At 44.5% G+C, this 72,089-nt stretch overlaps 1 pseudogene; it reads left to right on the top strand.

Moving 5' to 3' along the window:
- The first annotated feature begins 70,810 nt into the window (after window positions 1-70,810).
- LOC110297001 (small ribosomal subunit protein eS8 pseudogene) lies at window positions 70,811-71,466 on the top strand (annotated as a pseudogene).
- The last annotated feature ends 623 nt before the right edge of the window (window positions 71,467-72,089 follow it).

Below are 72,089 nucleotides of genomic sequence, written 5' to 3'. Positions count from 1 at the left end.
ATTGATACCCTCATAACATGCAGAAGCAAAAATCTAACGCTTGGTGGAAAGGTCAAGCATTAAACAGACCTGTTGCAAATGTTCAGGGGAAATGACCTCTGCTAGCGCATGACCACCTGGCTCCCTGCTCTGAGGAACAGGATTAATTGGCATCTGGAGGGCATCAGGAAAGAGCTTTGGGCCAGCCGAGGTCACCGTGACCACAAAGCACCCCTCCTCCATTCCTCTGTTAATTGGGTTGCCAGAATTACCTGTTTTTCTTTTTAAAACCTCCATAGACTCTGGCTCCAGTCCAGCCCCCTATGCTCTAGCTGACACTACACCTCTGGGGAAAGGGTCCCACCTCTGAGCCCAAATCAAGTCCCACCCACCCCTGCCCACAGGGCAGCCACCTGCCAGCACTCAAGTCACTTTCTGAAACAAAGTATTTGCGGGGATTTCAATATGACTGGCTGTCTTCTCAACTCTGTGGGTTCTTTCTTTCTTTCTTTCTTTTTCCTTCAAAAGGGCTTTTCATCACCTTGCTAGGTCCCTGGCTACAATGGATTTACAGGCTTAAAATGCATAATTTGATTCAGGTATTTGTAGACTCAGAGATAATCCACTTTATAAACTATATAGTAAAAAGCTTGTTATCAAGGACCAGCACAAAACAGAGAGTAACTAGCACTGCAAACTGAAACTGTGGTTAGTAATAACATACCAACAAACAACAATGCAACATAGTAACAAATTGCTAGGAAGGGTTACTGCAGTGGTTTCAATGAGCAATGCTGCCAGGTGTGGTGGCGCGTGCCTTTAACCCCAGCACTCGGGAGGCAGAGGCAGGCGGATTTCTGAGTTCAAGGCCAGCCTGGTCTACAAAGTGAGTTCCAGGACAGCCACAGCTATACAGAGACACTCTGTCTCAAAAAACAAACAAACAAACAAAAAAAAAAATCAATGAGCAACGCCCCTTGTAGGCTTGGGTATTTGAACACTTGTTCCCTGTTGATGGCGCTGATTGTAGAGGTTTTTTTCAATCTCTGATTGTAGAGGTTATGGAATACGGATACTTAACAGAGGAAGTATGTCACAAGGGCTTTGAAAGTCTGTAGCCTCCCGCCATGTCTAGTTTGTTTGCTTGGATGTGAAGGAGTCAGCTTCCTGTTCCCGCTGCCTGCTGCCATGCCTTCACCTCCACATGAATTCCTCTGGCTCTGGCTCTGGCTCTGGCTCTGGCTCTGGCTCTGGCTCTGGCTCTGGCTCTGGCTCTGGCTCTGGCTCTGGTTCTGTCTCTCTCTTCCTGTGTCTCTGTGTCCATGTGTGTCTCTCTGTCTCTCTATCTCTTTATCTCTGTGTCTGTCTCTGTGACTATTTCTCTCCTCTCTCTCTCTCTCTTTCTCTCTCTCTCTCTCTCTGACACACACACATGCATGCACACACATACATGCACGCATGAACATCCACATGCACCCATGCATGTGCACCCTCACACACACATTGACACTGACTACATATGACCACACACAGTAATCATATTATTATACTCATTGCAGATATTTGGAAGGTGATGACAAAGAATCACCACAAACTTGCCGTCATCAACATTCCAAATGTATCTAGACCACAAAACTGAGATCCTCCGGAATAAGCAGCTTGGGACTCTGCTCTCTCTTTAAACTTAGTGTTGCGCTATGAACATTTCCCTATGTCTTAAAATAGCTCCCAAAGCATGCATTTCACAGTATTGCTACAGCAGAAAGGCTAGAAGCTAAATCCCCCCTGAAAGGCCTTTCCCCATCTGGTTGAGATTGTCGGAGGTGTGAATCTCCAGTGTGCTTCAGTCCTGTGATGGAGATGCCTGACAGCCAGGAAGCCCTCTGGACCCCGGCTGAGGGGGAATTCCTCACACTTCACAATATAAAGAGCCTGCATGCTGTTTAGTGTGGAAGAGAGGCCGTTTGTCTTCAGAGTGTACACAGGCTCTGGTGGATTTTCATCTAATAGAAACAGAGGCAGAATTTGCATATTCAGACCCTGATGTGATGTAGTTGCTAGGCTCTGCCTGGACTCATGAGGCAGTAGGGGGGACCTGGGATTCAGATTCAAGGTCCACAAGGTTAAGGTGAAAACTCTGGGTTTCGTTGACACCCCCTCCCACCGAGAATTCACCTCAGAGGACAAGTGGTCTCACAGTGCTGCATTGAGAACATTTACTTGTAAACTGCAGCAAGTCCAAGCCCACTCCCCCCACCCCCACCCTGTGAGTTTTGGCTGGGGAGTGACAGGCCTTTTCAACTATCCATCCCTCCTGACGCAGAAAATCTGGGCTGAAAGTGGGTTGCAATGGAGTGGAACAGCCAACAAATAGAACACATGCTAGCCAGAAGACATTTCATCCGACCAAAATCGTGCAGCCAATGGGACTTCTAAGTTGCTTCTGGCAGGAGCAACACAGTCAGCTCCCTCTGAGTCCCAGCAGATACAGGCACCATCATCATCTTTACCAAAGGTGTATGCTTCCACGGAGCTGGAAGGGAAGAGGGCTTAATTTTTGTTTTTTAATTTGAGAAAAAAAAATGTTTTCTAAAATTCATGTCTCTTGCCAATTTATCAGAGCCTGGTCTTGGACAGTTTATCAATCAGATGGCTCTGGGAGACAGGTTATTGCTGCAGAGAATGCAGTGCTATGAAGAAAGTGGCTAAGCTCCCTTAGATGGAACTGAGAATCCCCGTGAGCTGTCAGATGCATTTGCAGAGAGGTGCCCACCCTTGGGCATGAGCTCCTTGGACCAGTTTCCTCAAGTAGTAGCAGGTCAACGCAAGGTTCAAGTCGCTGGTACAGAAGGGCTGAGGGAAGCCTGATGTCAAAGGACAGAGCAGCCAAGAGGAGGAGGAGAAAATGCATCTACCTAGGGAACTAGCCTTCCTGGATGTAGAAAGAAGTTCTGATGTTAAAATCCTGTTCCCCAGTTGGTTGATTTGTCAGTAAAGAAGGTTGGAGGGCCAATTGCTAGGTGGAAGTTACAGGCAGGACTTTCCAGTCCCAGGAGGGAAAGGGAGAGACAAAGAGGGAGAGAGGAGCCTTTCTGCCAGGCTTTGGAAGAAGACGAATGAAGCAATCATGTGAGGTCTCCACTACAGGCAGGTGGGGCTAGCCACTGAAATTTATGACAGGTGTAGAAACTGAGATAATAAATTGGTAAGGGCATGCTTTTCCAGGCTGGAGATAATAACACCCAATTGTGCTGAGAAGTCAAATTGTAAAGGAATTAGCTCTCTCTCTCTCTCTCTCTCTCTCTCTCTCTCTCTCTGTGTGTGTGTGTGTGTGTGTGTGTGTGTGTGTGTGTGTGTGTGTGTGTGTGTGTGTGTGTGTGTTTTATCCTCGGTTTGAAGGATCTCAGGAGGAAGCTCCTAGCACAGTCACCTCCCAAAGCAAAAGCTGATAATCAAAGGGGAAGCCATGAAGAACTGGTAGTGGGGCCAATCCTGGGCAAAGGAATTTTTGATAACCAACGAAGTCCAATTTGTAACAGTAATACTTTTATCTCCATTACCACTGATTGCATATTCTCAAATCTCTCTCAGGCTGCTATTGGTGAAAATGCTGCTAGAACAGGTGGGATGTGAGAGTTCTTGGGACTTTAGATTGGCACGCCCCTCTCAATAAGGCAGCTATTCTGTTGACTTCTCCCACAGCAAACCCCAAACGCAGCTTCTGAGAATGACTTTAGGGAAATGCCTGCTTCTGATCATGGAATTCACTAACTATCTGTGGTGGCTAGGGCCAGTTTACTGGCTGTGTCAGCAACAAACTTGTTCTAACTGTAGTACAGGGATGTATATTTTATACTTGAGGTGGAAAGAAGACCACCACGGTAGAGTGGTGCGGAGAGCCACACCATCAGTCCCCTGTCAGGGCTCAGCCTGTCAGTCAACACTGCACAGCTTAGAATTTGCAGCAAAACCTGGCATTTAATTCAGTTTTATTAGGCAGTCAGTAGGGTAAGGCAGCACAGTTGTGTTTCCATCTTGCCCCCATCAGACACACTGGACACCATTGTTCTTTCTCAGGGGCAGGAACAGCTTTTTGCCTAGCTCTCCAAATTTCTACACTAATTATTCCCTTTGAGCCGGACACCAACGTGTGAGATTGTTAAGCAAGGACCGCATAGGGGGAGCTAAGTGGTTGCCCAAGGGCCATAAGACTTGAGGGTGTGGAGACTGAACTTCTGACCCAGACTGAACTCATGTATAGAAGCAGCCCCTTGACCCTGGACCACCCTGCCCACAGAGTCTCGTGTTATCAGCCTGCTCCACCAGTGTCCATAGTGCACGTGATTTTCTCCAAAGGTTGCAGTGATTACCAGAGCTCCATGTCCTTCAAAACAAGATGTTGTCCCTGGCAAACTGAACCTTACCAGCAGAAGTAAGTTAGCCCCTTTCCTTACTGCATTGTATAGTTGATTTATTTGCATATGAAACTACCATTTGTGAGCTCCTGAGGGCAGGGGCTACCTCTGAGACAGATGAGAAAAGTGGTCTTTGGAGGCAGGCTGCCTAGGATAGACCCCCAGGTTTACCTGAGGCTAACACTTAGGAGAAACCCACTTAAACATTATGTGCCCTTGTCCGCATCTGGAAATAGGGGTTTGGAAAATATTGCCAACCATACAGGAGTCCTGTGAAGATGAAGAGTAAACACGCATGCACTGCAGACACTATGACCTGACCTAGCCATGATCGAGGAGTGGAACTGACTGCTTAGATATGAGCACCCCAGCTGCATAGGAAAGGACGCACCTGTGCACAGCACCAGCTGAACCCCCACAGTGGCCTGCTCAATGCATCTCTACTTAATACCATGACTGCCACTCAGTAGGTCCTTAAGAAAGGCTCTCGAAAGAAAGAGCAGTCAGGGACTGGAGTGAGATGGAAATGTCACTTAGCCTAGTTTGGAGCAGTCATGGCTCCATGGCTGATGGACAGAGAACTAAGATCAGGCTGAAGGGAGCGTGTACTGCTCTTGCAGAGAACCCAAGTTCAGTTCCCAGGACCCATGCCAGGATGTTCACAGCAGGAACCTGCACTCAGGTTCCTGAACTCTGCAAATATAACACAGAGACACACATATGTGTAATTAAATAAAATAAACCTAAGAAAAGACATGAGGCTCCTACTCCCTCAACAAATGTGTGTGTGTGTGTGTGTGTGTGTGTGTGTGTTTCCTATGCAACTGAAATATTGAGTCACTAAAGGGAAAGTTAATACATTTAAGGAGTTTGTAAAGACAAGAAGGAATGGCAAATACACACTTTTAAATTTTTTAGATTGATTTATTTTATGTGTATGAGTGTTTTCCCTGCATGTATATCTGTGTATCACAGGAGAGTCTGGTACCCACAGGGTCAGAAGATAACACTGGATTCCCAGGAACTGCAGTTGCAAATGCTTATCCAGCACTATGTAGACACTGAGGATTGAACCTTGATTCTCTGTAAGAGCAGCCACTGCCCTTGACTACCAAGCCATCCATCTCTCTAGCCTCGAACTGTAAAGATAAATAAATAATAGCAGGTACTTATGATCCAAAGGAAAAAACAGAACCTGATATTTTTATATGACATTCTATTTACAGCTTTATAAATGTATATATTTATACATTAACACCAACTAAAATACTTCAGAATTTTACTGTATTCTTTTTGTCATAGTGAAAAAATCCCCATAGCAAAACCTCAACAAAATAGACAAATTAAGAAACATATTGATAAAAGGGTAAATGTTATACAGAAATTATAAAACTGTATATGCATATATGCTTGATATATAAACATGGATATGTTTCAAAATGAAATCCCATAGCAACATAATGCTATTTATGAGATAAGCCTTGCAAAATTTTTTAAGCCAGGAGCTTTCAGTGGTGTGACAGAATACATCAGCTGAATTACATCTAGATCTCCCAGACTCTTTCAATTAAACCAATAAACAGGAGAGTGAAAAGGGTAAACACCCTAGGCAAATGAGGTGATAGCTAGTCCCCCACACACCAGGGCAGGGGGGGTAGTGTACATGGGCTGTCTTGGCTGTATTTGCAACATAGGAATCTCATTAGACACATCAGAGGAATGCCCCCACAAGCTGCTAAACAGAGAATAGAAAGAAAACAACAACAAATCTGAATTGGGCAATCCTATTAGAAGAATTCTGGGAATACAGCTATAGTGACCTATGCATAGATGTGAGTCCTTCCTGGTGTTCCTTCCCCATAGACAGTACTTAGAGTAGGAAAACCAAAATCCCATAGGCAGTATCTACCAAAGCAGTCAGACAGTGGCATGCTTTCATGAACCCAAAATTATAAATACACAAGAACAAGGTACCTGCACAACACAGCCTGCATGAGACACCTACAACATCAACAGCTAACAAAACAGTACCAAGTAGGAAGTGTCTGCTGACCATCAGAGAACAGTAGATGAAAATGGAAACCGATACAATCTTAGTTTTTAGTTATTATTTAACTGAAAACACCAGGTCATTAAAGGGAAAAGATCGGGTGTCAAACATTTAGACAGTAACACTCTTGAGTGACTTAATATGCCCAAAGGCAGGAAGGAAGCCAAAGACCTTATACAAAACAAAACCAACTGTTTAATATAAAGGCTGAAAACAATCTTTATGTAGGAAAATACAAAGATAGAGCAGCTAAAATAAATGGACCCAATTCACAACTTACAATAAATAATCAAGATGTTATTAAATGGGCATAAACACCCACAAAAAGCAGCATAACACAGAGAGGGACTAGAAAATAATCCATGGGTGTCTGTGCACGTTCTACCAAGGTGCACAGAAGATACACTGGATAAAATGGTAGCAAAGGGGACCAGTGAAATGGCTCTGCATGTAAAGGTGCTTGCTGCCAAACCTGACTCCCCTGAGAGCAATCCCTGAGCCACACACACTGCGAAAACTGACTCCCTAAAGTTTCTTTCAGGCCTCCACACATCCACCAGGGTACTTGTGAGCATGAGCGTGCACGGACTCACATAACACTAATTAACTAATTACTGTTTAAAAGGGAAAAAAGGACAAGACCTTGAGGATGTGGTTCTGTGGCAGTGCCTTTCCCCAGATGCACGCATCCCTGCATTTCACCAGCAGCACCATAAGAAAGCAGAAAACACAGATGAGAGACTATCAGGAGTCAGTTTCAGATGGGCGAGTGCCCACAACTCTCAAACTCTGTTTGCCAACTGTTCAATGTTAAAAGAGAGTAGAATAATTCAACAGATGCTTTACTGAATGAAGAGAAAGAGACAGGATAAATAGACGGCTACTGGTTGCTTCTTGCTATTAGCCCAGAGTGCAAGGATATCCCTTGAAGTTGGTAAGTATCGAATGTACTAACAACAACAACAACAAAAATCCACTCTATTGTATAAAAGACAAAACTAAGCCAAGATATCCAAAGAGGGAGACTGATAAAGATGATCTAAAAAGTCAAATGAGGCAAATTCTGATGTCAAAGTAGAATTCTCATCAAAAAGCAAGGCAAAGAAAAAGGATCTATAATGCTAATAGCTGTGATCTATGACAATAAAACATTGATATTTCTACTCCTGGAAATGTATTTGCCAAGCAGTGGTTATAGATCAAAAGAACTTTCCAAACATAGATATGCTGATCTCAGAGAAGGAAACATGATATTAAATATGTATATTGAGTGTAAATGAGAGGAAGGCTATATGAAGCTTCACCAGTTCAGCTGCCTAAACATGGACTGAACAATAACACCACCAATAGACTTTTTCTTTTGTCATATTGTTATGGGGGGCCTGTTTGTTCTTTTGGGGAGAATTGGTTTATTGAGACAGGCCCTCTCTATGTAGCCCTGGCTATCCTGGAACTCATTCTGTAGACCACACTTACCTCAAATACAGAGATCCACTTGCCTCGGCCATCTGAATGGTGGGTCACTGTCTAGTGAGTTCTATTGCTGTGAAAAGGCACCATGACCAATGCAACTCTTATTAAGGAAAGAATTTAACTGGGGCTGGCTTACAGTTTTGAGGTTTAGTCCGTCATCATCATGGCAGGGAGCATTGTGGCATGCATGGTGCTGGAGCAGTATCTGAGAGCTTTACATCCTGATCCACAGGCAGGTGGGCAGAGAGAGACACTGAGCCTGGCATGAGCTTTTGAAACCTCTAGGCCCACACCCACAGTGACACACTTCTTCTAACAGGATAACATGGTACAGTATGGTAATTAAACACATGCATGTTGACCATTAATGACCATTTTCATAACCCTATAGCTGCTTTATATCCGCTCTCTCTAACACAGCAGCAAGGTGATACTCTCTGGAAAAGCACCTGCAGCTACAGATCTTCAAAACCTCACTTGTGAAAGGAAGTCCTCCCCATGCCAGGGACAGTGGCACATGCCTTTAGTCCCAGCACTCAGAAGGCAGAGGCAGCCGGATCACTGGTGATATGGGTTGGAAGGCAAGAGTCATTTCTATTTCACACCCTGAGGGAGAGAATGCCAGTGGCCACTCTGAACTAGTTTGGTCAGTGACCAAGGAGTACATCATAAAACAATTGAATGAAGGACCTGTGCAGTTTTGTCATATTTGAAGGAAAGTACCTTTGAGACAGGGTGGAAAGGGGAAAATAATCCGTATTTTGCACCGCTCTTCAGCCTCTGTTGTCAGGCAAAGTAAAGAAGTCATGAGAAATTGTGCCACAATCAAATCCTTATCAAAGAGGGGAGTGACAGGCAGGAGTGAGCAAAAAGAGGGAAACCTCTCTCAGCACAGAGAGTCGGGAGAGACACCTCTCAACACAGAAAGCCAGGGGGGGAGGGGAACACCTCTCTCAGCACAGAAAGCCAGGGATGGGGAGAGCATTTCTCAGCACAGAGAAAAATAACCTCTCCTAGAACTGGAGAAGTTCCTCAGCACAGAGAGGTGGGGAGATCTCTCTCAGCACAGAGGGAGGGCCACTCTCAGCATGGAGAGTGGGGGGTCAGGAGGAGAACCTCAGCACAGAGAGCAGAGTGACCGACAAGCCACAGAAAGAAAATGTTCCATTTCCTAAGACAGTCTCCAAGGGGATTACATCCAGGGCCTCATGCACAGTAAGTGCTCTACCACTGAGCTATATCCTGAACTTAATATTCAAATACAATTAAATGCCAGAAACTAGGACCTGGAGGGATGGCTCAACAGTTAAGAGCACTGGCTGCTCTTCCAGGAAACTTGGGCTCAACTCTTACATGGCAACACACAACCATCTGTAACTCCAGTCCCAGGTGATCTGATGTCCTAGCCTGGCCTTCATGGGCACTAGGCATGTTCACAGCACTCAGGCATATAGATAGATGATAGATAGATAGATAGATAGATAGATAGATAGATAGATAGGCAAAACATTAATTATACATAAAATAAAAGTAGTTTTAAATACCAGAAAGAATTTTTTTATCTTGGAATTCCCAATAATGTTCACAAAACATGGCAATTTGTTTAAAAACATATCAAAGCATGTCTTTTCATTGCAGGGTTAAAAGGTGGCATGGTGGAATTGCAGCTGGAATCCCTAGGTCTCAGTATTTGGATGTCAGTCAGCTGTCACTACCAGCCTGGATGCCTTTTGGCCCTGGAGGTCCCGTTCACTGGCAGGGTGGTGCAGAGGAAGCAGAAGAAGGCAGAGTATCTGGGGACAGCCTAATACTCATTGTCCCACTCAGGTAAAGGCCTCCCCCGTAGGTTTGAGTCAGAAAGACAGCCTTGGAGCTATTCTGGCTGCATTCTTGACCTAAGACACTTTTCCTGTTGATAGTTTTGACTTGGGTTGTTTGGGTCTCTCCAGCAGGAGACCAGATGAAGATCAAACAGGCAAGCCCCTCCAGCTGAAACAAGAACAGCCTGAAACAGCCAAGAAAGTCAAAGCCCCTGCTGTCCGAGGGTGGGAAACGGGATAGAGACTCTTTCTCTCTGGCCTAGGGAAACACTGGTCAAGAAAGGCTGGCCTGCCCTGAGCCATATAAAGCTAAGGTCACTGCGCCAGCAGCTTGGAGGTCAGGGTCTCCTGGGTCCCTTGCAGACAGTGAGTCACCTTCTGAGACCTGAGTCGGAATGACCAGGCCCAGACTGCTGTAATAGGCACACCACCTTCACACTGGCTTATGTAATGCCTGTCACTATTTGTAGCCCATGTTCAGGAAGTCCAGGAATAAAGAAAAAGTAACACAGAAGAAAAAGCCTTTCCTGGCCTCTGTCAGACTCTGTCTACTGGAATGATATTCTTATTCAAACAGTAGGAGATGCTGAGGAGGGTCCTGAAGGGGCCAGGTCATCTCCAGGCCAAGGACATCTCATTCTCAAAGGGAACAATGAGATAGATGTGTTGGCCAGGTGTGGTGGGGCACACTTGTGATCCAGGCTTTGGGGATGTAAAGAGAGGAGGACCACAGATCTGAGGTCAGCCTGGATTACATAATGAGATCTGTCTCAGAAAAAAAAAAAAAAAAAGGAGGAAGGAGGAAGAGAAGGAGGAAGGGGGAAATGAAAGAGGGAAGGAAATGGAAGAAGAAAAGCCTACCTCCTTGCCAAAGACACTGAGACTGAGCAGATCTACCTGTCTAAGCCAGAGGTAAAGAAAGGGGGCACCTGCACCACTATGGGATGGCTGTGGGGTCCACCACTGGACGAATAAAGAGACAGGCAGAGATTTACTGTCTTAGGGTTTCGTTGCTGTGAAGACACACCATGACCAAGGCAACTCTAATAAAGGAAAATATTTAATTAGAGCTGGTTCATAGTTTCAGAGGTTCAGACCATCGTCATCATCATGGCAGGACGCATGGCAGCATGCAGGCAGACATGGTGCTGGAGGAGCTGAGAGTTCTACATCTTGATCCACAGGCAGACAGAAGGAGGCTGTAACTGTGTGCAGCTTGAGCATAGGCGACCTCAGAGCATGCCTCCAACAAGGCTATACCTCCTAATAGTGTCACTCCCCATCCAAGCATTTAAACATGTAAGTCTATGGGGCCATACCTAGTCAAACCACAAGTAACAGCCTGGTACCAGATCCTTAGTGTCATTAACTGGGGCAGGGACCTCAGTCAGACCTGATCTTTATCCATATTTGGGTTGTAGGGCCAGGAGAGTGGCTCTAATGCCTAAATTAAGGCCTTGACGTTTTCCGAAGAGCCAGTGTCGACACAGTGAAGGGGACTGGGGGGCTTCCTGTCCATTCTGCATCTGAAGGAGCTAAGACTTTCATGTTCCATCTGTACATAGAACTGCAACCCAGCATCCATGCTGTCTTTGTCAACAGGATCTGAATCATCCACACAGCCACAGAAAGGTGCCCATGGCATTGCAGCCTGGGCTTTCCCAAAAAGGCTTCAGCTCCATGGCCCCAAGGCCAAGGCTTCAGTCCAGGGCAAGCAGCCTCACCAGGGCTGCAGTACAAATCCTTCTCAGTGGCTAGAGGCATCTGGCCAAGATGTCTTCTTTCATGACAGATGAAAAACTGTGAAGAAAAGTCTCGACATCTGGAAAACGGTGCCTTTGTTGTACAGTTAATAAGAGAAAGCCATGTGTTAAAACAAGATGGCTCTTGTCCGAACAATTTTGAATGAACTGCTCCAAGACGTGGATGAGCCAGGAGACAAACTCAGCAGGGAGACAGAGACTTCTGAATTCAGGGAAGTACTTTCTCCACTTATATGTAAGTAAAAACTTCATTTCACTTAGATAATTAAGGCCCAGAGCCTTTGTGCCAGGAGTCCTCGCAGGAGTCCAGGTGCCTGGGTCCCATCCAGACCAATTAAACCAAAATCTGGGTCAGGGGATGTAAAGGGAGCAAAGAGCATGGGGAGCCTTGCAGGAGGGAGGGGATGGGGAGAAGCATGGAGGTATGGGAGCAGGCATCTGTTTATACTTCAGAGATCACTGATGCTACACTCACTAAGGTTGGAACTTTTTCCACTGAGCTTACATGACTATAACAGTCTTCCTTCTGTGACTCCAGGCACAGGGTCCTCTCCATACCCAGGGCATCCAGGAGGCTGACCCTGGCCATAGAGACCCAGTTGTAAATGCATTTCTCCTCTGGATCCTTAAGTCCAAGCCTGGCAGCAGAGGTATGGATGCTGGTCACAGGATCCTTCCATCCCAGGTCTGGAGAAGATACTCCAACCTTATTACTCAGTGTACATGTGAGTGATGACCTGCCAGGCAGCTAGATGCCCTGGCAGAGATGGTGGCCTGGTCAGTGTCAGGCAAGAGAACTGAGTTAACTGGGACAAAGCTCTGGATGTGAACCCAACCGAGGAATGAAACAGTCTTCCTGCAGCCACTAATGAACATAGAACACCCTGGCTGTGAGTCCAGAGCCACTTTCACAGGATGGTTTCTTCTGCCTGGGGCAGCATCCTCTAGCACAGCTTCCTAATGTGTAAAATGGGATGTTCTCCTTGAAGAGGATTATAAGAAAGTGAGTGTGCAGACAATGGGCAACATCATGTAGCACATCCTAAGATGATACAGATGTGCAGAGGATAATTACAAGCATACTTGAAGAAACATTGAGTCATACTTTGAACATCATGATGGCCAGTCAAATGACTTCCCTGGTACTCCTTCCTGTCCATCAAAACTAAACAGACTGTGCTTTAAATGCAGGCAGCTTATTCCATCTCTGATATAGCTTTATAAGACTGTTTAAACATTCTGAGTGCGGGTTCCTAACCACCTGCAGTTGTGACCCTCTGAGCCCCGCAGACAGTCCCTGCTCTTTACAGCAATTGTACTTAATAGTGGCGTTGACCAAACCCATAGACATCACCAAAGTGGCCTGAGTAAGCTTTCACCACCCTCTCAACCTCTGCTGCAGTCACTGGCCGAGCAGTCGCCATGCGCTCACCACTGCTGGGGATGCTTAGAAGAATGTCCGCTCTCCCTCGGAGGTCACAGTGTAGAGAGGGGGAGCCTGAGACACTTGTGGAAGACTAGAAACTTCAGAACAGAGCCCACAAGTGGTGGGAGCACTGCAGGGTAGCCACTGTGGGAATCACATGATGTCTCCTGAAAAGGTTAACGTGGAAGTGGTGTGGCCAGATATGTAGTAGCATCAGGACGTATGGAAGTGTTCTCCAGGAGGTAAATGGATAAACACAGGCAGTGTGTGTGCAGTGGAATAGTATTCAGAAGGACAAAGGAAAGACTTGCTGGCTTCTGCTACATTATGGTGACCCTGAGGACAGTGTGCTGAGTAACATAAGCCTGCTACAGAAGGACAAAAGCTGTGTGATGACACTTATTGGAGGTCCTTGGAGTAGTCACATCTGCAAGGATGGCAGTTTCCAGGGACTAGAGGAATAGAGGTGAGAATTGCCCAGCGAGTTGAGTTCTGCATGATAACACTGAGCAACCAAGATAAGAGAGAACAAAGGCAGACCTGAAGTCTCCTGGTCAAGCTAGCCCTGAAGCTGTAACTTCACAAATGCCCAAGGTTGCCAAGTCAGTTTGTCTCACCTTCTGGTATCTCTGGCTTACACCATTCCTACGGGGAAGGGGGAAGGGGGAAGGGGAGGGGGAAAGGGAAAGGGAAAGGGGAAGGGGGAACTGGGAAGGGAGAAGGAGGAAAGGGGGAAAGGGGAAAGGGAAGGGGAGTGAAAAGATTGGGGAGGGAGGGAGGGAAGGGGGAGGGTGAAAGGGAAAGGAGGAGGGGGTGGGGGAAGGGGAAGAGGGAAAGGGGGAAAGGGGAAAGGGGGAGGAGGAAGGGGAAAGGGGGAAAGGGAGAAGGGGAGGGGGAAGGGGGAAAGAGGGAAGGGGAAGGGGAAAGGGGGAAGGGGAAGGGGAAGGAAAGGAAAGGAAAAAGGAAAGGAAAAAGGAAAGGAAAGGAAAGGAAAAAGGAAAGGAAAAGGAAAAGGAAAAGGAAAAGGAAAAGGAAAAGGAAAAGGAAAAGGAAAAGGAAAAGGAAAAGGAAAGGAAAAAGGAAACCTCAGGGATAGGCCCAGGCTCCCATCACTTCTTGCTTTAGGCCCAGGCCTCTTCAAGCATCAGGGTTAAGCCTAGGCCCACATCACTGTGTTTTTCAGCTTGGGCCTCTTCAATGGTCTAGGATAGGCCCCGGACAACATATCTCCATACTTTTAGCCTGGGCTTCTTCATGGGTCAGGGATAGGCCCAGAACCTTTTCAATTCTTGCTTTTGGCCTGGGCCTCTTCAAGGGTCAGGCATAGGCCCAGGCACTCTTCTTGTCCTTCATTAGGCCCAGGCCACTTTAAATTTCAGGGATAGTCCCAGGCCCACATAACACCTAGCTTTTGGCCCAGGATCTTCAATGTTCAGCAATAGGCCTGGGCACATATCACTTCTTTCTTTAGGCCCAGGCCTCTTCAAACTTCAGGGATAGGACCAGGCACTTTAACATCTTTCTTTTGGCCCGGGCCTCTTCATATGTCAGGGACAGGCCCAGGCCCCCTCACTTCTTGCATTTAGCCCATGTCTATTCAAGGATCACGGTAAGGCCCAGGCCCACATCACTTTTTATTTTTTGGCCTGGGCATCTTCAATGGTCTGGGATAGGCCCAGGCCCACATCACTCCTTACTTTTAGCCTGGGCCTCATCAATTCTTGCTTTTGACCCGTGCCTCTCATGTTAGGTAGAGGAACATGCCCATATCACTTCTTGATTTTGGCCCAGGCCTCTTCAATCAAGGGTCAGGGATAGGCCCAGGCCCTCATCACTCCTTGCTTTTGGCCCAGGATCTTCAATGTTCAGGAATTTGCCCGGGTACATATCACTTCTTTCTTCAAGTGTTGGGGATAGCCCAATGCCCCCTTCACTTCTTCCTATTGTCCCAAGGCTCTTCACGGGTCAGGCATAGGCCCAGGCCCACTTCACTTCTTGTGTTGGGTCCAGGCCTCTTCAAACTTCAGGGATAGGCCCAGGCCCCTAGGGAAGTGGGGAGGGGAAAGGGAGAAGGGGGAGGGGAAGAGGGAGGGGAGTGAAAAGATTGGGGAGGAAGGGAGGGAGGGAAGGGAAAAGGGGAAAGGGAAGGGGAAGGGAAAAAGGGGTGTACTGGCTAGTTTTGTGTCACCTGACACAGATGGACTTTTCACAGAGAAAGGAGCTTCAGTTGAGGAAATGCCTCCATGAGATCCAACTGTAAGGCATTTTCTCAATTAGTGATCAAGGGGGAAAGGCCCCTTGTGGGTGGGACCATCTCTGGGCTGGTAGTCTTGGTTCTATAAGAGAGCAGGCTGAGCAAGCCAGGGAAAGAAAGCCAGTAAAGAACATCCCTCCATGGCCTCTGCTTCAGCTCCTGCTTCCTGACCTGTTTGAGTTCCAGTCCTGGCTTCCTTGGTGATAAACAGCACTATGGAAGTGTAAGCCGAATAAACCCTTTCCTCCCCAACTTGCTTCTTGGTCGTGATGTTTGTGCAGGAATAAAAACCCTGACTAAGACATGGGGAAAGGAGAAAGGAAAGGGGAGTGAAAAGATTGGGGGGAGAGGGAGGGAAGGGGGAGGGGGAAGAGGAAGAGGAACGGGAAAGGAGAAGAGGAAAGGGGGAGGGAGAAGGGGACAGGGGGAAGGGGACAGGGGGGAGAGGGACAGGGGAAAGGGAAGGGGACAAGGGGAAGGGGAAAGGGGACAGGGGGAAGTGGGAAGGGGACAGGGGGAAGAGGGAAGGGGACAGGGGGAAGAGGGAAGGGGAAGGGGAAGGGGAAAGGGGGAAGGGAAAGGAAGGGGAAGGAAAAAGGAAACTTCAGGGATAGGCCCAGGCCCCCATCACTTCTCTCTTTAGGCCCGGGCCTCTTCAAGGGTCTTACATAGGCCAGGACCTCTTCTCATCTTGCATTAGGCCCAGGCCACTTTAAATTTCAGGGATAGGCCCAGGCCCCCATCACTCCTTACTTTTCTCCCAGGATCTTCAATGTTCAGCAATGGGCCCGGGCACATATCACTTCTTTCTTTAGGACTGGGCCTTTTCAAGTGTTGGGGATAGGCCAATGCCCCCATCACTTCTTCCTTTTGTCCCAAGGCTCTTCAAGGATCAGGCATGGGGCCAGGCCCACTTCACTTGTGTTGGGCCCAGGCCTCTTCAAACTTCAGGGATAGGCCCAGGCCCTCATCTCTTCTTTCTTTTGGCCTGGGCCTCTTCAATGTGCAGGAGTAGCTCGGGCATATATCACTTCTTTCATTTGGCCCGGGACTCTTCAAACTTCAGGGATAGGACCAGGCACTTTAACTTCTTCCTTGTGGCCCGGGCCTCTTCATATGTCAGGGATAGGCCCAGGCCCACATCACTTCTTCGTTTTGGCCCAGGCCTCTTCAAGGTCAGGGTTAGTCCCAGGCCCCCATCTCTTATTTATTTTGGCCTGGGCCTCTTTAATGTTCAGGAATAGGCCTGGGAACATAAAACTTTATGTTTAGTCCCAGGCCTCTTCAAACTTCAGGGATAGGACCAGGGATTTTAACTTCTTTCTTGTGGCCCAGGCCTCTTCATATGTCAGGTATAGGCCTCTTCATGGATCTGGAGGATAGGCCAATGCCCACATCACTTCTTCCTTTTGTCCCAAGGCTCTTCTAGGGTCAGGCATAGGCCCAGGCACTCTTTACTTCTTTTGTTTGGCCCAGGCCTCTTTAAATGTCAGGGAATAGCCCAGGCCTACATCACTTCTTCCTTTTTTTTTTAATTTTTAATATTTTTATTACATATTTTCCTCAATTACATTTCCAATGCTATCCCAAAAGTCCCCCATAGCGTCCCCCACTTCCCTACCCACCCATTCCCATTCTTTTGGCCCTGGCATTCCCCTATATTGGGGCATATAAAGTTTGCAAGTCCAATGGGCCTCTCTTTCCATTGATGGCCGACTAGGTCATCTTTCGATACATATGCAGCTAGAGACAAGAGCTCCGGGGTTCTGGTTAGTACATCATGTTGTTCCAACAATAGGGTTGCAGATCCCTTTAGCTCCTTGGGTACTTTCTCTAGCTTCTCCATTGGGAGCCCTGTGATACATCCAATAGCTGACTGTGAACATCCACTCCTGTGTTTGCTAGGCCCCGGCATCGTCTCACAAGAGACAGCTATATTTGGGTCCTTTCAGCAAAATCTTGCTAGTGTATGCAATGGTGTCAGCATTTAGAAGCTGCTTATGGGATGGATCCCTGGATACGGCAGTCTCTAAATGGTCCATCCTTTCATCACAGCTACGAACTTTGTCTCTGTAACTCCTTCCATGGGTGTTTTGTTCCCAATTCTAAGAAGGGGCACAGTGTCCACACTTTGGTCATCATTCTTCTTGAGTTTCATGCGTTTAGCAAATTGTATCTTATATCTTGGGTATCCTAAGTTTTGGGCTAATATCCACTTATCAGTGAATACATATTGTGTGAGTTCTTTTGTGATTGTGTTACTTCACTCAAGATGATGCCCTCCAGGTCCATCCATTTGGCTAGGAATTTCATAAATTCATTCTTTTTAATAGCTGAGTAGTACTCCATTGTGTAACACTTCTTTCTTTAGGCCCTGGCCTCTTCAAACTTTAGGGATAGGCCCAGGCCCTGTCACTTCTTGCTTTTGACCCTGGCCTTCAACTTTTTTGCTTTTAGTCAGGGATTCTTCAATGTTCAGGGATAGGCCCAGGCACATATTACTTCTTCCTTTTGGCCCGGGCCTCTTCAAGGGTCACAGTTAGGCCCAGTCCCACTTCACTTTTTGTTTTTCAGCCTGGGCCTCTTCAAGGGTCCGGGATAGGCCCAGGCCTCATCTCTTATTTATTTTGGCCTGGGCCTCTTTAATGTTCAGGAATAGGCCTGGGAACATATAACTTCTTTTTTTTTAGGCCCGGGCATCTTCAAGGGTCAGGGATAGGACAATGCCCACATCACTTCTTCCTTTAGGCCCAGGCCTCTTCAAACTTCAGGGATAGGCCCAGGCCCCCATCACTTCTCGCTTTAGGCCCGGGCCTCTTCAAGGGTCAGGCTTAGGCCCAGGCCCCATCACTTTGGGGGGGTGGGGGGGTGGGGGCACGAGCCTCTTGTAGGGTCATGGTTAGGCCCAGGACCACATCACTTTTTTTTTCGGCCTGGACCTCTTCAATGGTCTGGGATAGGCCCAGGCCCACATTACTTCTTGCTTTTGGCCCAGGCCTCTTCAGGGGTCAGGGATAGGACAATGCACACATCAGTTCTTTCTTTAGGCCCAGGCCCCCATCTCTTCTTTTTTTTTTTTTTATATTTTTATTACATATTTTCCTCAATTACATTTCCAATGCTATCCCAAAAGTCCCCCATAGCGCCCCCCACTTCCCTACCCACCCATTCCCATTCTTTTGGCCCTGGCATTCCCCTATATTGGGGCATATAAAGTTTGCAAGTCCAATGGGCCTCTCTTTCCATTGATGGCCAACTAGGCCATCTTTCGAAACATATGCAGCTAGAGACAAGAGCTCCGGGGTTCTGGTTAGTACATCATGTTGTTCCAACAATAGGGTTGCAGATCCCTTTAGCTCCTTGGGTACTTTCTCTAGCTTCTCCATTGGGAGCCCTGTGATACATCCAATAGCTGACTGTGAACATCCACTCCTGTGTTTGCTAGGCCCCGGCATCGTCTCACAAGAGACAGCTATATTTGGGTCCTTTCAGCAAAATCTTGCTAGTGTATGCAATGGTGTCAGCATTTAGAAGCTGATTATGGGACGGATCCCTGGATACAGCAGTCTCTAAATGGTCCATCCTTTCATCACAGCTACGAACTTTGTCTCTGTAACTCCTTCCCTGGGTGTTTTGTTCCCAATTCTAAGAAGGTGCACAGTGTCCACACTTTGGTCTTCATTCTTCTTGAGTTTCATGCGTTTATCAAATTGTATCTTATATCTTGGGTATCCTAAGTTTTGGGCTAATATCCACTTATCAATGAATACATATTGTGTGAGTTCTTTTGTGATTGTGTTACTTCACTCAAGATGATGCCCTCCAGGTCCATCCATTTGGCTAGGAATTTCAGAAATTCATTCTTTTTAATAGCTGAGTAGTACTCCATTGTGTAAATGTACCATAATTTCTGTATCCATTCCTCTGTTGAGGGACATCTGGGTTCTTTCCAGCTTCTGGCTATTATAAATAGGGCTGCTATGAACATAGTGGAGCATGTGTCCTTTTTACCGGTTGGGACATCTTCTGGATATATGCCCAGGAGAGGTATTGCTGGATCCTCCGGTAGTACTATGTCCAATTTTCTGAGGAACCGCCAGACTGATTTCCAGAGTGGTTGTACAAGCTTGCAATCCCACCAACAATGGAGGAGTGTTCCTCTTTCTCCACATCCTCGCCAGCATCTGCTGTCACCTGAATTTTTGATCTTAGCCATTCTGACTGGTGTGAGGTGGAATCTCAGGGTTGTTTTGATTTGCATTTCCCTGATGATTAAGGATGTTGAACATTTTTTTCAGGTGTTTCTCTGCCATTCGGTATTCCTCAGGTGAGAATTCTTTGTTCAGTTCTGAGCCCCATTTTTTAATGGGGTTATTTGACTTTCTGGAGTCCACCTTCTTGAGTTCTTTATATATATTGGATATTAGTCCCTTATCTGATTTAGGATAGGTGAAGATCCTTTCCCAATCTGTTGGTGGTTTTTTTGTCTTATTGATGGTGTCTTTAGCCTTGCAGAAGCTTTGTAGTTTCATGAGGTCCCACTTGTCAATTCTCGATCTTACAGCACAAGCCATTACTGTTCTATTCAGGAATTTTTCCCCTGTGCCCATATCTTCAAGGCTTTTCCCCACTTTCTCCTCTATAAGTTTCAGTGTCTCTGGTTTTATGTGAAGTTCCTTGATCCACTTAGACTTGACCTTAGTACAAGGAGATAGGAATGGATCGATTCGCATTCTTCTACATGTTAACAACCAGTTGTGCCAGCACCATTTGTTGAAAATGCTGTCTTTCTTCCACTGGATGTTTTTAGCTCCCTTGTCGAAGATCAAGTGACCGTAGGTGTGTGGGTTCATTTCTGGGTCTTCAATTCTATTCCATTGGTCTATTTGTCTGTCACTATACCAGTACCATGCAGTTTTTATCACAATTGCTCTGTAGTAGAGCTTTAGGTCCGGCATGGTGATTCCACCAGAGGTTCTTTTATCCTTGAGAAGAGTTTTTGCTATCCTAGGTTTTTTGTTATTCCAGATGAATTTGCAGATTGCACTTTCTAATTCGTTGAAGAATTGATTTGGAATTTTGATGGGGATTGCATTGAATCTGTAGATTGCTTTTGGCAAGATAGCCATTTTTACAATGTTGATCCTGCCAATCCATGAGCATGGGAGATCTTTCCATCTTCTGAGATCTTCTATAATTTCTTTCTTCAGAGACTTGAAGTTTTTATTATACAGATCTTTCACTTCCTTAGTTAGAGACACGCCAAGATATTTTATATAATTTGTGACTATTGAGAAGGGTGTTGTTTCCCTAATTTCTTTCTCAGCCTGTTTATTCTTTGTGTAGAGAAAGGCCATTGATTTGTTTGAGTTAATTTTATATCCAGCTACTTCACCGAAGCTGTTTATCAGGCTTAGGAGTTCTCTGGTGGAATTTTTAGGGTCACTTATATATACTATCATATCATCTGCAAAAAGTGATATTTTGACTTCATCTTTTCCAATTTGTATCCCTTTGATCTCCTTTTGTTGTCGAATTGCTCTGGCTAGGACTTCAAGTACAATGTTGAATAGGTATGGAGAAAGTGGACAGCCTTGTCTAGTCCCTGATTTTAGAGGGATTGCTTCAAGCTTCTGACCATTTACTTTGATGTTGGCTACTGGTTTGCTGTAGATTGCTTTTATCATGTTTAGGTATGGGCCTTGAATTCCTGATCTTTCCAAGACTTTTATCATGAATGGGTGTTGGATCTTGTCAAATGCTTTTTCCGCATCTAACGAGATGACCATGTGGTTTTTGTCTTTGAGTTTGTTTATATACTGGATTACGTTGATGGATTTCCGTATATTGAACCATCCCTGCATCCCTGGGATGAAGCCTACTTGGTCAGGATGGATGATTGTTTTGATGTGTTCTTGGATTCGGTTAGCAAGAACTTTATTGAGGATTTTTGCATCAATATTCATAAGGGATATTGGTCTGAAGTTTTCTATCTTTGTTGGGTCTTTTTGTGGTTTAGGTATCAGAGTAATTGTGGCTTCATAGAATGAGTTGGGTAGAGGACCTTCTGTTTCTATTTTGTGGAATAGTTTGTGAAGAACTGGGATTAGATCTTCTTTGAAGGTCTGATAGAACTCTGCACTAAACCCATCTGGTCCTGGGCTTTTTTTAGTTGGGAGACTATTAATGACTGCTTCTATTTCTTTGAGGGATATAGGGCTGTTTAGATCATTAACCTGATCTTGATTCAACTTTGGTACCTGGTATCTGTCTAGGAACTTCTCCATTTCATCCAGGTTCTCCAGTTTTGTTGAGTATAGCCTTTGGTAGAAGGATCTGATGGTGTTTTGGATGTCTTCAGGATCTGTTGTTATGTCTCCTTTTTCATTTCTGATTTTGTTAATTAGGATGCTTTCCCTGTGCCCTCTAGTGAGTCTGGCTAAGGGTTTATCTATCTTGTTGATTTTCTCAAAGAACCAGCTCCTTGATTGGTTGATTCTTTGAATAGTTTTTCTTGTTTCCACTTGGTTGATTTCACCCCTGAGTTTGATTATTTCCTGCCATCTACTCCTCTTGGGTGAATTTGCTTCCTTTTGTTCTAGTGCTTTTAGGTGTGTTGTCAAGCTGCTAATGTGTGCTCTCTCTAGTTTCCTTTTGGAGGCACTCAGAGCTATGAGTTTTCCTCTTAGAAATGCTTTCATTGCGTCCCATAAGTTTGGGTATGTTGTGGCTTCATTTTCATTGAACTCTAAAAAGTCCTTAATTTTTCTTTATTCCTTCCTTGACCAAGGTATCATTGAGAAGAGTGTTGTTCAGTTTCCACGTGAAGGTTGGCTTTCTATTATTTATTTTGTTATTGAAGATCAGCCTTAGTCCATGGTGATCTGATAGGATGCATGGGACAATTTCAATATTTTTGTATCTGTTGAGGCCTGCTTTGTGACCAATTATGTGGTCAATTTTGGAGAAGGTACCATGAGGTGCTGAGAAGAAGGTATATCCTTTTGTTTTAGGATAGAATGTTCTGTAGATATCTGCCAGATCCATTTGATTCATAATTTCTCTTAGTTTCACTGTGTCCCTGTTTAGTTTCTGTTTCCATGATCTGTCCATTGGTGAAAGTGGTGTGTTGAAGTCTCCCACTATTATTGTATGAGGTGCAATGTGTGCTTTGAGCTTTACTAAAGTTTCTTTAATGAATGTGGCTGCCTTTGTATTTGGAGCATAGATATTCAGGATTGATATTTCCTCTTGGAGGATTTTACCTTTGATGAGTATGAAGTGTCCCTCCCTGTCTTTTTTAATGACTTTGGGTTGGAAGTCAATCTTATCAGATATTAGAATGGCTACTCCAGCTTGTTTCTTCATGCCATTTGCTTGGAAAATTTTTTTCCAGCCTTTCATTCTGAGGTAGTGTCTATCCTTTTCTCTGAGATGAGTTTCCTGTAAGCAGCAAAATGTTGGGTCTTGTTTGTGTAGCCAGTTTGTTAGTCTATGTCTTTTTATCGGGGAGTTGAGTCCATTGATATTAAGAGATATTAAGGAAAAGTAATTGTTGTTTCCTGTTATTTTTGTTGTTAAAGTTGGCATTTTGTTCTTGTGGCTGTCTTCTTTTAGGTTTGTTGAGGGATTACCTTCTTGTTGTTTCTAGGGCGTGGTTCCTGTCCTTGTATTGGTTTTTTTCTGTTATTATCCTTTGAAGGGCTGGATTCGTGGAGAGATAATGTGTGAATTTGGTTTTGTCGTGGAATACTTTGGTTTCTCCATCTATGTTAATTGAGAGTTTGGCTGGGTATAGTAGCCTGGGCTGGAATTTGTGTTCTTTTAGTGTCTGTATAACATCCGTCCAGGATCTTCTGGCTCTCATAGTCTCTGGTGAAAAATCTGGTGTAATTCTGATAGGCTTGCCTTTATATGTTACTTGGCCTTTTTCTCTTACTGCTTTTAGTATTCTATCTTTATTTAGAGCATTTGTTGTTCTGATTATTATGTGTCGGGAGGTGTTTCTTTTCTGGTTCAGTCTATTTGGAGTTCTGTAGGCTTCTTGTATGTTCATGGGCATCTCTTTCTTTAGATTTGGGAAGTTTTCTTCTATAATTTTGTTGAAGATGTTTGCTGGTCCTTTGAGTTGAAAATCTTCATTCTCATCCACTCCTATTATTCGTAGGTTTGGTCTTCATTGTGTCCTGTATTTCTTGGATGTTTTGAGTTAGGATCTTTTTGCATTTTACATTTTCCTTGATTGTTGTGCCGATGTTCTCTATGGAATCTTCTGCCCCTGAGATTCTCTCTTCCATCTCTTGTATTCTGTTGCTGATGCTGGTATCTATGGTTCCAGATTTCTTTCCTAGGGTTTCTATCTCCAGTGTTGCCTCATTTTGGGTTTTCTTTATTGTGTCTACTTCCCTTTTTAGGTCTAGTATGGTTTTGTTCATTTCCATCATCTGTTTGGATGTGTTTTCCTGTTTTTCTTTAAGGACTTCTACCTGTTTGATTATGTTATCCTGTTTTTCTTTAAGGATTTGTAACTCTTTAGCAGTGTTCTCCTGCAATTCTTTAAGGGATTTTTGTGCTTCCTCTTTATTGTCTTCTACCTGTTTACCAGCGTTCCTTTGTATTTCTTTAAGTGTGTTATTAAAGTCCTTCTTGAAGTCCTCTACCATCATCAGGAGATATGCTTTTAAATCCGTGTCTAGCTTTTCCGGTGTGTTGGGGTGCCCTGGACTGGGCGAAGTGGGGGTGCTGGGTTCTGATGATGGTGAGTGGTCTTGGTTTCTTTTAGTAAGGTTATTACGTTTACCTTTCGCCATCTGGTAATCTCTGTGGTTAGTTGTTATCGTTGTCACTGTTTAAAGATTGGAGCAGAAGCTGTGTTCCACTCACCAGCAGTCTCTAAATCCTGCGGCGGGGGTCGTGGGTAGCTGACGGTACCCTGGTGCTGGTCCAGCCGGAAGAGGCCTGTGGTCCTACTCAGGCCGGTTTTCTGCTTCCCTAACTAATGCAGTCTCTGGTCCCGCGTGCAATTGGATTGGAGCAGAAGCTGTGTTCCACTCACCAGAAGTCTTAAGATCCTGTGGCGGGTGTTGTGGGTAGCTGGCGAGTGTCAGCCGACCCTGCGCCCCAGATGCCCCTGTGCTTTTCTGACCGGAAGAGGCTTGTAGCCCTATGTAGGCCGGATTTCTCTCTCCCCAACCAGAGCAGTCTCAGGTCCCGCGTGAATGGACTGGAGCAGAAGCTGTGTTCCACTCACCAGCAGTCCCAAAATCCTGCGGCGGGTGTCAGGCAACCCTGCGCTCCAGCTACCCCGGCGCTGATCCGGCCAGATGAGGCCTGTGGCCCTACTCAGGCCGGTTTCTGCTTCCCTAACTAATGCAGTCTCAGGTCCCGTGCAATTGGATTGGAGCAGAAGCTGTGTTCCACTCACCAGAAGTCTTAAGATCCTGTGGCGGGTGTTGTGGGTATCTGGCGAGTGTCAGCCGACCCTGCGCCCCAGCTGCCCCGGTGCTTTTCTGACCGGAAGAGGGTTGTGGCCCTATGTAGGCCGGATTTCTCTCTCCCCAACCAGAGCAGTCTCAGGTTCCGCGTGATTGGACTGGAGCAGAAGCTGTGTTCCACTCACCAGCAGTCCCAAAATCCTGCGGCGGGGGTCGTGGGTAGCTGGCGGGTGTCAGGCAACCCTGCGCTCCTGCTACCCCGGTGCTGATCGGGCCGGATGAGGCCTGTGGCCCTACTCAGGCTGGTTTCTGCTTCCCTAACTAATGCAGTCTCAGGTCCCGCGTGCAATTGGATTGGAGCAGAAGCTGTGTTCCACTCTCCAGAAGTCTTAAGATCCTGTGGCGGGTGTTGTGGGTAGCTGGTGAGTGTCAGCCGACCCTGCGCCCCAGCTGCCCCGGTGCTCTTCTGACCAGAAGAGGGTTGTGGCCCTATGTAGGCCGGATTTATCTCTCCCCAACCAGAGCAGTCTCAGGTCCTGCGTGATTGGACTGGAGCAGAAGCTGTGTTCCACTCACCAGCAGTCCCAAAATCCTGCGGCGGGGGTCGTGGGTAGCTGGCGGGTGTCAGGCAACCCTGCGCTCCTGCTACCCCAGCGCTGATCGGGCCGGATGAGGCCTGTGGCCCTACTCAGGCTGGTTTCTGCTTCCCTAACTAATGCAGTCTCAGGTCCCGCGCGCAATTGGATTGGAGCAGAAGCTGTGTTCCACTCACCAGAAGTCTTAAGATCCTGTGGCGGGTGTTGTGGGTAGCTGGCCCCCCCATCTCTTCTTGCTTTAGGCCCGGGCCTCTTCAAGGGTCAGGGTTAGGCCCAGGCCCCCATCACATTTTGTTTTTCAGCACGGGCCTCTTCAATGGTCTGGGATAGGCCCATGCTCACATCACTCCTTGCTTTTAACCTGGGCCTCTTCACAGGTCAAGGGTCAGGCATAGACCCAGGCCCACATAACTTTTTGGTTTTCAGCACGGGCCTCTTCAATGGTCTAGGATTGGCCCAGACTGACATCACTCCTTACTTTTACCCTGGGACTCTTCACAGGTCAGGGATAGGCCCAGGAACTCATCAATTCTTGCTTTTGACCCGGGCCTCTCAAAGTTAGGTAGAGGCCTGTCACTTCTGTCTCTGACCAGCAGAAAAGAGCAATGACACAGCATTCTTTTCAAAGCAGTTTATTCAGGAACCTTTCAACATGCATGCAGAAATCTCTCCCCAGGAAAAGTGTGTTCACCCCCAATCACAATCCCTTGTATAACCCCTCAACCATGCCCCATCAGCCCAGTCCATGTAACAGCAGTCCATTGGCCAAAATCATTACTCATATGGTCCGATCTTGCATCATGGTGTACCTGCGCAATTCTCATGATGGTTGTGGCTTATTTTCAGGTGTATGAGGAAGTCAGGTGCAATCATAAGACTTGGCTGCAATCCCGGGTGCCATCGTGGGACTAATGCCACACCCGCTCCTCACATCTTCCCCTTCTTTACTTATTGGCAGAGAAAATGCCTGTCTTAGGTTGCCCCCTGCAGCAATGCCCCTTACTCATCATCGGGAGACAAACAGCATTGGTTTATCCCTGTCTTAGGTTGGTGACACGCCCAGGGAGTCTTACCTGTCATTGACCACTTCTCTAGCATGCCAAGCCACACTTGAGGAGATTGTCCTGTTTCCACTGCTGCAAAAGCCTGTATCATCAAGGCTTGGGCTCTGCGCTGATGACTCTGCATGTGGCAGATGCACTAGAAGGCCAGGATGCCGATTAATATCAGACACAGGGCAAGTTCATCAATTCCGGCCTATTCTTTCAAATGGGAGACAACTGTCAGCAATCCAAAGCTTCTGCAACACCCATGGATAAATTATTCACAGCCACGGCAGTTTGTAAGGGATATGGCCGCAGCCGTGGCTGCAGTGGCAGAGACTGCTACAGCAGTGACAATGGCTGCAGCAATGCCAAAAATCCCTCTTAGGTCTAAACAAAGTCATAGCAGAAGGAGCTTGAACAGGCCAAGTTACAAAGCAAGGCATCCTAGTCACAACAGCCAAATGATATTCAGATGAATTCCAGCACATACTATAATAACAAATATCACTACTACAATTAACATTATTCTTATAACTACCATTATAAACAATAAACACAAAAGGCAGCCACAAACAGGCATAGCCTTAAAGGAAGCATTGTGCTCTCCAGCAAGTTGAGATACAGAGGTTTCAAACACACTAGACCCATTCCAATAAAAACTTGCATTGCCCCAGGCCCCTCCCACTAGCATACTCAGAGGAGAAAGATCTGTGCAACTACCATTCACACCACATAACAACCATACATTAAAAGGATTACTAGCTCCTACTTGAGCTGGATTTTGATATGTCCAATTATACCCTGAAAAGAAACTATTATGGACTATACCTATATAAGGGGAAAAGGAAAAATAATTCTTCACTGCCCAAGCTACTTTTCTAGATTGACAGCTGGTCCAAGGTGGAAGGGAATCACAAACACCCCTACAAAAGAGGGCCCATCTAGGTTGGGAGGGTATAGTGCCATTGTCCTTGGATATACTGGCAGGCCACACCCCTCGAATCCAGGTAGCATTAGCTTTAGTAGAACTATTAACTGGCATATCAAACCATGCTGTGGTCTGATTATACAGCTGAACACAATCACTCATCTGTGAAAATTTTTGAATCATCTGAAAACACTACAATCCCTTTAGCTGAAGCAGCGTAGATTCCTGCACTGGAGCTATCTCTCCATCCCATGGTAAAAAAAGGCAATTGTAGCGAAGCATTAGATTAAAGAATTGAGGAAACACTTGCACCAAGTGCGTCAACGGCATGGGTTTCAGGATCACAGACATAATTCCCCAACATAGCTCTTCAGTTCTCACTAGCGGGAGCATTCCAAGCCACAGGAACATCCACGTCCTCATCACTCTGCTTGCCCTGAATTGCTCTGGTCAGCCGCTCTGGGACCCACAGTGGTTGTCGGTGATCCTGGGGAAACACACAAACAGACCCTCTCTCCCAAACCAACACTGGGTCAGGGCCCTTCCAACAACCAGTCAAGACATCCTTCCACATGACCATGCCTTTTGGAGAAATATCAGGATTAATGTGTAGCTCAGCTGCAACACACCCTTGTTTATCTTCATTCAAAAAATTCAAAGTAAATAAGGCAATGGCTAATCTCTCTCTTGGTGTGGACCCAGCAGGGGCAATTCCCCCCTTTTGTTTAATTAAACATTCTTTTAAAGTACAATGGGCTCGTTCAATAATGCCTTGGCCCTGAGGGTTATATGGCAACCCATGCACCAGACAGACGCCCATCATCTTGCAAAAGGAAACAAAAGAAGCTGAAGTATAGGCTGGTCCATTATCAGTCTTTAGTTCTTTAGGCTGTCCCAAGGCACCCCAAGCCTCAAAACAATGTGCAATGGCATGGCATGCCTTCTTGCCTGTCTATAAGGAGGCAAAAATAATGCCAGAGGCTGTATCTGTGGAAACATGAATATATTTTAACTTTCCAAACTCAAGAAAATGGGTAACACCCATTTGCCACAAATGTAGGGAGCACAATCCCCAGGGATTAACCCCCACACTGACTTGAGGCAATAAAGGGGCGCATGTTTTGCACACCTTCACGATCTCTCTCGCCTCTGCTCGAGAAATTTTAAATCGTGATGACAAATCTTGGAATTAACATGAAATTGTGCATGAAAATCACGTGCCAAATCAATAGATGAGGCCATTAAAAAGGCCATGCATTTTCTGGAAGCTTTATCAACTATATCATTCCCTTCTGCAAGTGGTTCCGGAAATCCAGTATGAGCATGAATATGTTGAATAAAAAAGGGTGAATGCCAATTCAAAATAATTCTTTGCAACTTAATAACTAATTCTCCAATAGTAAATCTCAAATTTATTTTGTCTACTATCTCCAAACACTGCAGCATATTTACAACATACTGTCTACCAGAGATCAAATTAAAGGGACCTGGAATTAATTCAAATACTTTAATCACAATTTGCAATCCAATGACTTGTGGAGATTCAGGGGGAAACTGAATGGTAACTGGGGGTGATCCTGTTATTAAATAGGCTCCTTGTCCTGTTTTAGAACCATCTATAAAAACAAGAGGAGCATCTGGCAATGGATCTCTAGCAGTAATATGAGGAAAGATTACTGGATGTACTTTAACCAACTGTAATATTGGATCCTTAGTGTAATGATTATCTATAAGACCTTGAAAACTATACCTCAAAATAGCTCAATTATCCTCCGTGGCTGTTAACACTTCAATTTGCTTATCATTATACGGTACTATTAGACTTTCAGGTGCAACTCCAAAACACTGCATGCTTTGCTGTATACCAATCAGAGCCAGCTGAGCTACTGTGGCAGAATAATAAGCAACTGTCTTGGCTGGGGAGATTTTGGGGTATATCCATAACAGGGGATCTCCCTGCCATAAAACCCCAGTGGGTTGTGACTGTTTGCAGTACGCACAAGATAAACTGTTTGGACTCATCTTGGCGTTTCAAGGCAGCACCCTGAATACTCTGTTCTACTAACAAAGCCTTCCTGGCAGCATCAGTAAGATATCTGGGAGAATTTAAATCTGTATTGCCTGGTAAGATATCATAATGGCTGTAATTGTTTATTGATCAAAGAGAGATAGGGTCGGACCCATTGAATATCTCCCAATAACTTTTGAAAATCATTCAGGGTGCATAATCCATCTGTGCAAAACTGAATCTTTTGAGGGGACACATATTTTGCCGTAATTTTTGTTTCTAAATAATTCACTACAACATCCTTTTGCACCTTTTCTGGGGCCACTACTAAATTCTGTTCCTTCAACTGTGTTACCACAAAGCTATAAGTTTCATTAACCAAGGCATCCCTGGGAACGGCAAGAAGTATATCATCCATATAGTGATAACACTTCAAGTTTGGAAATCACTCTCAAACTCCTTTCAGAGCTGCATCAACATAGAGTTGACACATAGTGGGACTATTCGCCATCCCTTGTGGCAGAACTGTCCACTCAAACCTTTTATCAGGTTCAGCATGATTTTGGGAGGGGACAGTAAAGGCAAATCTTACCATATCATTTGGATGCAACGTGATAGAGAAAAAACAATCTTTAATATCTAAAACTATAATGGGCCAATTTCAGGGCAAGGTCGAAGGCAATGGCAGCCCCCTCTGTACAGGCCCCATCAAGATCATTTGCTTATTTATTTCTCTCAAATCATACAAAAGCCTCCATTTTCCTGATTTTTTCTTCATAAAAAATATTGCAGTATTCCAGGGAGATGTAGAGGGCCGACTGTTCTTGTACCAGCTCTTTCGCAGCTTTTAATTTTTCTGAGGGGAGTGGCCACTGAGGAACCCATACTGGATCCTCAGGCTTCCATGTGATAGGTAATGCTTCCTCAGTGGTCCCTAGGAAAAACCCAGTCCGGCCCGATCATTCTTTTTGTGAACCGGCACTGGATAGATTCAACCTTGCAGAAATTGCCCTAACCCTTTTCCGGGAATATATCCCATGTCTAGCATCATGTCACGGGGCTTGCTGCCATAGCCTCCTACATTAGAACAAAGCATATCTGAGTTATCATATCATGGCCCCACAGAGAGACTGGAACAGCCAACACATATGGCTGAAACTGTCCAGAATGTCCTTTGTCCTTCCAATGTAGGAAGCGGGAACTCATTTTGGGCATCTGAGAGTACCCAAGTCCTTTCAGAGTTTGTTCTGACTGTTGCTTAGGCCAATCAGAGGGTCAATCTCTGGTACTGATGATACTACAATCAGCACCAGTATCTAGGAGACCAGATATAGCTTTTCCATCAACCTGAGCTTCAATAGGGGTCGGGTATCAAGATTTAGAGAGCAAAATATATTGGAGGTCCCAATAGAGCCAAATCCCTTGTCTCCCTGTTCTGAATCTTTGTCTGGAAACTGAGAGTGACAGCTGGGCAAAAGGAGCAATTGAGCTATTCTATCACCAGGGGAAATGGCAACCAGGGGAAGATACCATAATCTTAACCTTTCCTGTAAAATCTGAATCAATTACTCCTGGATGAACTATTAATTCTTGCATGGTAACAGAGCTACTTCCCAAAATCAGTCCCATCATATCAGCTGGCAGTGGGCCTTTAAAGTCTGTGTCCACCAGCTGGACTCCCATGCAGGGTTTTAATATGAGTCAAGTGGTGGAACAGAGGTTGAGTCCTGCACTCCCTGTTGTTGCTCTCTGGGGTGACTCCATTGCATCAGTGGCCTCAAACTGGGCCATCCCTCAGCTACTGCCCCATATATTTGAGGGCCCTGGGGTCAGGGGCCCCTTTTCAAGTTTTTTGGCCGAGCACCACCATATCCAGGAGCAAGAGGCTGTCCATGAATATCTTTAATTGACCTACACTCACTGACCCAATGATTTCCTTTTTTGCATCTAAGACATAACCCGGGCACCTGGTTTCTGGCACCACTCAATTGTGGGCATTGATGTTTCATGTGGCCTGGCTGTCCACATTTCAAACAGTTATTATTCTTCTGGCCTCCTTTTCCTTGTGACATCTGTATGACAGTGGCAGCCAGACCAGAATTAGAAAGAGGTCCTCCTATTTCTCTGCATATTTTCATCCAGACCTCTAATCCTTTATGCTTATATGGATTAATTGCTTGTCTGCATTCTTTAGTACACTGCTCAAAAATCAGCTGCTTCAACAATGGCATAGCAGTATCAGGATCTCCAAACACATGGCCTCCTGCCTCTACTAAACGAGCCACAAAATCTGCAAATGGCTCCGTGGGGCCTTGGACAATCTTGGTTAAATTCCCACTCACTTCCCCTCTATTAGGAAGGGATTTCCATGCTTTTGTTCCTATCTTATCAATCTGTTCATAAACTTGGATGGGATAATTTATTTGAGCCGCTACAAATCTTCCTTGCCCTAACAACATGTCCTGATCCCAGGAGGGCTGGCCTGTACCTGCATTTATTGCTGCCTGCTCTGCTGCAAACTCAATGAAAAATGCCTTCCAGTCTAAATATTGGCCTGGTGACAAGCAGGCACGAGCCAGATTCTGCCAGTCACTGGGAGTCAGGCAGTAACGATGCAAAGACTGTAATTGCACTACTACAAAAGCAGCGCTAACACCATACAAACAAACCCTGTCAGCCAGTCTTTGGATAATTTTCCAATCAAGCAGCTCATGGTAGCGACCTCCCTGTGCATCCTGAAATACAGGAAAGCACTGGGCTCGCAGTTCCCTCCAGGTTTCTGAATGCAGAGTCAGGGAGCAGGAGCTGATACAGAGGCCATGGAGGGATGTTCTTTACTGGCTTGCCTCCCCTGGCTTGCTCAGCCTACTCTCTTATAGAACCTAAGACTACCAGCCCAGGGATGGTCCCACCCACAAGGGGCCTTTCCCCCTTGATCACTAATTGAGAAAATGCCTTACAGTTGGATCTCATGGAGGCATTTCCTCAACTGAAGCTCCTTTCTCTGTGATAACTCCAGCTGTGTCAAGTTGACACAAAAATAGCCAGTACAGTCATTATGTTTGTGCAGGAATAGAAACCCTAACTAAGACAGGGGGAAAGGGGAAAGAGAAGGGGAGTGAAAAGATTGGGGAGAGAGGGAGGGAAGAGGAAACGGGGAAGGGGAAAGGGGAAAGGGGCAGAGGGAAAGGGGAAGGGGGAGGGGGAAGGGGAATAGGGAAAGGGAAGGGAAAGGGAAAGGGAAGGGAAAGGAAAAGGAAAAAGGAAACTTCAGGGATAGGCTCAGGCCCCCATCACTTCTTTCTTTAGGCCCGGGCCTCTTCAAGGGTCTTACATAGGCCAGGACCTCTTCTCATCTTGCATTAGGCCCAGGCCACTTTAAATTTCAGGGATAGGCCCAGGCCCCCATCACTCCTTACTTTTCTCCCGGGATCTTCAATGTTCAGCAATGGGCCTGGGCACAAATCACTTCTTTCTTTAGGACTGGGCCTCTTCAAGTGTTGGGGATAGGCCAATGCCCCCATCACTTCTTCCTTTTGTCCCAAGGCTCTTCAAGGGTCAGGCATGGGGCCAGGCCCACTTCACTTCTTGTGTTGGGCCCAGGCCTCTTCAAACTTCAGGGATAGGCCCAGGCCTACATCTCTTCTTGGTTTAGACCCAGGCCTCTTCAAGGGTCATGGATAGGCCCAGGCCCTCATCTCTTCTTTCTTTTGGCCTGGGCCTCTTCAATGTGCAGGAATAGGCCCGGGCACATATCAGTTCTTTCATTAGGCCCGGGACTCTTCAAACTTCAGGGATAGGACCAGGCACTTTAACTTCTTTCTTGTGGCCCGGGCCTCTTCAAAGTTCAGGGATAGGCCCAGACCAACATCACTTCTTCCTTTTGTCCCAAGGCTGTTCTAGGGTCAGGCATAGGCTCAGGCCATGTTCACTTCTTGTGTTAGGCCCAGCCCTCTTTAAACTTCAGGGATAGGCCCTGTCCCACATCACTTCTTCCTTTTGGCCAGGACCTTTTCAATATTCAGGGATAGGCCCAGGCCCACATCACTTCTTGCTTTTGGCCCAGGCCCTCATCTTTTTTGCCTTTGGTCTGGGCCTCTTCAATGTTCACGAATAGGACCAGGCACATATCACTACCATATTTAGGCCCGGACCTCTTCATGGGTAGGGGATAGGCCAATTCTCACATCACTTCTTCCTTTTGTCCCAAGGCTCTTCTAGTTTCAGGCATAGGCCCAGGCCCTCTTGACTTCTTGTGTTAAGCCCAGGCCTCTTTAAATGTCAGGGATTGGCCCAGGCCGAAATCACTTCTTTGTTTATGCCTGGGCCTCTTCAACTTTCATGGATAGTCCCAGGCCCCCATCACTTCTTGCTTTAGGCCCGTGCTTCTTCAAAGTTCAGTGATAGGCCCAGGTCCTAATCAATTCTTGCTTTTGGCCCGGGCCTCTTCAAAGGTCAGGGATATGCCTAGACCCACTTCTGTTCATTCTTTAGGCCCTGGTGTGTTCAAAGGAATAGGTAGGCCTAGGTCGTCATCACATCTTTCTCTAGAGTCGTGCCTCTTCAAAGGTCCCAGATGGGCCAAGGCCCAAATCACTTCTTGCTTTTGGCCCGGGCCTATTCAATGTTCAGAAATAGTCCCTGGCACATATCACTTCCTTCTTTAGGCCCCAGCTTCTTCAAGGGTCAGGCATAGACCCTGGAACAAATCACTTTTTTCTTTAGACCTGTGCTTCTTCACACTTCAGGGATAGGCCCAGGCCCCATCACTTCTTGATTTAGGCCTGGGCCTCTTCAAGTGTCTGGGATAGGCCAATAGCCACATCAGTTCTTCCTTTTGTCCCAGGGCTCTTCATGGGTCAAGCATAGGCCCAGGCCCTCTTCGTTTCTTGTTTTGGGCCCAGGCCCTCTTCGTTTCTTGTTTTGGGCCCAGGCCTCTTTAAATGTCATGGATATAACCAGGCCCACATCACTTCTTGCTTTAGGACTCGTCCTCATCAAACTTCAGGGATAAGCCCAGGCCCCCATCACTTCTTGCTTTTGGCCAGGGCCTCTTCAAGGGTTAGGGTTAGGCCCAGGCCCAGGCCGACTTCACTTCTTGTGTTGGGCCCAGGCCTCTTCAAACGTCAGGGATAGGCCAAGGCCCCCATCACTTCTTGCTTTAGGCCTGTGCATCTTCAAGGGTCTGGGATAGGGCCAGGCCTACATCACTCCTTGCTTTTAGCCGGGGCCTCTTCACGGATCAGGGATAGGCCCAGGACCTCATCAAATCTTGCTTTTGGCCTGGGCCTCTTCAAGTGTCAGGGATACGCCCAGGCCCTCATCATGGCTTTCTTTAGGCCCGGGCCTCTTCAAAGGTCAGGCATAGGCCCAGGCCCTCTTCTCAACTTGCATTAGGCCCAGGCCACTTTAAATTTCAGGGATAAGCCCAGACCCACATCATACCTTGCTTTTGGCCTGGGATCTTCAATGTTCAGGAATAGCCCGGCACATATCCCTTCTTTCTTTAGGCCCGGGCCTCTTCAAGTGTCAGGTATAAGACAATTCCCCAATCACTTCTTCCTTCTTCCAGGCCCTCTTCACTTCTTGTGTGGGGCCTAGGCCTCTTTAAATATCAGGGATAGGCCCAGGCCTACATCACTTCTTTCTTTAGGCCAGGGTCTCTTCAAACCTTAGGTATAGTCCCAGGCCCACATCACTTCATGATTTTGACCCTGGTCCCCAATTTTTTTGCTTTTAATCCAGGCCTCTTCAGTGTGCAGGAGTAGGCCTGGGCACATAAAACTTCTTTCTTTAGGCCCGGGCCTCTTCAACTTCACGGATAGGATGAGGCACTTTGTCTTTCTTGTGGCCCGGACCTCTTCATATATCAGGTATAGGCCTTTTCATGGATCAGGGGGATAGGCCAATGCCCACATCACTTTGTCCCAAGGCTCTTCTAGGGTCAGTCATAGGCCCAGGCCCTCTTCACTTCTTGTTTTAGGCCCAGGCCTCTTTAAATTACAGTGATAGCTCAAGGCCCACATCACTTCTTTCTTTAAGCCCGACCTCTTCAAATTTCAGGGATAGGCCCAGTCCCACATCACTTCTTTCTTTTGGCCCAGGCCCTCTTTTTTTTTTTTTTTTTTTTTTTTTTTTTTTTTTTTTTTTGCTTTTTGCCTGGGTCTCTTCAAAGGTCAGGCATGGGCCCAGACCCTCTTCATATCTTGCATTGTGCCCAGGCCTCTTGAAATTTCAGGGATAGGCCCAGGCCCACATCACTTCTTGCTTTTGGCCTGGGCCTCTTCAAGGATCAGGAATCAGCAAGGCCTACATCACTTTTTGCTTTTGGCCCTGGCCTCTTCAAGGGTCAGGCATAGGACCAGGCCCTCTTCACTTGTATTGTTCCCAGGCCTCTTTCAATTTAAGGAATAGGCCCAGGCCCCACATCACTTCTTGCTTTTGGCCTAGGCCCTCATTTTTTTTGCTTTTGGTCCAGGCCCCTTCAATGTTCAGGAGTAGTACCGGGCACATATCCCTTCTTTAAAGCCCGGGCCTCTTCAAGGGTCAGGCATAGACCCTGGCACATATCACTTTTTTCTTTAGACCCGGGCTTCTTCAAACTTCAGGGATAGGGCTAGTCCCCCATCATTTCTTGCTTTAGGCCCGGGCCTCTTCAAAGCTCAGGGATAGGCCCAGGCCCACATCACTCCTTGCTTTTGGCCCAGGATCTTCAATGTTCAGCAATAGGCCTGGGCACATATCACTTCTTTCTTTAGGACCGGGCCTCTTCAAGTGTTGGGGATAGGCCAATGCCCCCATCACTTCTTCCTTTTGTCCCAAGGCTCTTCAAGGGTCAGGCAAAGGGCCAGGCCCACTTCAATTCTTGTGTTAGGCCCAGGCCTCTTCAAACTTCAGGGATAGGCACAGGCCCCCATCTCTTCTTGCTTTAGGCCCAGGCCTCTTCAAGGTCCATAGATAGCCCCAGGACATCATCTCTTTCTTTTAGCCTGGGCCTCCTCAATGTTGAGGAATAGGCCCGGGCACATATTACTTTTTTCTTTAGGCCTGGACCATTTAAACTTCAGGGAGGGGACCAGGCACTTTAACTTCTTTCTTGTGGCCCAGGCCTCTTCATATGTAAGGGATAGGCCCAGGCCCACATCACTTCTTCCTTTTGGCCCAGGCCTCTCAAAGTTAGGTAGAGGCCCAGGCCCACATCACTTTTTGCTTTTTTTCCTGGGTCTCTTCAAGGGTCAGGCATAGGCCCAGGCACTCTTCACTTCTTGTGTTGGGCTCAGGTCTCTCTAAATGTCAGGGATAGGCCCGGGCACGTATCCCTTCTTTCTTTAGGCCTGGGCCTCTTCAGACTTCAGGGATAGAACTGGGCACTTTAACTTCTTCCTTTTGCCCCAGGCATCTTCAAGGGTCACAGTTAGGCCCAGGCCCACTCCACTTTTTGTTTTTCGGCCCGGGCCTCTTCAATTGTCTGGGATAGTCCCAGGCCCACATCACTTCTTCATTTTTGCCGGGACCTCTTCAAGGGTCAGGGATAGGCCTAGGCCTCGTCTCTTATTCCTTTTTGTCTGGGCCTCTTTAATGTTCAGGAATAGGCCCAGGAACATATAACTTCTTTCTTTAGGCCTGGGCATCAGGGATAGGACAATGCCCACATCACTTCTTTTTTTAGGGTTCGGGCCACCTCAAACTTCAGGGATAGACCCAGGCCTCCATCACTTCTTGCTTTAGGCCCAGGCCTCTTCAAGGGTCAGGGTTAGGCCCAGGCCCCCATCACTTTTTTTTTTTTACAGCCTGGGCCTGGGATAGGCCCATGCCCACATCACTCCTTACTTTTAACCTGGGCCTCTTCACAGGTTAGGGATAGGCCCAGGACCTCATTTAATTCTTCCTTTTGGCCCAGGGCTCTTCAAGGGTCAGGAATAGGCCCAGGCCCACATCACTTCTTTCTTTAGGCCCAGGCCCACATAACTTTTTGTTTTTCAGCATGGGCCTCTTCAATGGTCTAGGATAGGTTGAGGACCACATCACTCCTTACTTTTAGCCTGGGCCTCATCACGGGTCAGGGATAGGCCAGGAACCTCATCAATTCTTGCTTTTGGCCCAGGCCTCTCAAAGTTAGGTAGAGGCCCAGGCCCATATCACTTCTTGCTTTTTGCCCGGGTCTCTTCATAGGTCAGGGATAGGTCCAGGCCCTCATCGATTCTTGCTTTTGACCCAGGCCTCTCAAATTTAGGTATAGTTCCAGGCCCAAATCACTTCTCTCCTTTGGCCTGGGCCTCTTCAAGCATCAGGGATAGGACCAGGCCCACATCACTTCTTCCTTTTTGCCCAGGCCTCTTCAAGGGTCAGGCATAGGCCCAGGCCCACATCACATTTTGCTTTTAGCCCCGGCCTCTTCAAGGGTTAGGGTTAGGTCCAAGCCCACATCATTTTTTTTCTGCCCAGTCCTCTTCAATTGTATGGGATAAGCTCACACCCACATCACTCCTTGCTTTTGGCCTGGGCCTCTCAAAGTTAGGTATAGGCCCAAGGCCATATTTCTTCTTTATTTATGCCAGGTCTCTTCAAAGGTCAGGGATTTGCCCAGGTCGACATCACTTCTTGCTTTTGGTCCAGGCCTCTTCAAGGTTCAGGGACAGGCCCAGGGCCACATCAGTTTTAGCTTTTGGCCTGGGCCTCTTCTGGGGTAGGGATAGGCCTAGGCCCATCTCTCTGATTTGGACCTGACCTCCTTCCAGGTTAGATTTTCCCATTGCCCACACTCTTTTTTTCTTGTTTGTTTGGCCAGGCCTCTTTCTTTTCAGTCCTACTTATCTAGGTCCAGAAATCCTCACTATCATGGTATATGATTCTTTTTATGTTTGAAGTAGTGGATTCTTTTGAGTTCAAATTTGTCCAAAGCTTCTTTGTTTTTAGCCTTGATCTTGGTCAATATTTGGGGAAAAAGGAGACAGATATGGATGTATTTAGTATTCTTCTCTGGCATCTCAAATACACTCAGAACATCATTGACCTATCCACTAGGAAACATGCTCAGACTTTATGCTCATAGCTTACAGTCCAGGTAAAACAAATTATACACTATACAATTAGATTAATAAAAAAGATTCCTGTTGCATAGCTGTTCATGCCTGTGGTAGAGAGTACCCATGAACTCACGTGGAAAGATTGTTGCTTCTAAGTTGTGAGAGCCACAGGAGAGTCTCACCAAGGCCCCATGATACATAACCCTCCTTCTGGAGGTCCCATGATGGAATATCACAGGAAGTTAAGGGAAACAATAGAGGTTAGTCCTCCAAATGTCTTGCTACGGGACTGAAGGCTGTGCAGATCTTCAAAATTTCCTATACGGGATGGGTCTTCTATTTGTTGTACATGGTCATGTTCTGTGAGGATATCCCTCTAGTCCTTGCTATTACCATGTTTGTCCTGTCCATCAAAAGCCCTCAGATACTGAACTGTGCCTTAGTCACCCCTTTCACAAAAAGCCCTCTGTCATGTACATGTTCTGATGTGAGATCAGGTCTTTACCCAAAGATTTTCCTGCACTGACTTACCTAGAAAGAATCTCTGCCACCTTCTCCTATCATGGACTCTGCTGCCCTCAGAACTAGTGTACACCCATAACCATGACAGTGAACCCTTCTGTGAGGTCACAGAGGCCAAGCCTCACTCTGTTTAGGAAAGTTCAAAGGGTGTCCAGGCACACAGGTGCCTTTTGGACTGATATCAAATTGATTGAAATTTTGGCCTCCAACCTGTCTCTTCACCACCATTAAACACAGCTTGTAGTAGGATATCCCAGAAATCAGCATTTCAGGAAGTTTCCCTCCCTGGCCTCATCATGATAGTTGATGACTTCTGAGAATGTCACTAAAGAAACAACTGATATGATCCTCTACACATACACACATACACACATACACACACACACACACAGAGATTCATTCACAAATACATTAACAGCCATAAATATAAATATGTTAAGTAGATGAAGAAGGGATGTGATATCAATGTCTGTGGCCATGCAGGAAAGGGCCTGTGAGTTGAAAATAAAGATTTCCCTTCTGGTTGGAGCCAGCACCAGGTCACCTTGGGCACGGAGTTGGAGGACACCCCCAAAATCCCCTAGAGGACTCACCACATGAGATCAGGACCACCAGTGAGTGGAACACAACTTCTGTTCCAGTCCAATCACGTGGGACCTGAGACAGCATTAGGGAAGCAGGAAACCCAGCCTGACCAGGGTCACAAGTCCCTTCCGGTCAGCACCAGCACCAGGTCACCTTGGGCACAGAATCGGCAGACACCCTCAAAGTCCCCTAGAGGACTCTCCACACGATATCAGGACCACCAGTGAGTGGAACACAACTTCTGTTCCAATCCAATCGCACGGGACCTGAGACAGCATTAGGGAAGCAGGAAACCCGGCCTGACCAGGGTCACAAGTCCCTTCTGGTTGGTGCCAGCACTGGGTCACCTGGGCCCAGAGTCAGCGAACACCCCCAAGGTCCCTAGAGGACAGCTTCTGAGACAGACCCCGTTTCGGGCTCCAGACATCCGGGCACCTTCCCTGCCAGAGGAGAGGTGTCTGCCCTGCCTGGGAAGGCTTTGCTGGAGCACCTGGTGGAGCCATCTTGGTTCCCGGATCCCTCCAAGACTAGTCTGTGCAAGTGAGAGTGTGGACTACAGAAGCTAAAAGCTTCTGTGACAGGCCGAAGAAACACAGCTTCTGGGACAGGTCCTGTTTGGAGCCTTCATCTTCTGCCAGGAGGGATGTCTGAACCCCAGATGTCTGTGCACCTTCCCTGTAAAGAGGAGAGCCTGCCTGCAGAGAGTGCTCTGACCACTGAAACTCAGAGGATAGAGCTAGTCTCCCAGGGCTGTTGATAGAGGCTAACAGAATCACGAGAGAAACAATCTCTAACCAGAGACAACTATAACAACTAACTCCACAGATTACCAGATGGTGAAAGGCAAACGTAAGAATCATACTAACAGAAACCAAGACTACTCACCATCATTAGAACGCAGCACTCCCACCTCGCCCAGTCCTGGGCACCCCAACACACCCAAAAAGCTAAACCTGGATTTAAAAGCATATCTCATGATGATGGTAGAGGACATCAAGAAGGACTTTAATAACTCACTTAAAGAAATACAGGAGAACACAGCTAAAGAGCTACAAGTCCTTAAAGAAAAACAGGAAAACACAACCAAACAGGTAGAAGTCCTGAAAGAAAAACAGGAAAACACATCCAAACAGGTGATGGGAAGGAACAAAACAATACTAGACCTAAAAAGGGAAGTAGACACAATAAAGAAAACCCAAAGTGAGGCAATGCTGGAGATAGAAACCCTAGGAAAGAAATCTGGAACCATAGATACGAGCATCAGCAACAGAATACAAGAGATGGAAGAGAGAATTTCAGGTACAGAAGATTCCATAGAGAACATCGGCACAACAATCAAAGAAAATGCAAAATGCAAAAAGATCCCAACTCAAAACATCCAGGGAATCCAGGACACAATGAGAAGACCAAACCTATAGATAATAGGAGTAGATAAGAATGAAGATTTTCAACTTAAAGGGCCAGCAAATATCTTCAACAAAATTATAGAAGAAAACTTCCCAAACCTAAAGAAAGAGATGCCCATGAACAAACAAGAAGCCTACAGAAATCCAAATAGACTGGACCAGAAAAGAAATTCCTCCCAACACATAATAATCAGAACAACAAATGCACTAAATAAAGACAGAATATTAAAAGCAGTAAGGGAAAAGAGTCAAGTAACATATAAAGGCAGGCCTATCAGAATTACACCAGACTTTTCACCAGAGACTATGAAAGCCAGACGAGCCTGGACAGATGTTATACAGACACTAAGAGAACACAAATGCCAACCCAGGCTACTATACCCAGGCAAATTTTCAATTACCACAGATGGAGAAACCAAAGTATTCCACAACAAAACCAAATTCACACATTATCTTTCCACAAATCCAGTCCTTCAAAGGATAATAACAGAAAAAAAAAAAAATACAAAGACAGAAATCATGCCCTAGAAGAAGCAAGAAAGTAATCCTTCAACAAACCTAAAAGAAGACAGTCACAAGAACAGAATTCCAACTCTAACAACAAAAATAATAGGAAGCAACAATTACTTTTCCTTAATATCTCAATATCAATGGACTCAATTCCCCAATTAAAAGACATAGACTAACAGACTGGCTACAAAAACAGGATGCAACATTTTGCTGCTTACAGGAAACCCATCTCAGGGAAAAAGACAGAATACCTCAGAATGAAAGGCTGGAAAACAATTTTCCAAGCAATGGTCTGATGAAACAAGCTGGAGTAGCCATTCTAATATCTAATAAAAGTGACTTCCAGCCCAAAATTACCAAAAAAGACAAGGAGGGACACTTCATACTCATCAAAGGTAAAATCTTCCAAGAGGAACTCTCAATTCTGAATATCTATACTCCAAATGCAAGGGCAGCCACATCATTAAAGAAACTTTAGTAAATCTCAAAGCACACATTGCAGCTCACACAACAATAGTGGGAGACTTCAATACACCACTTTCATCAATGGACAAATCATGGAAACAGAAACTAAACAGGGACACAGTGAAACTAACAGAAGTTTTGAAACAAATGGATTTAACAGATATCTACAGAACATTTTATCCTAAAACAAAAGGATATACCTTCTTCTCAGCACCTCATGGTACCTTCTCCAAAATTGACCATATTGGTCACAAAACAGGCCTCAACAGATACAAAAGTATTGAAATTGTCCCATGCAACCTATCAGATCACCATGGACTAAGGCTGATCTTCAATAACAACATAAATAATAGAAAGCCAACATTCACGTGGAAACTGAACAACACTCTTGCCAATGATACCTTGGTCAAGGAAGGAAAAAAGAAAGAAATTAAAGACTTTTTAGAGTTTAATGAAAATGAAGCCACAACATACCCAAACTTATGGGACACAATGAAAGCATTTCTAAGAGGAAAACTCATATCTCTGAGTGCCTCCAAAAAGAAACTAGAGAGAGCACACACTAGCAGCTTGACAACACACCTAAAAGCTCTAGAACAAAAGGAAACAAATTTACCCAAGAGGAGTAGACAGCAGGAAATAAACTCAGGAGCAAAATCAACCAAGTGGAAACAAGAAGAACTATTCAAAGAATCAACCAAACAAGGAGCTGGTTCTTTGACAAAATCAACAAGATAGATAAACCCTTAGCCAGACTCACTAGAGGGCACAGGGAAAGCATCCTAATAAACAAAATCAGAAATGAAAAGGGAGACATAACAACAGATCCTGAAGAAATCCAAAATACCATCAGATCCTTCTACAAAAGGCTATACTCAACAAAACTGGAAAACCTGGATGAAATGGACAAGTTTCTAGACAAATACCAGGTACCAAAGTTAAATCAAGATCAGGTTAATGATCTAAACAGTCCTATATCCCCTAAAGAAATAGCAGTCATTAATAGTCTCCCAACCAAAAAAATCCCAGGACCAGATGGGTTTAGTGCAGAGTTCTATCACACCTTCAAAGAAGATCTAATTCCAGTTCTTCACAAACTATTCCACAAAATAGAAGCAGAAAATACTCTACCCAACTCATTCTATGAAGCCACAATTACTCTGATACCTAAACCACAGAAAGACCCAACAAAGATAGAGAACTTCAGACCAATTTCCCTTATGAATATCGATGCAAAAATCCTCAATAAAATTCTCGCTAACTGAATCCAAGAACACATCAAAACAATCATCCATCCTGACCAAGTAGGTTTCATCCCAGGAATGCAGGGATGGTTTAATATACAGAAATCCATCAACGTAATCCACTATATAAACAAACTCAAAGAAAAAAAACACATGATCAACTCATTAGATGTAGAGAAAGCATTTGACAAAATCCAACACCCATTCATGATAAAAAGTCTTGGAAAGATCAGGAATTCAAGGCCCCTACCTAAACATGATGAAAAGCAATCTACAGCAAACCAGTAGCCAACATCAAATCAGGGACTAGACAAGGCTGCCCACTTTCTCCATACCTATTCAACATAGTACTTAAAGTCCTAGCCAGAGCAATTCAACAACAAAAGGAGATCAAGGGGATACAAATTGGAAAGGAAGAAGTCAAAATATCATTTTTTGCAGATGATATGATAGTATATATAAATGACCCTAAATATTCCACCAGAACTCCTAAACCTGATAAATAGCTTCAGTGAAGTAGCTGGATATAAAATTAACTCAAACAAGTTAATGGCCTTTCTCTACAAAAAGGATAAACAGGCTGAAAAAGAAATTAGGGAAACAACACTCTTCACAATAGTCACAAATAATATAAAATACCTTGGTGTGACTCTAATTAAGGAAGTGAAAGATCTGTATGATAAGAATTTCAAGTCTCTGAAGAAAGAAATTAAAGAAGATCTCAGAAGATGGAAAGATCTCCCATGCTCATGGATTGGCAGGATCAATATAGTAAAAATGCTATCTTGCCAAAAGCAATCTACAGATTCAATGCAATCCCCATCAAAATTCCAACTCAACTCTTCAACGAATTAGAAAGGGCAATCTGCAAATTCATCTAGAATAACAAAAAAACCTAGGATAGCAAAAACTCTTCTCAATGATAAAAGAATGCCCGACCTAAAGCTGTACTACAGAGCAATTGTGATAAAAACTGCATGGTACTGGTATAGCGACAGACAAGTAGACCAATGGATTAGAATTGAAGATCCAGAAATGAACCCACACACCTATGGTCACTTCATCTTTGACAAGGGAGCTAAAACCATCCAGTGGAAAAAAAGACAGAATTTTCAACAAATGGTGCTGACACAACTGGCAGTTATCATGTAGAAGAATGCGAATTGACCCATTCCTATCTCCTTGTACTAAGGTCAAATCTAAGTGGATCAAGGAACTCCACATAAAACCAGAGACACTGAAACTTATAGAGGAGAAAGTGGGGAAAAGCCTCGAAGATATGGGCACAGGGAAAAATTCCTGAATAGAACAGCAATGGCTTGTGCTGTAAGATCGAGAATCGACAAATGGAACCTGATAAAATTGCAAAGCTTTTGCAAGGCAAAAGACACCGTCAATAAGACAAAAAGGCCACCAACAGATTGGGAAAGGATCTTTACCTATCCTAAATCAGATAGGGGACTAATATCCAATATATATAAAGAACTCAAGAAGGTGGACTCCAGAAAATCAAATAACCCCATTAAAAAATGGGGCTCAGAACTGAACAAAGAATTCTCACCTGAGGAATACCGAATGGCTGAGAAGCACCTGAAAAAATGTTCAACATCCTTAATCATCAGGGAAATGCAAATCAAAACAACCCTGAGATTCCACCTCAAACCAGTCAGAATGGCTAAGATCAAAAATTCAGGTGACAGCAGATGCTGGCGAGGATGTGGAGAAAGAGGAACACTCCTCCATTGTTAGTGGGATTGCAAGCTTGTACAACCACTCTGGAGATCAGTCTGGTGGTTCCTCAGAAAATTGGACATAGTACTACCAGAGGATCCAGCAATACTTCTCCTGGGCATATATCCAGAAGATGTCCCAACAGGTAAGAAGGACACATGCTCCACTATGTTCATAGCAGCCTTATTTATAATAGGCAGAAGCTGGAAAGAACCCAGATGCCCCTCAACAGAGGAATGGATACAGAAAATGTGGTACATTTACACAATGGAGTACTACTCAGCTATTAAAAAGAATGAAATTATGAAATTCCTAGCCAAATGGATGGACCTGGAGGGCATCATCCTGAGTGAGGTAACACAATCACAAAGGAACTCACACAATATGTACTCACTGATAAGTGGATATTAGCCCAAAAACTTAGGATACCCAAGTTATAAGATACAATTTGCTAAACGCATGAAAGTCAAGAAGAATGAAGACCAAAGTGTGGACACTGTGCCCCTTCTTAGAATTGGGAACAAAACACCCATGGAAGGAGTTACAGAGACAAAGTTTGGAGCTGTGATGAAAGAATGGACCATAGAGAGACTGCCATATCCAGGGATCCACCCCATAATCAGCTTCCAAGCGCTGACACCATTGCATACACTAGCAAGATTTTGCTGAAAGGTCCCAGATATAGCTGTCTCTTGGGAAACTATGCCGGGGCCTAGCAAACACAGAAGTGGATGCTCACAGTCAGCTATTGGATGGATCACAAGGCTCCCAATGGAGGAGCTAGAGAAAGTACCCAAGGAGCTAAAGGGATCTGCAACCCTATAGGTGGAACAACATTCTGAACTAACCAGTACCCCGGAGCTCTTGACTATAGCTGCATATGTATCAAAAGATGGCCTAGTTGGCCATCACTGGAAAGAGAGGCCCATTGCACACACAAACTTTATATGCCCCAATACAGGGGAATGCCAGGGCCAAAAAATGGGAATGGGTGGGTAGGGAAGTGGGGGGGAGGGTATGGGGGACTTTTGGGATAGCATTGGAAATGTAATTGAGGAAAATATGTAATAAAAAAAATATTTTAAAAAATTGCAAAGCTTCTGCAAAGACTCTGTCAATAAGACAAAAAGGCCACCAACAGATTGGGAAAGGATCTTTACCTATCCTAAATCAGATAGGGGACTAATATCCAATATATATAAAGAACTCAAGAAGGAGGACTCCAGAAAATCAAATAACTCCATTAAAAAATGGGGCTCAGAGCTAAACAAAGAATTCTCACCTGAGGAATACCGAATGGCTGAGAAGCACCTGAAAAAAAATGTTCAGCATCCTTAATCATCAGGGAAATGCAAATCAAAGCAACCCTGAGATTCCACCTCACACCAGTCAGAATGGCTAAGATCAAAAATTCAGGTGACAGCAGATGCTGGCAAGGATGTGGAGAAAGAGAAACACTCCTCCATTGTTAGTGGGATTGCAAGCTTGTACAACCACTCTGGAGATCAGTCTGGTGGTTCCTCAGAAAATTGGACATAGTACTACCGGAGGATCCAGCAATACCTCTCCTGGGCATATATCCAGAATATGTTCCAACTGGTAAGAAGGACACATGCACCACTATGTTCATAGCATCCTTATTTATAATAGGCAGAAGCTGGAAAGAACCCAGATGTCCCTCAACAGAGGAATGGATACAGAAAATGTGGTACATTTACACAATGGAGTACTACTCAGCTATTAGAAAGAATGAATTTATGAAATTCCTAGGCAAATGGATGGATCTGGAGGGCATCATCCTGAGTGAGGTAACCCAATCACAAAAGAACTCGCATGATATGTACTCACTGATAAGTGGATATTAGCACAGAAACTTAGAATACCCAAGATACAAGATACAATCTGCCAAACACATGAAACTCAAGAAGAACGAAGACCAAAATATGGACACTTTGCCCCTTCTTAGAATTGGGAACAAACACCCATGGAAGGAGTTACAGAGACAAAGTTTGGAGCTGATACGAAAGGATGGACCATCTAGAGACTGCCATACCCGGGGATCCATCCCATAATCAGCCTCCAAACGCTGACACCATTGCATACACCAGCATGATTTTGCTGAAAGGTCCCAGATATAGCTGTCTCTTGTGAGGCTATGCCGGGGCCTAGCAAACACAGAAGTGGATGCTCACAGTCAGCTATTGGATGGATCGCAGGGCCCCCAATGGAGAAGCTAGAGAAAGTACCCAAGGAGCTAAAGGGGTCTGCAACCCTATAGGTGGAACAACAATATGAACTAACCAGTACACCCCCCCCCCCAGAGCTCGTGTTTCTAGCTGCATATGTATCAGAAGATGGCCTAGTTGGCCATCATCGGAAAGAGAGGCCCATCGGTCTTGCAAACTTTATATGCCTCAGTACAGGGGAACACCAGGGCCAAGAAGTGGGAGGGGGGTAGTATGTGGAAGAAAGAACACAGCAAGAATGGAAAATTTTGCCCCTCGCTTTCAGGTAGGGGATGGAATTGGAATGGATTTGAAACTGTCCAACCACGTTTTTAATGCCTTAAAACAACACGCCTACTCAGAAGAGCGTCGGAGTGCCCGTCTCCACGAGAAGAAGGAACATTCTACCGCTGTAAGCATGCTTAGCACTACTACTGTGGTTGAAAATTCATATTACAAACAGTGTTTTCAGGAAAAAGAACAAAACAAAACTTTATGTTTACCTCCACCCCTTTCCCTGAAATTGGCTTTCCAAATCAGGGCTACTCGAGTGATGTTGCTTTTTGGCATTTTCTGATTTAACATTCAGTTAATCAGTTATTGAAGACACATATTATAGAGTTTTCAATTTCTGGAAGCAGTGCTGCCAGGCTCGCAGGATTTGGTGTAGCGGGTGAAGCCCCTCTTCCTGTGTGGCCCCTCACATGAAAGTGGTACCCAGGACAGCACCCATAAAACATACACTGGGTCAGGGGTCATCAGAGGCTTTGGTGGAGGTAGTAATTTTGAGCCTTCAAACCCTGACATCACCTAGCAGGACCCTAAAAGAACCCAACTGGCTTAGCAGAGACAGTTGGTGACCCTTGATTCAACAACTTTTAGCATGTCCAGAACCTGTATGAGGTTAACTCCTGGTAGTGTTTTAGTAAAGTGACCCATCTGCCTGCCAGGGACTAGTCTAGTCAAGGAGTTCAAATTGAGCTCAGATGGCTCATGCCTATAATCCCAGCACATTGGAGTTTGAGGCTAACACAGCAGTATTGCCATGAGTTTTAGGGTAGCCTCGGCTTTCCAGTGATTTCCTGGCCAACCTGGACTAGTGATATCTTATCAAAAAAAAAAAAAAATTACAGATAACATTATTTGCTCTCTGGGCTAATGCAGGTGAAAAAAATGTTTGAAAACTGGACACTGGACATGAAAGTATAATGTGTAAACTGAATTAAACCCTGGCTGTCCTGGAACTTGCTTTCCAGGCTGGCCTTGAACTCAGAGATACACATGCCTCTAACCTCCCCAGTGCTGGGACTACCGGCATGTGTTACACACCCCACGATTGTTTTAGTAAGTACCCACATCAGGCAGCTCAAGTCTGCCTTAGCATCCACATGTATACATAAATAAAAAGAATAACGTTTTTCTAAAAAAAAAAAAAAGAACTTCACAGAGCCCCTGTCACTGCCATTCAGGTCCTTACTCCTGCTCTTTCTTGTATGCCTTTATACCTGAAGACACATGTACTCCCGTATATACACTCCCAGACCATGCACACTAACATATAATTTAAATATAATTATGTATAGTGTGCAGGGTTAGGTAGAGTGCTGGAATAATATGTCCTGTTTTGGGGGCAATGGGCTATACACAGACAGTCTGGTCTCCAGTCAAGCTGAGGTCTGAACTCAGGGACCGGGTGGTGATAATTCACCTACATGGGACACAAGGAGTTCTCTCATGTCTCCTGGAACTCTGGCTCCTGTCAAAGTTATCGTCCCCTCAGCCCCCACAGGAGAAGCAAGGTTAGTAGTCATATAGGCAATGTCCTAAACTTCTGACCTTCAGGCTAGACTCCTCCCCAGTTACCTAAAACAGTAAAGATACCAGCAGACCATTAAAAGGGCTGTTTGACCCCTCCTCACTCTCTCACTCCTCTTGCTCTTAATCCCCTTACTCTCCTCTCTCCTGTCCTCTCTCTTTGTCTCTCTCCCTCTTACTCTCTAGACTTTCTTCTCTATCTCTCTTTCCCCTTTGTCTCCTCTTGGCCATGGCCGGTCTCTCTCTCTTTTACCTTCTATCCTTTCTCCCTGCCTTTCTATAATAAAGCTCTTAAACCATAGACTGTCTCTGCTCATCAAGGCCCGCTGCACAGACTCTCACCTGTGTGGGAACCTCTTTCCCTCAGCCCTCACTCCCATAACCCCAGGGCTACAGGGTGTCACTCCAGGGTCCCTGGTCAGGGGCTGCCCCTTGTCCACCCCCCATTGAGTGGGATCAGTGGCTTAGATGACCACCCAGGGCCGAGTGAAAAGCATCTGGCAGCCCTCCCATGTCTGCCTGCCCAGAGCATAGGTGGAACTCTGGCCGATGTGGGCTATCCTCCCTCCCCCCTCTTCCCTAGCCTCCCTTTTAGTTCCCACACCTGTTGAGTACCTGCTTTCGGTCATGCTAGAGACAACCCCTGGACAGAAAAGACAAGATTATTACTGTGAAGAAGCAAAGTCCCTTCAGAAACCCAGACAGTAGGACTCTGCACCATCTCCTACCTGCCCTGGACACAATGGGCTGCCATAGCTGATAGTTGTCCATGGCTTAGGGCACAACAGCAGAGCTTCATCCTGCACTAGTCTGGAGCCTGGAGTCTTTTCATGTGGTACAAGCTGGGTGTGACCATTCCCTAGGCTTATTCTCTGGTGAGTTGTAGGTGTTGTCTCCCTGAGTACTTGCTTGTTTGGTAAGTTCTTTAGCATGTGCATGTGCATATGCACACGCACACACACACACACACACACCCTGCTGATACTTACTGCAACAGTTTCTACTGCTTTAGCACAGGCCCTGCTAAAAGTCACTTCAAGGACCACATTAGGCTTCATACACTTCCTCACTCCTATCTCCCAGTATAGCATAATGAGGTTTAGTCAGGACTTCATCCCAGGGATCTGTATATATTTCTCCCAACATACAGCCCAACAAACCTGCAGTTCCTTCCAGATCCCAGCCCACCCCTGAGCTCCCTCACACCAACACCACAGCCTTTAACCATGGCAACAGGCTATATGAGGTAACAGAGGCTGACCACACCTCTCTCCAGCTTCTTCCCGTGTGCCTAGATGTAACATGAGGAACGACCGTGCTTTCTCCATTAACATAAAGTACCCTGACTTGTGTAACTACAACTGGTGAGTTGTAGGTGTTGTCTCCCTGTGTACTTGTTTGGCAAGTTCTTTAGCATGCGCATATGAACACGCACACACACACACACACCTTGCTGATACTTACAGCAACTGTTTATACATATATGTAGCAAGATATGTGGCATCATTCCATGTCCTCCTCATGCACTTTTACACATATGGATGTGGACCTGCAGACATGAGCACATACATAAGAACATATACAACACACCTACAAAGTGAAAACATGTGTTTAAGTACAGAATGAGAGGGGAAGGTGCTGTCATGGCATTTCCCATGATACTGGCATTGATGTTTGACTCATTGTGGCAGCTCTTTGAGTACACATGCAACGATTGCTACTGCCAGGGACTGAAGTCACCAGGGAAGATCAGACACCAGTGTCGGATACTCTGCCTCCTTCCCTGGACAAGCTATGTGTGATGGTCAAATGTGGGCATGGCAAAGCACTGTTCCCTCCTTCCTGGCCTAGGCTGGGGGCTCAAGTCCTGGTTCAGATATATATGTGGCTTCTTTCCAAGGCCTCTCCTCCTGGTGAGTGAGGGGTTCTTCTTCCTACAGTCTTGAGTGGCCATTCCCACTACTGTGAGACTTCTGATCTGTTTCTAGCTCCCCTTAGCTCTCTTGAAGACAGTCTCAGAGCTGTCTTCAATCAGAAACACTTTAAGTCTCTCTCCCTATTTCCACCTCCCCCGCTTAAGACCCCAGTGAAGAAGTGCCTCGCACTGAGTGAGCTACTCACGTGATGAATTTCAGGTAATCCATCCCAGAAAACAGCCCAAGTCTAGGCAGACACACGTGCTCAGTGTGAATCCCAGACCTCCTTGCTAGACTCTGAGTTATCCTCAGGCTAAGCACTCTGCTATTACTAAGGCAGGGATTTACCCTGTGATGTCACAGAGGGCTCACCTCATGGCACTCTGAGAATCACAAGGGACATCCGGTGCTCAGTCATCTCCCAGTTTGGTCCATCCTGTTCTCTACAAAAATGTTTCAAGCATCTTTGGAAACACTTAGCTTTGGGAAAGTAGCTGAAAGTGTTTCTCAGACACCTCCCTGGGAATCACCTACATGCATCTCCTGTCAGCCCTCCATCTTCCCACATTACCTACATCCTTGAGAGGAGAAACACAGTGGATAGCACTGCTTCCTCAGCTCAAGTGTCTGTCCTCATCATCTCAGATCCTCTATTGCCATCATGGTTTATTGCTGCCCCTCAGCCAGCAGGGTGCCATCGTCTGCCCCTTGTCTCTAACTCCAACTGTAACCATACATACATAAATACATACATAATACATTTAATTAATTTTTCTCTTATGTTAAACTACCCAATCCATCACATTTGTTAAAGAAAATGACTTGTATACTAGAAAAATGTCTCAGTGGCTAAGGTCACTTGCTGCTCTTGCAGGGGACCTGAGTTTTAACCACAGCAACCACATGGCATGGCTCACAACTATCTGTAACAGCTCCAGGAGATTCAGTGCTCTTTTTTGGCCTTCTTGGGTACTTAAGTGCACAAACCCACATTCAAATATACACATAGACATATAATTTTAAAAATAAGCAGCCAGGAGATGGCAGCACATACCTTTAATCCCAAAACCAGGGAGTCAGAGGCAAGCAGACCTTTTGAGTTTGAGGACAGCCTGGTATATGCAGCAAATCTCAGAACAGCCAAGGATACACTGAGAAACCCTGTCTTGAAGAAAAAAATCAATAACAACAACAATAATAATAAACAATTTAAAAAAGAAAGTGGTTTATCTTGCCACTTCTCTGTTATAAGATCTTAGCAGTTGTAAAGAGCTAAACTAGCTATAAGAACAGTACGAAGACTAGCCAATGCCCAAGATGTTTACAGTTAGCCTAATACTGCCACAGTGAATTAGAGATCAGCCTGAAAAGGGACAGTCTCAGGCAGTGTAAGAACCTGAGGCTCCTGGGACTCTGAGAGCCAGCCATGTCTGTGCAGCTGAAAACACAGGGAAACCAGAAGACTGAAATGGTAGGCAGAGTTCAGTTCTCTTGTTCTAGGTTCTTTAGACTGTAAATGAAAAGAAAACTCAGTTCAGAATCAATCCACTGGATAGAGATTTCTAGACTATATTGTAGAATTATAGAACTTAAGAGAGAAAACCAAAACAGTATGGTAGTTTGAATAGGAATGGCCTCCATAAGGCTCAAATATTTGAATGCTTGGTCATTAGGGAGTGCCACTACTTAAAGAGATTAGGAGGTATGGCCTTGCTGGAGGAAGTGTGTCACTAGGGGTGGACTTTAGGGTTTCAGAAGCCCAAGCTAGGCCCAGTGATGATTTTCCTGATGCTTGTGGATCTGAATATAGAACTCTCATTTTTACTGTACCACAATGTCTTTGCACACGCTACCATGCTTCCTAGCCATGATGACAATGAACTAAACCTCTAAAACTGTAAGCCAGCCACAATTAAATGCTTTCCTTTTTAAGAATTGTTATGATAGTGGTGTTTCTTCACAGCAATAGAACACTGACTAAGACACTTAGGAAGATAAAAATTATCGAAATGTCATTGGGTCTCCCTAATTATTTTTACTCCTTCCTTTCTTCTCTTTTCTCTCTTCCCAACTTTCCTTAGCCATACCTACTCTATCCTTCCTTATCTCTCTGCTGTTGTACCTCTCAATGAGGTGTAGGTTAATCCATATGCCATCTTTCATGTATTATAGGTTAGAGTTGGCGGTAGAGCTCTGGACTCATGCCTCCCCAATTTTTCTACCAGAAAAAGGGTCCTATTTTCTTGGTTCTTATTTTAACCCTCCAGAGAATCCATTTGAGCCTGGCTTGGATCCAGTGCTCATTCCATGGTGGGGAAGAAGAACATGAGAAATGAGCTGTAGTCAAGTCCTACTGTTAGGGCAGGGGGTGGGGAATCTCCCCCAGAACAGGATACAGTTCCAGTGAAAGTCAGGGAGGCATGATGGCTATGAGAACCCTGAAAGAGCCATGAACATAGAAGAGGAAGGCAGATTTTAGAAGCATTTCGAACAACAAAGAAAAAATTGTGCATAGGAATTGCACCCATAGGTGCTAGAAAGACGTGCCTCCAGCTGTCCCCTATCATAGGATATAACACAGTTGCCTTCAATGATTAGAACAGCCCTGCCTTCCCTGAGGGAAGATGGAAGAAAAGCTAAAAGGTAGTATAGAAAGAAAAGACAGTATTCCTCCTCACAGAAAGTGAGTTCCAAGATTCATCACCCCAGAAGTACACTTTCTCTCAGGCAGAAAGTCCTTACTGTGCCAAGAGGATCCCTATAGAGCTCAAAAAGCCACTCAGTGTCTGCCTTATAGCCATCCATCTTGAGAACTTCTGTGGCCTTAGCAATGTGTGGGAAGAGATACACTGAAACACTCTGTCTTAGTCAGGGTTTCTATTCCTGGACAAAACATCATGACCAAGAAGCAAGTTGGGGAGGAAAGGGTTTATTCAGCTTACACTTTCCACATTGCTGTTCATCACCAAAGGATAACAGGACTGGAACTCAAGCAGGTCAGGAAGCAGGAGCTGATGCAGAGGCCATAGAGGGTTGTTCTTTACTCGCTTCCCCTGGCTTGCTCAGCCTGCTCTCTTATAGAACCCAAGACATCCAGCCCAGAGATGGCACCACCCACAAGGGGCCTTTCCCCCTTGATCACTAATTGAGAAAATGCCCCATAGCTGGATCTCATGGGGGCATTTCCTCAACTGAAGCTCCTTTCTCCGTGATAACTCCAGCTGTGTCAAGTTGACACAAAACTAGCCAGTACAGTTTGGTTTGGTTTTTTTCTTTGAATGGGATTTGGGGAAATCACCTCTATGCCACACATTTTCACCCTTAGAAATGCATGGTCAGGAGATGGACAGTCTATTATGACCCTGGCCACCTCTGGCCTCATTTAATTAATATAATAATTAGAATAAGCATTGATGAATTTGCAGCATGCTGGAAGTATATTTGAGAAATTATGGCGCATGTGAAGGACTAAGAGGAGCCCAGCCAAACACAGGCAGGAAGAAGGGGAGACAGTCTCATATCTCTCCTGACTCTAGAATGCTGTCCCTCTCCTTTCTAGCCCCAAGTCATTCGTTCTCTCCTGGCTTGTCCACCTGTGGCTTGCTGCACTGTTCAGTGAGTTTTTCCTGCATAAGACAAACACCAGGTCACACATTCAAGCAGCTGCCTTAGCAACCTCATTGCCAACCGTATCACACACAAAGGTTCTGCTGACTCTCACTTGTTCTGAAGGTTCTGATACAGATGAAAGAACTTTTAATCCTCTTTCTCTTCCTTAAGTATTTCTCTAAGTCAGCAGGACTCAGGAGCAACTTAGGGCCAAACCAAGTCTAGATAGAAGACAAAGGACTTCTCATTGCATCTGAGACTAGTAGCTGGTCAGAAGTTGCCATACAGTGAAGGACACAAGGTTTTCAGCTATGTGGTTCCAGGAGCTGTTCGTGTTGAGCTCAGATTTCCCAGGGCAATGAGAAATAGAGCAAGGCATGAAGATACAGAGACCTAGGAGGAGCATCTGATCTCTTTTTTGTTGTCTTCAGAGCCAGACTTCCTCACTCCAACCTGATGGCCTTGACAGTCTACAGTGCTTCAGTCAATGGAATCATTCATATAACACTCCCTCAAGATGGCCTAGTAGTCCACCAGTGGGAGAAGAGGCTCTTGGTCTTGCGAAGATTATATGCCCCAGTACAAGGGAATGCCAGGGCCAGGAAGTGGGAGTGGGTGGGTTGGGAAGCAGGGCAGGGGAGGGTATAGGGGACTTTCAGGTTTGAAATGTAAATGAAGAAAATATCTAATAAAAAAATGTTCCTTCAAAGAACAAAAAGTTCTAAAGGAAGAACTGGAGTACCCATAGCTTCACACACACACACACTACACTGTACAATGCAGATTTATAGATTTAAAGCCACATAATCTTGTAGTCTGTACAGCATCTAAGTGACTGGCTGAAGCAAAGGACTCAAAGACGCCACCTTCTGGAAGGATGCTCCCCTGCATCCCTACATCTATCTTCTGAATGACTAGTTTTCTTATCTTGTGTCTGATAAGAAAGCTAGTTCCCTTTTCTTGTTCAGCTACCAAAAGCTGCCTCATTCCTCAACCCTTCAGAACCACATCATTCCTGGTGATTTCTTTAATGTCAGAGTGCCTTCTCTTCACTCCACCTCCCTCCCACAGGGGCTCCTGTGATTCCCTGAGATCTCCATAGATAGTTCAAAATAATCTCCCCACCTCTTCCATACATCTTCACAGTCCCTCTTGCTGTGTTCAGGTCAGCAGAGCTAGATAGTGGGTGTCTCTGGGGTCACCATCTGTCCACCATATCTCTGTTCTGGGGTAATTCCAGCACTGTCTCTGCCATCCATCCATAGACATGAAGAAACCTGGTGTAACATTGTTCCACTGAGAAGTTCTTCATCCTTAGATAGGGACACCACAGTCTTGCGGCAAACCATCAGTAAGAGGTACTGTGAAGATGCATGTAAGAGCTGCCACTTCCCTTCTGGTCTGCCACAGCAATACCTCTTCACCAGTTCCGTGCCAGCCCATCTACCACCAGCTTCCTTCCCAGTCACGGAGCAGGCCGAAGGGTGAGTGAGCAGAGAGGGAGAGAAAGCAGGAGTATGAAGTAGGGGGAGTCTCACCCCTGGTGGGGAGAAGTGGGAAGAGTTCTCTTCTCTCCCAGCATGCCTTCTGCTGGTCTTCATTGAAGAATTTCCTCCTACCTCCCAGCTTAACTCCGTGCTGTTAAAGGTCACCATTTGCCAAATTTTACCTGTTACAAATCACTTCCCTAACAGAGTAGATAATGTGGACTAGAATGATTTGGTATTGCCCCGAGATGTCTGTCCCTTTTGTTGTAGCTATTGTTGTTTGCTTTTAAGACTCTCATGGGCTGGTGAGATGGCTCAGTGGGTAAGAGCACCCGACTGCTCTTCCGAAGGTCTGAAGTTCAAATCCCAGCAACCACATGGTGGCTCACAACCACCTGTAATGAGTTCTGATGCCCTCTTCTGGTGCTGTCTGAAGACAGCTACAGTGTACTTACATTAAATAAATAAATAAATAAATCTTAAAAAAAAAAAAAAAAAAGACTCTCACACTGAAATCCAGGCTGGTCTTGAACTCACCATGTATCCTAAACTGATCTCAAACTCACAGCAATCCTCTGCTTCAGATTCTAAGACTCCAGGTATAAGCCACCATGCCTGACTATTTTTTTTAAATTACTTTATTAATGAATTAAAACTAGATATAGTTGTATTATATCTTTAGATATGTGGTTCTCAACCTTCCTAACTTTGCAACACTTTAATGCAGCTCCTTATCTTGTGGTGACCCCTAACCACTAAGCTTTCTTGTTGCTCCTTCCTAACTGTAATCCTACTACTGTTATGAATCATAATGTAAATATCTGGTATGCAGAATATCTGATATGCCACACCAAAGAGGTCATGACCCACAGGCTGAGAACCACTGCCTAGCTAGGTAACCATTAGTTGACTAAACCAAAACTTTTGAGGGAGCCTTCAAAGCAGGGGGAATAAAGTTTCATTTTTAAAAAAAATGTGAATCTTAGCACCTTTATCCAAGCTACTGGCTTCATAGATACTGATGATAAATGCAGGGTTTTGTTTAGCCTTGAGCTCAGTAAAGGTACTATAAAATGACTCTCATGAAAGCCAAGTCCGTCTAGGCTGAACCCTTAGAAACAGCTGAGAAGAAGAGGGGGTTCCATGGTGTGCATTCAGAAGGTATCTGGGGACTAACTTCACTTCTATGACCATGGCTTTGAGAAGAGCACTGTCAAACATCAACATGATTGCTCTGAGCACCTGTCAGGTGCTGGGAATGGTATAAACCCTTTGTGCACATATTATTTTTTTCTCTTTCTGTGTGTGTGTATGTGTGTGTGTGTGGCCACTCTACATGCATGTAGAGGCCAAACACCAAAAACTGACATAGGTCCCTCCATCACTCTCCATCCTTTTTTTTTAAGGCAGGGTCTCTGTTGAAGGAAATATCTAAAAAGCAGAGCCGGCATGCTCCCGCGGTTGTGCCTCTGCCCTAGCAGCCTGGCTGGCCATGCACTGGCAGGCAAAGGCTGACCTATTTTATCTCCTGGAAATTCTCTGGCCTGGAGCTCCCAAAACGTCTCCACCCAGCTCACTAGGTTCCCACTGTCAGGTTGCTTCCATGCCAACCTCGTGCTTCAACCCCCCCACCCCCAGCCTTTGTGGTGCATATCTAGCAAACCGATGCTTTGCCACTGTACCTCTCTCTCTTGAACCCAGCTGAGCTCCTGCCTAAAAGAAAACGCAACACAGACTTAGTTCAGAAACAATGGTAAATCAATCTCCCCAGACACTAAACACTAAAATTTGATATTTTTAAAGGCTGGACTTATTTGTTCTATAGAGCATGCATATAAACATTGTTATATTGTGATATATATATCCAAAAATTGAATGATAATTATCCGGAAACTGACAAGTGATTCAATTATACATTTACTATAGACAGAGAAAAAGTTCACAATATACTGTGAAGTTAAAAGAGGGCAGGGCAGGACTGGAGAGATGGCTCAGTGACCAAGAGCACTGGCTGGTTTTTCAGAGGACCCAGGTTCAATTCCCAGTACCCACATGACAGCTCACAATCCTCTGACTTCATCCCTAGTGTATCTGATGCCCTCTTCCCACCTCTGTGGGCACTAAATGCACATGGCACACAGACATGCATGCAGGAAAAACACCCATACACATAAAATAAAATACTATTAGTTGGTTTCTACTCATTTTTGAGTAAATGAAAAAATATAATCATCATTAATTATCACCGTATGCTATTTTTCCAGAATGTTTACATTATTATTTTTCTGTGACGGATATATATATATATTGTTTTATCCAGCTTTAAAGCATTAGCAAAATATATTATAAAAAATTGAGTGAAATCCACTCTATGTATATTAAATTAAAAGAATTTTTATTTTTTTACTTTTTAATCCTGGCTTTAAAAAAAATGAAGCAATTAATGGGTTTAATAAGGGAGTGCTGCAGTTACCCATATGTGCCATCAGAGGGCGCCAAAACTGGCCGCTGATACTTAGCTGCAGAAATGATGTAGCTCCATCCCAAGGCATTTCTAGCTTAAAATGGGCAAAAGTTTCTCTGAATCGAGTAAGCGTTTGTTAGTGATATATTTTAGGACACTTTTTCAATGTACAAAAATTTAACAGTACCATTTCCCTAAAGGGGAGATTCTCAAAATTTCTGGAAATATGTAGACTAACACTTAACCCTGACTTCGATGATTTAAGTTACAGGGGAAGGATCCAGACAAACAGTAATAAGGCATGTCTGTGGTGGCCAATTGTGAATGGAGCGTACCAGTTTCCAGTGTAGTGCACTCTTCAGACAAGTCCGAGGTTCCCATGTGCTCGGGGAGGCTGAACCTGACGGATGACCCCCCTGTCCCGCGACCCTGAGCTGGAATGGAAGGTCCTTCCAAAGAAAGAGTGTGTCAGGCTCAGTGTCCTCATTACTAGGAGTCGTCTCTGGGGTCATCCTTGGTAGATTCCAGGGAGTTTCTCTGCACTTACTTTACACACACACACACACACACACACACACACACACTTCCAGGCATGCTGGAAATGCCTCTGGTAACCCACGGCACCTCAACCCCAGTATCTGAAATGGAACTTGAACCCAACTTGCTCCAAATGTCTATATACAAAAATGTCTGTGCCTCCCACTCAGACCTTCCAGGGAAACCCAGGAGACAGCCTCCTTCTCTACTTGTGACTTATTTGTCCCTCAGCTCCCTCCTTACTATGAGATGAAAGCTCTCCAAAAAGGGATCCCCCTGCCTCTGGGGTAATGCTTATTCATTGTCCATGCCATGCTCAAGATGTGCTTTTGTTTAATTGCATCTTCTAAGAAAAATTTAAATTCTGGTATTATATAAAGGATTCTTCTTCATGTTCTATCCTTTGCCTGCTCAGAATAGTTTGTAGTTCAACTAACCTCCCCCCCAAGTCTCTCTCTATCCCTGTCTGTCTCTTTGTGTATGTGTATGCATGTGCATATGTGTGTGTATGTATATGTATGTACTTTAAATTTTATTTTAAGTATATGAGTGTTCTCTGACCTCCTGAATCCTTCTGCATGTATGTCTGTGTATCATAGGCATGCCTGGTCCATCTAGAACTGCTGTCACAAATGGTCATATGTTTCCCTGTACTATCTTACCACAGCACAAGGTGAACTTTTCTTTAAAATTTTTATTTTCATTATTATTTTACTTTACGTGTAATGATGGTTCACTTTCATGTGTGTTTGTGCAGCGTGTGTGAACCTGGCACCCATGAAGATCACGAGAGGATGGCAGATTCCTGGAGTTACAGATAATTGTGAACTACCATGCTGGTGGTGGGAACTGGACCTAGGTTTGATTACTGGGACCCAGTGGTGGGGAAATAGAACTTACCCCTTTAGGTTGCCCTCTGATATCGAGTAGTGCACTGTGGATTTGTGGATTTGTGCAGTATGTATGTGAGGGTTGAGAGTTGGAGAGATAGCTCAGTGCACAAAGAGCTTGCCCAACAATCCAGAGGAGCTGAGCTCAGATCTCTATTGACCAAGTAAAGGCAGGTGTAATAGTTTGTGTCTGCAGTCTCTCATTACTGTTATAATGAGTTGAGATGCAGAGACAGGCAAATTCTCCAAATTTTGAGACTCTCTCAAACAGAGGCAAGCAGAGAACCAACACTCAAGGTTGTTTGCTGACCTCCAAATCCTTTATAGCACACACTCACCCATATGCATATTCATGAACAAGCACACACATACCTGCATAGATGACAGAGTTGGGAGGCAGATTTGTTTGTATGTGTGTATGTGTAATATATATCTGTGTGCTATATATCATATATATGTATATATGTGAGATATATAATATATATTTTATATATATATATATATATATCTTTTAAAAACTTTAGTGAGAATAATCCATGCTAAGCTGCTGAATTGCTTATTACACTCTTTTTTTTAATTTTTAATATTTTTATTACATATTTTCCTCAGTTACATTTCCAATGCTATCCCAAAAGTCCCCCATAGCGCCCCCCACTTCCCTACCCACCCATTCCCATTCTTTTGGCCCTGGCATTCCCCTATATTGGGGCATATAAAGTTTGCAAGTCCAATGGGCCTCTCTTTCCAGTGATGGCCGACTAGGCCATCGTTCTATACATATGCAGCTAGAGACAAGAGCTCCGGGGTTCTGGTTAGTACATCATGTTGTTCCAACAATAGGGTTGCAGATCCCTTTAGCTCCTTGGGTACTTTCTCTAGCTTCTCCATTGGGAGCGCTGTGATACATCCAATAGCTGACTGTGAACATCCACTCCTGTGTTTGCTAGGCCCCAGCATTGTCTCACAAGAGACAGCTATATTTGGGTCCTTTCAGCAAAATCTTGCTAGTGTATGCAATGGTGTCAGCGTTTAGAAGCTGCTTATGGGATGGATCCCTGGATATGGCAGTCTCTAAATGGTCCATCCTTTCATCACAGCTACGAACTTTGCCTCTGTAACTCCTTCCCTGGGTGTTTTGTTCCCAATTCTAAGAAGGGGCACAGTGTCCACACTTTGGTCTTCATTCTTCTTGAGTTTCATGCGTTTAGCAAATTGTATCTTATATCTTGGGTATCCTAAGTTTTGGGCTAATATCCACTTATCAGTGAATACATATTGTGTGAGTTCTTTTGTGATTGTGTTACTTCACTCAAGATGATGCCCTCCAGGTCCATCCATTTGGCTAGGAATTTCATAAATTCATTCTTTTTAATAGCTGAGTAGTACTCCATTGTGTAAATGTACCATAATTTCTGTATCCATTCCTCTGTTGAGGGACATCTGGGTTCTTTCCAGCTTCTGGCTATTATAAATAGGGCTGCTATGAACATAGTGGAGCATGTGTCCTTTTTACCGGTTGGGACATCTTCTGGATATATGCCCAGGAGAGGTATTGCTGGATCCTCCGGTAGTACTATGTCCAATTTTCTGAGGAACCGCCAGACTGATTTCCAGAGTGGTTGTACAAGCTTGCAATCCCACTAACAATGGAGGAGTGTTCCTCTTTCTCCACATCCTCGCCAGCATCTGCTGTCACCTGAATTTTTGATCTTAGCCATTCTGACTGGTGTGAGGTGGAATCTCAGGGTTGTTTTGATTTGCATTTCCCTGATGATTAAGGATGTTGAACATTTTTTTCAGGTGCTTCTCTGCCATTCGGCATTCCTCAGGTGAGAATTCTTTGTTCAGTTCTGAGCCCCATTTTTTAATGGGGTTATTTGACTTTCTGGAGTCCACCTTCTTGAGTTCTTTATATATATTGGATATTAGTCCCTTATCTGATTTAGGATAGGTGAAGATCCTTTCCCAATCTGTTGGTGGTTTTTTTGTCTTATTGATGGTGTCTTTAGCCTTGCAGAAGCTTTGCAGTTTCATGAGGTCCCACTTGTCAATTCTCGATCTTACAGCACAAGCCATTACTGTTCTATTCAAGAATTTTTCCCCTGTGCCCATATCTTCAAGGCTTTTCCCCACTTTCTCCTCTATAAGTTTCAGGGTCTCTGGTTTTATGTGAAGTTCCTTGATCCACTTAGACTTGACCTTAGTACAAGGAGATAGGAATGGATCGATTCGCATTCTTCTACATGTTAACAACCAGTTGTGCCAGCACCATTTGTTGAAAATGCTGTCTTTCTTCCACTGGATGTTTTTAGCTCCCTTGTCGAAGATCAAGTGACCGTAGGTGTGTGGGTTCATTTCTGGGTCTTCAATTCTATTCCATTGGTCTATTTGTCTGTCACTATACCAGTACCATGCAGTTTTTATCACAATTGCTCTGTAGTAGAGCTTTAGGTCCGGCATGGTGATTCCACCAGAGGTTCTTTTATCCTTGAGAAGAGTTTTTGCTATCCTAGGTTTTTTGTTATTCCAGATGAATTTGCAGATTGCACTTTCTAATTCGTTGAAGAATTGAGTTGGAATTTTGATGGGGATTGCATTGAATCTGTAGATTGCTTTTGGCAAGATAGCCATTTTTACAATGTTGATCCTGCCAATCCATGAGCATGGGAGATCTTTCCATCTTCTGAGATCTTCTATAATTTCTTTCTTCAGAGACTTGAAGTTTTTATTATACAGATCTTTCACTTCCTTAGTTAGAGTCACGCCAAGATATTTTATATTATTTGTGACTATTGAGAAGGGTGTTGTTTCCCTAATTTCTTTCTCAGCCTGTTTATTCTTTGTGTAGAGAAAGGCCATTGATTTGTTTGAGTTAATTTTATATCCAGCTACTTCACCGAAGCTGTTTATCAGGCTTAGGAGTTCTCTGGTGGAATTTTTAGGGTCACTTATATATACTATCATATCATCTGCAAAAAGTGATATTTTGACTTCATCTTTTCCAATTTGTATCCCTTTGATCTCCTTTTGTTGTCGAATTGCTCTGGCTAGGACTTCAAGTACAATGTTGAATAGGTATGGAGAAAGTGGACAGCCTTGTCTAGTCCCTGATTTTAGAGGGATTGCTTCAAGCTTCTCACCATTTACTTTGATGTTGGCTACTGGTTTGCTGTAGATTGCTTTTATCATGTTTAGGTATGGGCCTTGAATTCCTGATCTTTCCAAGACTTTTATCATGAATGGGTGTTGGATCTTGTCAAATGCTTTTTCCGCATCTAACGAGATGACCATGTGGTTTTTGTCTTTGAGTTTGTTTATATACTGGATTACGTTGATGGATTTCCATATATTGAACCATCCCTGCATCCCTGGGATGAAACCTACTTGGTCAGGATGGATGATTGTTTTGATGTGTTCTTGGATTCGGTTAGCAAGAACTTTATTGAGGATTTTTGCATCAATATTCATAAGGGATATTGGTCTGAAGTTTTCTATCTTTGTTGGGTCTTTTTGTGGTTTAGGTGTCAGAGTAATTGTGGCTTCATAGAATGAGTTGGGTAGAGTACCTTCTGTTTCTATTTTGTGGAATAGTTTGTGAAGAACTGGGATTAGATCTTCTTTGAAGGTCTGATAGAACTCTGCACTAAACCCATCTGGTCCTGGGCTTTTTTTAGTTGGGAGACTATTAATGACTGCTTCTATTTCTTTGGGGGATATAGGGCTGTTTAGATCATTAACCTGATCTTGATTCAACTTTGGTACCTGGTATCTGTCTAGGAACTTCTCCATTTCATCCAGGTTCTCCAGTTTTGTTGAGTATAGCCTTTGGTAGAAGGATCTGATGGTGTTTTGGATGTCTTCAGGATCTGTTGTTATGTCTCCTTTTTCATTTCTGATTTTGTTAATTAGGATGCTTTCCCTGTGCCCTCTAGTGAGTCTGGCTAAGGGTTTATCTATCTTGTTGATTTTCTCAAAGAACCAGCTCCTTGATTGGTTGATTCTTTGAATAGTTTTTCTTGTTTCCACTTGGTTGATTTCGCCCCTGAGTTTGATTATTTCCTGCCGTCTACTCCTCTTGGGTGAATTTGCTTCCTTTTGTTCTAGTGCTTTTAGGTATGTTGTCAAGCTGCTAATGTGTGCTCTCTCTAGTTTCCTTTTGGAGGCACTCAGAGCTATGAGTTTTCCTCTTAGAAATGCTTTCATTGCGTCCCATAAGTTTGGGTATGTTGTGGCTTCATTTTCATTGAACTCTAAAAAGTCCTTAATTTCTTTCTTTATTCCTTCCTTGACCAAGGTATCATTGAGAAGAGTGTTGTTCAGTTTCCACGTGAAGGTTGGCTTTCTATTATTTATTTTGTTATTGAAGATCAGCCTTAGTCCATGGTGATCTGATAGGATGCATGGGACAATTTCAATATTTTTGTATCTGTTGAGGCCTGTTTTGTGACCAATTATGTGGTCAATTTTGGAGAAGGTACCATGAGGTGCTGAAAAGAAGGTATATCCTTTTGTTTTAGGATAGAATGTTCTGTAGATATCTGCCAGATCCATTTGATTCATAATTTCTGTTAGTTTCACTGTGTCCCTGTTAGGTTTCTGTTTCCATGATCTGTCCATTGGTGAAAGTGGTGTGTTGAAGTCTCCCACTATTATTGTATGAGGTGCAATGTGTGCTTTGAGATTTACTAAAGTTTCTTTAATGAATGTGGCTGCCTTTGTATTTGGAGCATAGATATTCAGGATTGATAGTTCCTCTTGGAGGATTTTACCTTTGATGAGTATGAAGTGTCCCTCCCTGTCTTTTTTAATGACTTTGGGTTGGAAGTCAATCTTATCAGATATTAGAATGGCTACTCCAGCTTGTTTCTTCATACCATTTGCTTGGAAAATTGTTTTCCAGCCTTTCATTCTGAGGTAGTGTCTATCTTTTTCTCTGAGATGAGTTTCCTGTAAGCAGCAAAATGTTGGGTCTTGTTTGTGTAGCCAGTTTGTTAGTCTATGTCTTTTCATCGGGGAGTTGAGTCCATTGATATTAAGAGATATTAAGGAAAAGTAATTGTTGTTTCCTGTTATTTTTGTTGTTAAAGTTGGCATTCTGTTCTTGTGGCTGTCTTCTTTTAGGTTTGTTGAGGGATTACCTTCTTGTTGTTTCTAGGGCGTGGTTCCTGTCCTTGTATTGGTTTTTTTCTGTTATTATCCTTTGAAGGGCTGGATTCGTGGAGAGATAATGTGTGAATTTGGTTTTGTCGTGGAATACTTTGGTTTCTCCATCTATGTTAATTGAGAGTTTGGCTGGGTATAGTAGCCTGGGCTGGAGTTTGTGTTCTTTTAGTGTCTGTATAACATCCGTCCAGGATCTTCTGGCTTTCATAGTCTCTGGTGAGAAATCTGGTGTAATTCTGATAGGCTTGCCTTTATATGTTACTTGGCCTTTTTCTCTTACTGCTTTTAGTATTCTATCTTTATTTAGAGCATTTGTTGTTCTGATTATTATGTGTTGGGAGGTATTTCTTTTCTGGTCCAGTCTATTTGGAGTTCTGTAGGCTTCTTGTATGTTCATGGGCATCTCTTTCTTTAGATTTGGGAAGTTTTCTTCTATAATTTTGTTGAAGATGTTTGCTGGTCCTTTGAGTTGAAAATCTTCATTCTCATCCACTCCTATTATCCGTAGGTTTGGTCTTCTCATTGTGTCCTGTATTTCTTGGATGTTTTGAGTTAGGATCTTTTTGCATTTTATATTTTCCTTGATTGTTGTGCCGATGTCCTCTATGGAATCTTCTGCACCTGAGATTCTCTCTTCCATCTCTTGTATTCTGTTGCTGATGCTCGTATCTATGGTTCCAGATTTCTTTCCTAAGGTTTCTATCTCCAGTGTTGCCTCCTTTTGGGTTTTCTTTATTGTGTCTACTTCCCTTTTTAGGTCTAGTATGGTTTTGTTCATTTCCATCATCTGTTTGGATGTGTTTTCCTGTTTTTCTGTAAGGACTTCTACCTGTTTGATTATGTTATCCTGTTTTTCTTTAAGGATTTGTAACTCTTTAGCAGTGTTCTCCTGCAATTCTTTAAGGGATTTTTGTGCTTCCTCTTTACTGTCTTCTACCTGTTTACCAGTGTTCCTTTGTATTTCTTTAAGTGTGTTATTAAAGTCCTTCTTGAAGTCCTCTACCATCATCATGAGATATGCTTTTAGATCCGTGTCTAGCTTTTCCGGTGTGTTGGGGTGCCCTGGACTGGGCGAAGTGGGAGTGCTGGGTTCTGATGATGGTGAGTGGTCTTGGTTTCTGTTAGTAAGATTATTACGTTTACCTTTTGCCATCTGGTAATCTCTGGGGTTAGTTGTTGTCGTTGTCAGTGTTTAAAGATTGGAGCAGAAGCTGTGTTCCACTCACCAGCAGTCTCAAAATCCTGTGGCGGGGGTCGTGGGTAGCTGGCAGGTGTCAGCCGACCCTGCGCTCTAGCTACCCCAGTGCTGGTCCGGCCGGAAGAGGCCTGTGGTCCTACTCAGGCCGGTTTTCTGCTTCCCTAACTAATGCAGTCTCAGGTCCCGCGCGCAATTGGATTGGAGCAGAAGCTGTGTTCCACTCACCAGAAGTCTTAAGATCCTGTGGCGGGTGTTGTGGGTAGCTGGTGAGTGTCAGCCGACCCTGCGCCCTAGCTACCCTGGTGCTTTTCTGACCAGAAGAGGCTTGTGGCTCTACTCAGGCTGGATTTCTGCCTCCCCAACCAAAGCAGTCTCAGGTCCCGCGTGATTGGACTGGAGCAGAAGCTGTGTTCCACTCACCAGCAGTCTCAAAATCCTGTGGCGGGGGTCGTGGGTAGCTGGCGGGTGTCAGCCGACCCTGCACTCTAGCTACCCCGGTGCTGGTCCGGCCGGAAGAGGCCTGTGGCCCTACTCAGGCCGGTTTTCTGCTTCCCTAACTAATGCAGTCTCAGGTCCCGCGCTCAATTGGGTTGGAGCAGAAGCTGTGTTCCACTCACCAGAAGTCTTAAGATCCTGTGGCGGGTGTTGTGGGTAGCTGGCGAGTGTCAGCCGACCCTGCGCCCTAGCTACTCCGGCGCTTTTTCTGACCGGAAGAGGCTTGTGGCTTATTACTCTCTTAAAGGACAATGGGAACTTATCTTCTTAGGAGATGGCATGTCTACATAAGAGTAACACACATGGTGCTTTAAATTATAAAGTCAGATTACTCAGTCATATCTCCATAACTGCCTCATTCCAACCCCATATCACCGAGCATGCTCCTTGGCCCTTCTTTTGATGGGGGATGAGGAGTTGGTAAAATGCTTTCTTTATAAACGTGAGGACCTGGGGTCACATTAACAACCTCAGGCAGATCCTTGGCACCTGTTCATCAGCCAGCCCTAACCTACACACCAAGTTCCAGGTCAGTGAAAGGCTCCATCTCAAAAGAAACAAACAGAATCCCTCTTTTCTTCCCAGCCTGTTTTCTTGGTGATAAATGTTTCTCTCCATGGTCCACCCCACCCCCATTTCCTTTATTTCAATTTTGCTTTTGTTTTTATGTTTCTTTGATTGACTCAATTTTCTCTTTTCATACCTCTCTCTCACTGGCTTAGCATGCTGTGAACTATACTAACTGTACAGAATGGGGGATCTAGTAATATCTATGACATCCCTGTTTATGTTTCACAAATGAGTTTCCAATCTCTGAATATTCACACCTACTTCTATTGCATTTCAAAGAGACAAAAATGCATTCAGGTTATTTTTCACTGTAGTGTCCTTTGTCTAATATAACATATATATGTAATTAATATAATTATATTAGTTATAGTAACTCTTACTAGTAACACTGTATTTTATATTCTATTCTACATTCTATATCATATATTATCAGGTATATTAATTATTACTTATATTTTTTATATATCACATGTTATATATTACATATCATATATATTATGTTATATGCTATATGTTATCTGTTGTATATGATATATTATGTATTATGTATTGTATTATTATTATATAACTATATTAGTCATAGTAAATATAACATATATATGTATATATATATACATATATATAGCACCAATATAGAAAAAGACTGATTTTTGTTCTTATAATTATATTAGAAAAAGTCTTGCCATGTAGTCTGGTCTGCTCAGAACTTGCTATTGGGAACAAACTAGCTCTAAGCCTTCAATCCCCCTGCCTAGCCCTCCTACACTTGGCATTACAGAATGAGTACTACCATGCCTGCCTACTTGTTAATTTTGATAATTCATATTGCATTAATATCTTTTCCTATTTCTATGACCAAATATCTGATAAACAACTTTTAAAGAAAAACCATTTTTCTCATATTATGATTATTGCTGTTATTCTCACTTATACTTTAAGAAATATAGTCCATCATTTCAGGGATAGAAAGGCACGTTACATCACATTATATCCACAGCCAGAAGATGAATGCTGCTGCTCTGCCCACTTTCTTCTTTTTGTTCAACCTGGAGCCCCAGCCCAGGACTACCCACACTCAAGGTAGGTCTTCTCTTCTCATTTAACCTATCCAGACAAACCTAAACACGTGGGCCTGGGTACCAGAGGTTTTCCACAGAGATCTCTGGCCAGTCCTGCTGCGAGGGTTCCTATGAAGGGAAGTGAGTGCAGGCAGGGAGATGAAGTCTCTGCCTTTTCTTCCAGGTCGCTCAGTAACTCCAAGCTGGCCATGCACTGAGTCTTGTCTGGCTGAGCCTACGAGAAGCCAAACCAGTGAGGCCTGTGGAAGGACCTCAGGGAGATCTTCTTCTGGAGAGAAGATCTCTTCTCAAGTGTTACAGCTCTTGGAACAAAAAACTCAGGGGACAGAGTAGTTCTCGCTCACCTTTAATTTCCTGGATAGAATTTATATACTGTTTTGGGGGTGATTCAGGCTTAGACAGCAGGTACCTCTCATTGGCTTGGACTGGGAATTTGGGGAAAACTTTATTTGCATGTGGGAAGGCTTGGTGGTGCTCCTACATGACTGATAGCCACACACCTCTCTTGTGGGGGCTGTGGGGGTGGTAACTTCGATAGGAGCCAAGGGTCCAGGAAACATGATCGAACGCCTTCCGTCCCATATAGGTAGAAATCATCACCCATCGGTTCCCTCCGGGGTTCAAGACCTATGCTCGACTGGAGACCAGGCTGTCTATGTGAAGCCCATTGCTCCACATAAACATCCTTTGTTTCCACGATGATTCTAAAACCAATCAGGTAGACAATGAAGATTAACCATTGTAATAATACTGTGTGCCAATTTACGATGCATTCTAGCTGTTAGGTAACTGATTATTTCTCATTTTTACATTGGATTTCGTTGGTTTGTTGGTAGTGGTAGGGATATAACTTAGAGTCCCAACATGTTAGACAGGAGTCCCAGCACTAGGTCACACCCCTATCCTTCATCTTTACTATTTTTAAATTGTTCCTTACTTTATACCACTTTCTCTGCCACAAGAGGTATATAAAAACATTTGGACGCATTAGTAAGTAAATATACAAAATAGAATATTCTAATTTATATCTTCAGCCCCATGAGACAGTAATCAAAATGAACACAGCACCGAGTAGTACTTGCCCTCCTGGTACACTCCATTTTCTATCATGCTGATTCTGGACATGAATCAGAAACTACATGGTGACCTTGATGTTTCAAAGTCCAACCACTTGTAACACCAACGCTCATTTTCTGCCCTCAAGCAGCTTGTCTACCACTTCAAACACAATTAGTCTCAGAGTTAACAAGGAAAACATCCCAGTGCCTCCTGTTCAGTTCTGATGTTCGGCTTTGAAAACTTCAAAGAAATCCCAAAGTTTGTGGAACATGCCAGCAATGCTAGTACTTCCGAGGGAGAGGTAGAAAACTACTGAGTTTGAAGGCAGTCTGGGACACATACTGAAACACTGTACCCAAAAATAAAACAACTGCAAAGAACCCAAAATAATAACAAATTAAAATTTTTTCTATTTAAATACCTTGATGAAGACACCATGTATATGAGAAACAGGGTTCAGAGGCCCCTGAGTTGAAACTGACCTGAAAGTCTCCTCTCTGAGGACTAGCTTTCATGATATCAGAAGTCATCATACAAGCTTCCAAAGGATGGAGGCAACCAATTGTCCTTCCCAGCCGTGACACTATGAACCACATAAACAACCAGCATAGCATGATAACTGCAATGGTGAAGAAGTGCCACACATAGCTTGGTGGTAGCCAACAGCTCTCTAATTTGATTTAGGACTTGCTCAACAAGGAGGCCATGTTGGTGCTGGAAACTTAACCAACACCTTAGTGCTAGTAAAGTCCTGGTTACCAGAGGATAATCTATACAACCAAAGATTTACTAAACCAGCATAATCTCTAACAATTTATGAACATTTATTTTCACCCTCATTAGAGAAACTTCTCTTCGTAACATACAGACACTGCCACATTAAAACACAACCTATCAAAACCCAGAGTTGTGGAGCCTTGTCTCATTGGATACACCTACAAAATGTTCCCAATCTGAAAGTTTAGGAAACACTAGAGAAGAAAGGTCAGGGAGTTTGCTATGAGATTGTGTCTCCTAGTAACATCAGAATCTACACCTGTAATCTCATCAACATGATTCTCCAAATTGGAACCAAACCAGGATGACACGAACAAACATGCCAAACAGGATGGAGACAAAGAAAGCCCATGAGGCTTCAACACTGAGTGCTACAGTCAACTGGATACGGCTTATATACAGTTTAGGGGGTGATTCAGGATTCAATAGCAGGTGAGTCAGGAGTTGGGGAGGTTGTCTTTTCCAGACAAGAGCACCCCAAATGCTAGTCTGATTCTAAACTGAAAACATATATACAGGTAGCATGTGTGTGTGTGTGTGTGTGTGTGTGTGTGTGTACACAAATAGATAGATGATATAGGGATAGACATAGATATGTATGTACGTGTACTTACATGAATGCAGCAACAATTGGAAAACAAAGAGCTATGAATTTGAAGGCAAGTAGGAAGTAGTATATGGGAGAGTTTGGAGGTAGAAATAGAAAGGGAAAATATTATAATAAAATTATAACTTCAAAACAAAACAACAACAACAAACCACTTCAAAGAAAGCCTAGAGTGGTGGTCCATGCCTGTAAAGCACTTAAAAAGCTAAAATAGGCTCTTTCCAGCCAGCGCCGAGCGATGGGCATGTCTCAGGACAATTGGCACAAGCGCCGCAAGACCGGGGATAAGCGAAAACCCTACCACAAGAAGCGGAAGTATGAGCTGGGACGGCCCGCTGCCAACACGAAGACTGGCCCTGGCCGCATACACACAGTCCGAGTTCGAGGAGGCAATAAGAAGTGCCGTGCCCTGAGATTGGATGTGGGGAACTTTTCCTGAGGCTCTGAGTGTTGTACTCGCAAAAGGATCATTGATGTTGTCTACAATGCATCCAACAATGAGCTTGTCCGCACCAAAACCCTGGTGAAGAACTGCATCGTGTTAATTGACAGCACGCCGTACCGACAGTGGTACGAGTCCCACTATGCACTGCCCCTGGTTCGCAAGAAGGGGGCCAAGCTGACTCCTGAGGAGGAAGAGATTTTAAACAAAAAATGATCAAAGAAAATTCAAAAGAAATACGACAAAAGGAAAAAGAATGCCAAAATCAGCAGTCTCCTGGAGGGGCAGTTCCAGCAGGGCAAGCTTCTAGCCTGTATTGCCTCAAGACCAGGCCAGTGTGGCAGAGCAGACGGCTATGTGCTCTAAAGCAAGGAGCTGGAGTTCTATCTTCGGAAGATCAAAGCCCGGAAAGGCAAATGAGCCTCATGCATAGTGTAATAAAGGTGTCTGCTGTTCTATTAAAAAAAAAAAGCTAAAATAGAAAATTACTGAATTTGAAGCCATCCTGGGTCACATAACAAAAACAGTACATTTTTTTAAAAATTTATAGATCTATTTAGTGGAGGCCAACTCTAGAGTTTATCCATGTTAGGCAAGTGCTCTAATCCCTGGGCTATACTACACCCCACTCCTACAGCGTTTGCTGTATTTGGTTTAGTTAGTTTCAGAATCAGAATGTGATGTGGCCTTGATGGTTGATCTTCAACATACAGAGAAAGAATAAGGGGTCAGCTTTGTTTGTTTTTCTTGATTGAGTCAGCTTGAAGCTGTGTGTTAAGATAAACCACTAATTTCACTGCTTTTTGCTTACTTAGCAAAAAAGACCCAGATGTGGTAGCTCACAGTCCTGCTTCAGATTCCTAAGTAGCTTGCACAACAATGCCAGGTTACATTGGGGATTTCTTTTTAATATTGACTATCTTTTACTTTCCTGTTTGGTGATTTTTTTCCCCTTAGTACAAAGTCTGAGATATCTAGCAATGAAGCATTGTGAAATTCCATAAACTTGCACTGTGTTTACAGACCTGACTGCCCCACCATGCCACTACTTCTGATGTTACAGAGTTTAAGGTAC

Source organism: Mus caroli, unplaced genomic scaffold (assembly GCF_978045245.1).
Source record: "Mus caroli unplaced genomic scaffold, Mus_caroli_1 scaffold_7, whole genome shotgun sequence".
Lineage (NCBI taxonomy): Eukaryota > Metazoa > Chordata > Mammalia > Rodentia > Muridae > Mus > Mus caroli.
The sequence above is the reverse complement of the archived record's forward strand: the minus strand, read 5'-3'. Positions and strand labels throughout refer to the sequence as shown.